The sequence below is a fragment of the Aquarana catesbeiana genome, linkage group LG13 (assembly GCF_042186555.1).
Source record: "Aquarana catesbeiana isolate 2022-GZ linkage group LG13, ASM4218655v1, whole genome shotgun sequence".
In the NCBI taxonomy this organism is placed as follows: Eukaryota; Metazoa; Chordata; class Amphibia; order Anura; family Ranidae; genus Aquarana; species Aquarana catesbeiana.
This window is the reverse complement of record NC_133336.1, coordinates 170,084,625-170,156,713: the sequence shown is the minus strand read 5'-3', so window position 1 is coordinate 170,156,713 and position 72,089 is coordinate 170,084,625. Positions and strand designations below refer to the sequence as shown.

Genomic DNA, 72,089 nt, shown 5'->3' with positions numbered 1-72,089 from the left:
GCACATTTTAGAATGGCCTTTTATTGTGGCCAGCCTAAGGCACACCTATGCAATAATCGTGCTGTCTAATCAGCATATGCCACACCTGTGAGGTGGATGGATTGTAGTAGTAGATAACTAGAGCCCTAGTTATCGTACTAACGATCAGGTGATCGGGACTCCCGGTTCCCGATCACCTGATCACTGTGATAGGCACTGATTCGCTATCACAGTAATCAAAATGCAGCCCACCCATGTGTTTTCTTTCACTTCTGAATGGAGAGAAAGATATGTGTGGGGCTGGGTTCACACTTGTCTGACAAACGCTCCGACATTGGGAGCTCATGTTGCTTGACATGTGAAATTCAATGTTTCCCTATGGGAGCCATCCTAACTGGTCTGACACAAGTCGTTCTGACTTTAGAAATGCTCCCTGTACTACTTTGGTCTGACTTTGATCCTACTTCAGCCCATTGACTATCATTGAAGTAGGATCAAAGTCGGATCCTTGTCCTAACCATCCAACTTTGGCATCCGACAATGTGTTTTTTCCTGCCCCCTGCTGTAGCCCCTCCCATTGTGTGTTAGTTTTGATTGGTCAAAGGACAAGTGTACTATCTGAAAAGTCGGATGAAAGTAGTATCCTGTTCATGAAAGTCGGATGGATGTAGGACCAATGTAGGATCAATGTAGGACCAATGTAGGACTGATTTTGCAGAGCAAAGTAGGATGAAAGTCGTACTACTGTCGTGTAGTATAGTGTGAACCCAGCCTAAAGGAAGGTTTGCTTACAATAATGTATAGAGTAAGGGTTTCTTACTAGATGTGAATCGATTCATAACATCGAATCTGAATATACAAAGCAAATTCCAAAAACAAATCATTTTAACATAAGGAATATGGAAAAACAAAATTATTTACTTAACAAATTAATTTGAAATGAAAAGAAACACATTTTTTTTCTTGTGCACAACTTTATTCCTTACAATAATGTGTAGGGGAAGGGTTCCTTACAATAATGCGTAGGGGAAGTGTTCCTTACAATAATGTGTAGGGGAACGGTTCCTTACAATAATGCGTAGGGGAAGTGTTCTTTACAATAATGCGTAGGGGAAGTGTTCCTTACAATAATGTGTAGGGGAAGGGTTCCTTACAATAATATGTGGGGAAGGGTTCCTTACAATAATGTGTAGGGGAAGTGTTCCTTATAATAATGTGTAGGGGAATGGTTCCTTACAATAATGCGTAGGGGAAGTGTTCTTTACAATAATGCGTAGGGGAAGTGTTCCTTACAATAATGTGTAGGGGAAGGGTTCCTTACAATAATATGTGGGGAAGGGTTCCTTACAATAATGTGTAGGGGAAAGGTTCCTTACAATAATGTGTAGGGGAAGCATTCCTTACAAAAATGTGTAGGAGAAGGGTTCCTTAAAATAATGTGTAGGGGAAAGGTTCCTTACAATAATGCGTAGGGGAAGGGCTTCTAATGCCGCGTACACACGATCGGAAATTCGGCCAGCAAAAGACAGATGAGAGCTTTTGGTCGGAAAATGCGACCGTGTGTATGCTCCATCTGACTTTTGCTGGCCGAATTTCAGCCAGCAAAAGATTAAGAGCATGTTCCCAATTTTCCAAGCGGAAAAAGTTTCCAGCGGAAATTCCATTCCGTATTTATGCAATTCCGACGTGCAAAAAAACACGCATGCTATGTGAATCAAGTACGAGACTGAGCCGCTCAGTCTGGTAAAAAGACCGTTCGTAATGGAGATGGCACATTCGTCACACTGCAAATTTTAGAATCTTTCAATGCAGCGCATTCTCTTCTTCTTTATAATGCTAGAAGAATGAAGTTGTTTTGCTGCTTATGTTCACACAGACTTCTCACAAACTTATTTCTTTATTATTTCTTGTGATCTCCTCAATAATCTTTTTGGTTTTTAATGCCAGATCTCCTTAATAATGTTTATAATTAATTTTTATAGTCATTTTTTATTTTTTTTGGAATCAAGATCTCCTGTTGTTTTTTTTTTTTTAATTATTTTATAGTGATCTCCATTTTTTTTTTTTTTTTAATTTCAATATTTTTTATTGAATTTTTCACAGGGTATCAGTACAAACGGGTTGATGTGATAGCAAAGTTACATGGTTCAGTACCTAGTGCATTAACCAGTGTTGTTCTGTAACAAATGCATATAGCGAATACATAGCGATTAAGTTGAAGTTCGATGAATGGAGGCACCATCTCCAATCCCCGGCACCCCATCTGGGTACTTACTGTGCCATGGGACTAGAGGCAGCGCCTCCAACCATCCACCTGACAGAGCTAGGTAACTTGTAGAACTACTAACATTCTAGATACGTGAAACTGAAAAGAAAAACAAAAAAAAAACTGTAGAGCAAAAGCAACTTGTGGGCCTACTTGTTATGAGTATAGGACATGTGTGCATGTCCCACCCTAAGTAGTAACTGAGAGAAGTGCCCCCAGGCGGAGTGGTGCAAGGCGAGGGGGTTCCTACTTTCTGTGCATGTTAGATATGCGGGGTTTTAGCAAACTACGGGGGTAAAGATGAATAACCTTAGATATGACTCAACATAAAAGAAGACCTTCAGGGTAATGTGGTACTCCTCGGGTCAGTGATCCAGGGTTCCCAGTTGAGACGAAATGTTGCGGTATACATGTTGGCCTTAGCAAAGGAGAATTCCATTAGGAAGTGGTTGTTTAGTAGAGCGATGAGTTCCGATCCAGAGGGGGCTTGTGAGGCTTTCCATTTTTTCGTTAGAGCTAAACGAGCTGCAATGAGTATATGTGTCGCCAGGACTCTGATATTTTTGGGCCAGTTGGGGATGTTAAGACCCAGGAGGAGGTCCAGTGGGGATAGCGGTACATGGATTTTGCAGAGCTGTGAGATGAGGTCGGAGACCTCCTTCCAGTATTGGTGGATGTTAGGACAGTCCCACCAAATGTGTCTCAGGGTGCCTTTGCCTGAGCAGTTTCTCCAGCATTGAGAGGAGGTAGCCGGGTAAATATTCGCCAATCTGGCTGGGGTGTAGTACCACTTGTGGAATAGTTTTTGCGTCGATTCCCAGTGAGATATGCATTTTGAGGCTTTAAGAGGGATGGTCAGGGCTTTGTGCCACAATGGAGGCTTTGGTGGCGAGCTTGTGAATGTGGACCAAAATGTGATGGATGAAGAGGTGTGATCTTTGGAGAGCATTGTTAACAACTTGTAAATCCATGCAATGCCTTTAACTGCTGGGTTCGGGGTATTGTAGAAATTCAGGATGTCAGTCATTTGGGAGTCACGTGCTGTGAGATCAAGTTTACCGATGATAGAGCGGAGCCTCATATACAAAAAAGATGTATTAGCAGGGAGATCAAAAGCTTGTTGTAAATGTGGGAATGGGTGGGGTCCAGACGTGGAAATGAGTTGTCCCAAGTTGGTAAGTCCTTTTTGTATCCATACCCGAAAGGATAAGTTAGGAAAGATCAACTCTAATGCTTGGAGGTGTATTCTAGAAAGGATAGTTTTGGGTATGCCCATGGATTTTTTTGCAGTGGCTGACCACACTCGGATGGCTGCGGTTACCGTAAGTAGGAAGTGTCGATGTGGTTGCAAGCTGAGTAGTGCAGCCATTAGAGTGTGTTGTGGATTCGCGTTGAGGGCCATGGTTTCAATTTGTGTCCAAGTCTTGGTGGAGGTGGGCGCCCACCATTCCCGTAGTTGATCCAGTATGACTGCCTTGTAGTATGCGTGGACGTTGGGGGCTCCCATTCCTCCATTTTGTACAGGAGACAAGAGGATTTCTTTTTTGAGTATGGGATGTTTATGTTGCCAAATATGTGTATTGAGTATACTTTGTATTTGCGCCAGTTGCTGGGGTATCATGGGTATCGGTATTGTGCGAAACATATACAAAATATGTGGCAGTAAATACATTTTGACTTGAGCTATTCTACCCGCCCAAGAGACAGTATAGTTACACATATTTTTGGAGATGCGCAGAAGCTTTTCCTGTAGAGCAGCATAGTTTAGTTGAAGCATAGATTTACTGGGGAAGGTTAGTTGGATACCCAGGTATGGGAGCGAGGAATTTTTAGCCCAGGTGAAAGGAGTGGTTGTCGAGATATGATGTGAAGTTTGAGGGTCTATCCCTAGGTTCAGCATGGTGGATTTGCTGTGATTTATTTTATATAGGGAGATTGAACTAAATTTTTCCAATGTTTTTTGTATATTGGGAAGGGAAGATCTGGGATTTGTGAGGGTAATGATAACATCATCCGTGTATAGACCGATTTTATGTTCAACCGTCCCCACAGTAATGCCCGATATTGCTGGTGTGGATCGAATGGCTTGTGCAAGTGGTTCCATTACCATGGCAAAAATCAGGGGGAAAAGTGGGCACCCCTGCCTAGTGCTATTAGTGATGCGGAAGGGGTCTGATATTATGCCTGAGGTCCAAACTCGGGCGCTGGGGGAGGAGTAAAGGTTGAGTATAGCTTGGAGGATATTCCCTGTCAGTCCGAACTTGAGCATGACCTTCTCCATGTATTTCCAGTGCACCCTGTCAAACGCCTTCTCTGCATCCAGTGAGAGGAAGAGAGAAGGCGTTTGACTGTGCTCCACCCACTGGATCAAGTCAATAAGGCGTCTGGTACCATCGGAGGCCTGTCTGCCAGGCACGAATCCGACTTGGTCCGGGTGTATGATGAGGGGGACGACTTTGGATAATCGTTGGGCTAATATTTTTGCATATAGTTTGGTATCAGTATTCAAGAGTGATATCGGGCGGTAATTGGCTGGGTTATCAGGAGATTTGCCTGGTTTGGGTATGGTGACAATGAGGGCCTCCAGGGCTTCTGTGGGGATTTTGCCTGTATGAATATATTGGTTAAAGGTAGTGCGTAAGTGCGGGGTGATCACGTCCGAAAAGTGTTTGTAATATTCGTTCGGGAATCCATCGGGTCCTGGGGCCTTGTGTAGGGGTAATCATTTGATGGCCGTGCGAATTTCCTTGGGAGAGAAAGGCACAGAGATGGAGTCTAGTTGCTCAGTGGATATTGAGGGGAGGTGAATAGAGGAGAGAAACTCATCTATGTCTGCTAATGTTGGCTTGGTTTCGTGATTTAGGTCATTGAGATTGTAAAGTTTGGCGTAAAAGGTACTGAATTCATTTGCTATATCTAGAGGATTATGAACTTTTTTACCTTGGGAGTTGGATAAGTATTGTATCTTATTATTGACCCAGTGTTTTTGTAGTTGCTTGGCCAGGAATGCACCTGACTTGTTGGCTGAGGAGTAATATTGTAGCTTAAGACGTTTAACATAATAGTCAAATCTTTTGTGGAGGTGTTCGCTAAGGTCGTGTCTTAGGTTTTTGAGTTCTAGGGACAATTTAGTAGATGGAGTTTGCTTATTGGCAAATTCCAAGGCCCTGATCTGTTTTAATAGTGTTTCTGTGGTGGCCGTTTGTTGTCGTTTAGTTTGTGCTCCGTATTTAATTAGGAGGCCCCGTGAGAAAGCTTTATGCGCATGCCAAACCATGGATTGGTCAGCAGTAGAATGTACGTTGATATCAAAGTATGTCTCAATCTCGGATCGAAGCTCATTCTCAAAGGATGGGTTGGTGAGGAGGGATGTGTTTAGTCTCCAAATAGTATGACTAGTAGTCTTTTTGCAATTGAATAACGTGATGGATATGGGTGCGTGGTCCGACCACGTGATTGTACCTATGCGTGCTTCAGTGATTGATTGGAGGAGAAATTTGTCTGTGAGGAACATATCGATCCGAGAGTAAGACTGCTGGGGGCTGGAGAAGAAGGTGTAATCTCGCTCAGTGTCATGGGTACATCTCCACGGGTCATAAAGATCTTCTTTATGTAGGAGGGAGGACAAGGCAGAGGGCCTACGTTTAGTCGGGTTGGATGTGTCTAGGGTTGTGTAAACGATTTCATTAAAGTCTCCACATAGTATAAGTGGATCGCATCTATACGGTGTCAGTTTAGAGATCAGTGTGTTGAAAAATTTCTTTTGGCCAGTATTAGGGGCGTATAGATTTAATAGGGTGAGGCGTTGGTTTGCGATCGTGGCTGAGAGAATCAGGTACCTGCCGTCTTCATCAGCTTCACAGTGGTGTAACTGAAAGGAAACAGAGGAACTAACCGCAATCATTACTCCCTTTTTTTTGGTGGGGGCACTGGCAAAGAAGCAGTGTGGGTATCGCTTATGCGAGCATTTTGGCGAGTTATCTTTAGCGAAATGTGTTTCTTGTACGCAAAACACGTCAGCTTGCTGGAACAGTGCCTCTTTCCAGAGGAGGTTGCGTTTGAATGGGGAATTCAATCCCTTTACATTTAAGGAGGTGATTTTGAGGGCCATGATAGTGGGGGATGACCCGGTTGGGAATGAAAGGAGCGAGATTACACACTTCTTCTGTTCGCCCTGACCAAATATGAATCAAACAGTAGAGTAGGTAGCTATACAGAGTACGTCTGTTAAAATACAAAAATCGGAGAGGAGACACTCGTTACAGCTACTCAGGACTGTTAAATATGTTATAATGCTGTAGTAGGTCAAATGGTAAATAGAGTATACGTTGAGTATGAATGCGTAAACACTGTTAGGAGAACCAAAAAGAAAAAATAAGAATAAAAAGAGAAAAGCAATATATATCTCTTTAGGAACAGAAAGTTAATAAAACAATTATAACAGTGTGCTTAGCACACTATAACCTTAGGGAGTGGATGTGTTTCAGTAACTGCGCCCATCAGGGATCTTAGTGGTGCGGAGGACCGAGGGCCTGTTTGTTGTTACGGACCTCGCCTGGATCGTGTATCCCATTCCTTGCAGACGGAGGACATGAATAGGAGCCCCTGTATTCTTTTTGGTTGGCAGATACGGGTAGAAATCCCCAGTTGGTCAGCTTTTTATATCCATCTTTGGAGCTAGAATGGGAATTATCTGTTGCTGGTATGTGACTAGTAACTTGGTAGGGAAGCCCCATTTGTATGTAATTTTCTTCTCCTGTAACACAGAGGTTACAGGGGTGAACGCTCTTCTCATCTCCATCGTGGCCTTGGAGAGGTCACTAAACATGAGGACATTAGTGTAAGGTGCTGGCAGCGGTTTAGTGGTTTTGGCAATTTGTAGAATCTGCTCTTTAACTTGAAAGTAATGCACTCTCGCTAGTATGTCCCTGGGGGTGTCAGGGGGGAGGTGTGCTGGCTTGGCAATCCTGTGTGGTCTATCAATCGTGATGTCTCGTGCGTTTAGGCGAGGTAGTAAGCTGGAGAACATCTCTCACAGGTAGGGCGTGATTTCATTCGGCTTAACAGATTCGGGAACACCCCTGAATTTAATGTTATTCCTTCTGGAACGATCTTCCAAATCTGCTAATTTCAGCTTCATATGGTGTATTTCAGACGCGTGGTGTTCATGTGCGTCTAGTAATTCATTTTGGGCCCTGACGTGGTCCTGCATATTATCCTCAAGCACAGTTGTTCTCTCTGCCAGGTGATCTACTCTGCCATGTATCTGAGAGACAGAGAGTTGCAGTTCTCTGTGTAGGTCTCTCTGCAGAGTAAGGAGCATGGCTTTCATCATTGATTCTGTCACAGGGCTGTCAGAGGCAGGGATGGTTGCTAAAGCTGGGGTGTGTGCCGTGACAAGCTCTCTGTCAGCCCATTGATGGCATTCGTGCTGTGGCTCCTTACTGGGGGAGATGGCTGGGGAGGACGTCAGTCTCTTACCTCTATCTGTGGCAGGTTGTGAGGAGGAGGCATCTGGCGGTGGGAGGGTGTCCATATCCTCTCTGTATGAGCGATCAGGCGGCTGGGAGAGGAGATCGTCGTGAGGAGAGGCTGTCAGCTGTGTCTCAGTGTGTGCAGCGCGGGACGCTTCTGAGGTGAAGCTCCCGGCGCCGGCGCCATCTTGGGCCTCGTTCATAGTTGCAGGGGGATAGTAGTCTGTGAGGCGGCGAGGTGCTGGCGGCTTATTCCGCCTTCTAGACATGCCCGGGATGGTCCTGCTGCCTTCCCCCCTCCGTGGGATCGGAACGGGGGTCGGATTGTGGCGGAGAGTAGCTGTAGATCCCGTCAGCGGCGCGGAGCTCAGGCTTTAGGCATCCATCATGGTCCGCGTCAGGCCACGCCCCTCCGTGATCTCCATTTTTTTTTATGTCACGTTTCCACAACACCATTATTATCTTGTATTTGTAAATCTCAAGGAGGTTGGTTGGTGTCCCTTGTTAATTTGACATTGTATTTTTTAAATGTACCTGCCTACTCAAAAAAAACTGTCCTTTTTGAAATAACACATATAGGCAAGTATTTCTTAAAACAAAATAGCCATTTATTCTGGGTCATAACAAAATAAAGAGGAAGGCAACGCTGGAGAAACTGGTGAAATTTGCCAAGCCTTTGTACCCCAGGGCAGACGTCAATAAAGTTACAGTCAAAATTGGTGGCCTGAGGATTCCTTATAATAGTGAGCACAATCCGGTCCAGGACTACAAGAGATCAGGAACAGCAGCAGATGACATATCTGTCCCCAGGCTGTGGTCACACCACAGCCTGCATCTTTGGCCAGACCAGACTGAACCCAGGCCGTCACTCTCTGGTCCTCCTTAGACGCTTCCTTCCTGGCTGTGGCTGTGGAGGTGGAGGCTGTGTTGGAGGTGTGGCAGGAGGTGGAGGAGGAGGAGGAGGACCTGGAGGAGGAGGACCATGGTTCAACTCCCAAATGTGGCTTTGACTTTTGAGTTGGCCCCTCAAGCCCTTGTTTAGGGCTTGTAACATCACTTCCTCACATAAGAGGCGTTGGCCCTCCTCCATTTCCAGCATTTTGCAGGCTGTAATGTTTGCAAAGTCCTCTTGAACACTGTGGGGGGTTCTGAGGGCCGCAGTAGCCTTCATAAATAGGCCAATTGCTGCTTCCTTCATGTTACTCCTCTTCCTGCTACTTTTGGTGGAAGGCGGAGGGGAGGGAACTGCGAATCTGGCAGGCTACTGGGCCCGGCCACCTCCTGGCTGCCACTTTCCATGGCCTGGCTGAGGCTTTCCTGTGTATGAAAAAGGGACATCGTTTTAGTTTTTCGTTCATCAATCACACACAATTTTCAACTCATGACTGTTGCAAATTTAATGTTAATAAATAGAAATGACTATCATTCTGACCCCAGCATTTTTCATTCTTGTCCCAATCATTTGTGGCCACTACTGTCTATTGATATGTAAACCAATTTGTGAAATCAGAAATTAGTGATCAAAATTAGCATATATTTAACATCATTAATTTGACAACCAGAAATATTTTGAAGAATGCTATACCTGGCTCAAGCTGGGCTCCTCCACATGTTGCTGCCTGAAAGGCCCAGGTTGGACGCCAGAAGCCTCAGCTGGGGGGGAAGGAAGTGTGGAAGGAAGACTGGAGAGTGCTGGCCTGGGTTCATTCTGGCCTGCCAGAAAATGCAGTCTGTTATAGTACCACAGCCTGGGGACATAAATGTCATCTGCTGCAGCACCTGATCTCAGGGAATCCTGGACCTTCTTGAGCTCCCTATTATAAGTGCTCCTCATGCCACCAATTAGGGCCTTCAAATAGGGAATGTCTGCCGTGGGGATCACCAGCTTCACTTCGCTGCCTTTCTCTTTGTTTGATTGTTATAATAGGGGTGGTTTACCTGCCACAGACAGGGCAGCTCCCTGTACATATCAATGAATATGGGCATAAAGTCCTTGTCATTGAATAGATCCATTTTCTCTGCAAGACACAAAACAAGACAAACCCTATTGTCAGGCGAAACTCTCCTAATCTTGACCCAATATAGGCCTCAATTTATAAGCAGTATAGGCCACTGATGCACCAACTTAAAATTGTACCTTCGTTATAATGATCGGCGCTTCCGCTACACCTTCCTCCACTCACAGATCGTACATACAACACACGCGTGTTACGCCTTACATACATTGCACATGCGTGAAACTACGCCCGCGTTGCCCGCCCCTGACGTTCTTTCTAGAATATTCCCCATCTCTTTCGTCGCAGTGGGAGAGGAACATGATGGAGACACAACAGGTGCTTAATAGCAGTAACGAGGAGGAAAGCCCGGAGCAAGAAATGTCCCGAACCAGGAGGAGGAGATTTAAGGCCTCAAATATGTCCTTTGAAGAGATGGTGGAGATGGTCGACATATTGAAGAGGGCCGACTATGATGGGAAGTATAGACCATACCTAAACCCAAATGTGAGAAAGGCCAAGATCATGATTAAAGTTGTGAAGAGTCTGCGCCGCAATTTTGGGGTACGATGATCCAAGGAGCAACTGAGGAAACACTGGTCGGACCTCAAATTAAGGGAGCAGGATCAGTACAGAAGGATCAAGAAAGTGCTTCTAAAAAGTAAGTACTTGTTGTGTTTTCCTATTATGATTATTACTTGCATGCTGCGCCATGTGCTTTTATTTACTGTTGGATAGTTTAAAATGGCTACTTTCATGTTCGTGGGCACAGTAATCGGTCGTAGTAAACATTGTTCGTTTGCAAATAAATACGCTGTTTTTGCCAGATACGGGGTTAACTACATTTGGTCATGATAATTTGTATTCAAAGAAGTTTAGGACATTGTTGCCTAGATGTGTTTCAAACTAGAATGAATTGCAAACTTGATTCAGTGTAATGTAAGGAGAGGACACTCAGCAGCTGTTTACACATCTGGACTGTGGAGCACTAGTGTGGGACACAAGAACAAACTTTTTTGGGTGTCCCACACAGATGCTCCAGTGGATACTTGGGGTGTCTCCATGTGTGAAACTTTTCCAAAAAAGGTAAGTATTCCAGCTTTGGTAAGGGAAAAAAATCATGTCTTCAGCTTTGAACTCTGCCAAAACAGACAATTGTACCCCACTTCCAAGCAATGTTTCATATTCCTATTTCTGGACTCAAATATCTGTGTGCTAAGTATACCTTGTATTTTATTCACGTAGGGGAGCAAAGACTCGGAAAATATAAGGACACCAGGGACCCTCCCCCCACCTCTAGAAGTAGGGGAACAAAGGTCACAACCTGAGGATGTGGAGAAAGGAGATGTGGTGGAGATTGTCACCACAACAGGTCAGTGTTGGACACCACAGATTCAGGTAACAGATGTATGCCTGCATATTTATAATACAGGGTGTGTATTTTTATTTTAGGTGATGTTCAGGTTGTAGTACCAAAATCCATTGATTTCACCAGTGACAGTGCACGGATAATCCAGGAAATGTTTTGTAGTCTTGATTTGGACATTATCAAAGAAAAAACCAAGAAGATTGAACAAAGACTGAAGAACATGATTGATGTACTAGGGAGAATTTAAATCCTAAAAAGATTCCTGGAATTTTTTTTTTTTTTTTTTACAATAATTTTATCTAAAGTTTTAATACAGTTTAAAAGCCAAATTTGGAAGATGCACACAGTGTGTCAACATGTGCTATCTGCTATCAGGGGATTTCAATGTACGCGTTTTGTGGGTGCAACCCCTTCCTCCCAACTCTAGTAGGTGAGAGGAAGTGGTTGCACCCCCAAAACACGTCCATTGATCCCCCATGATGGGAGATAGCACATGTTGACATTAGGTATGGGATCAGAAAGGGCACCTTCTAAATTTGGCTTTTACAGGGGTGACTTCACCCCATCTGATGAAGGCAATATCAAGACCTTTTTCACATTATAAAATGTCTGATATTGCCTTATTTTTTGCAATGTTGAACTTTGTAAGTTCCAGAGTTGGGTATGTTATGTTTGTAAACATGCCTGTTTCTGTATTTTTGAAAAAATTTCAAGGTAAAACTTTGAAAAAAAAAGATGTGTTTTTTTTACCGCCAAATGTTTTATAAAACGCACATGTGAATGTGCATGGAGTAAAAGGTTTTTTTACTCAACAATGGGTGGCTTCTTCTTTCAATGATCAATACCATTTTTTGTGTTAAGTTGGTGTTTACAGTGGCAATGGATGTTATTTAATAATGGAAAAACCACTTGGCACTAGGGATGAGCTTCGAGTTCGAGTCGAACTCATGTTCGACTCGAACATTGGCTGTTCGCAAGTTCACCGAACAGCGAACAATTTGGGGTGTTCGCGGCAAATTCGAATGCCGCGGAACACCCTTTAAAAGTCTATGGGAGAAATCAAAAGTGCTAATTTTAAAGGCTAATATGCAAGTTATTGTCATAAAAAGTGTTTGGGGACCTGGGTCCTGCCCCAGGGGACATGGATCAATGCAAAAAAAAGTTTTAAAAACGGCCGTTTTTTCAGGAGCAGTGATTTTAATAATACTTAAAGTCAATCAATAAAAGTGTAATATCCCTTTAAATTTCGTACCTGGGGGGTGTCTATAGTGTGCCTGTAAAGGGGCGCATGTTTCCTGTGTTTAGAACAGTCTGACAGCAAAATGACATTTTGAAGGAAAAAACTCATTTAAAACTACCCGCGGCTATTGCATTGCCGATAATACACATAGAAGTTCATTGATAAAAACGGCATGGGAATTCCCCAAAGGGGAACCCCGAACCAAAATTAAAAAAAAAAAATGACGTGGGGGTCCCCCTAAATTCCATACCAGGCCCTTCAGGTCTGGTATGGATATTAAGGGGAACCCCGGCCAAAATGTAAAAAAAAAATGACGTGGGGTTCCCCCTAAATTCCATACCAGACCCTTTAGGTCTGGTATGGATTTTAAGGGGAACCCCGCGCCAAAAAAAAAAAAAAAAAAAACCGCGTGGGGTCCCCCCAAAAATCCATACCAGACCCTTATCCGAGCACGCAACCTGGCAGGCCGCAGGAAAAGAGGGGGGGACAAGAGTGCGGCCCCCCCTCCCTCCTGAACCGTACCAGGCCACATGCCCTCAACATTGGGAGGGTGCTTTGGGGTAGCCCCCCAAAACACCTTGTCCCCATGTTGATGAGGACAAGGGCCTCATCCCCACAACCCTGGCCGGTGGTTGTGGGGGTCTGCGGGCGGGGGGCTTATCGGAATCTGGAAGCCCCCTTTAACAAGGTGACCCCCAGATCCCGGCCCCCCCCCTGTGTGAAATGGTAAGGGGGTACATAAGTACCCCTACCATTTCACGAAAAAAGTGTCAAAAATGTTAAAAATGACAAGAGACAGTTTTTGACAATTCCTTTATTTAAATGCTTCTTCTTTCTTCTATCTTCCTTCATCTTCTGGTTCTTCTGGCTCTTCTGGTTCTTCTGGTTCTTCCTCCGGCGTTCTCGTCCAGCATCTCCTCCGCGGCGTCTTCTGTCTTCTTCTCCTCGGGCCGCTCCGCACCCATGGCATGGGGGGGAGGCTCCCGCTCTTCTCTTCTTCTCTTCTTCTTTTCTTCTTTTCTTCTTTTCTTCTCTTCTTCTCTTCTTCTTCATTTTCTTCTCCGGGCCGCTCCGCAATCCATGCTGGCATGGAGGGAGGCTCCCGCTGTGTGACGGCGCTCCTCGTCTGACAGTTCTTAAATAACGGGGGGCGGGGCCACCCGGTGACCCCGCCCCCCTCTGACGCACGGTGACTTGACGGGACTTCCCTGTGGCATTCCCCGTGACGTCACAGGGAAGTCCCGTCAAGTCACCGTGCGTCAGAGGGGGGCGGGGTCACCGGGTGGCCCCGCCCCCCCGTTATTTAAGAACTGTCAGACGAGGAGCGCCGTCACACAGCGGGAGCCTCCCTCCATGTCAGCATGGATTGCGGAGCGGCCCGGAGAAGAAAATGAAGAAGAAGAGAAGAAGAGAAGAAAAGAAGAAAAGAAGAAAAGAAGAAGAGAAGAAGAGAAGAGCGGGAGCCTCCCCCCCATGCCATGGGTGCGGAGCGGCCCGAAGACAGAAGACGCCGCGGAGGAGATGCTGGACGAGAACGCCGGAGGAAGAACCAGAAGAACCAGAAGAGCCAGAAGAACCAGAAGATGAAGGAAGATAGAAGAAAGAAGAAGCATTTAAATAAAGGAATTGTCAAAAACTGTCTCTTGTCATTTTTAACATTTTTGACACTTTTTTTGTGAAATGGTAGGGGTACTTATGTACCCCCTTACCATTTCACACAGGGGGGGGGCCGGGATCTGGGGGTCACCTTGTTAAAGGGGGCTTCCAGATTCCGATAAGCCCCCGCCCGCAGACCCCCACAACCACCGGCCAGGGTTGTGGGGATGAGGCCCTTGTCCTCATCAACATGGGGACAAGGTGTTTTGGGGGGCTACCCCAAAGCACCCTCCCAATGTTGAGGGCATGTGGCCTGGTACGGTTCAGGAGGGAGGGGGGGCCGCACTCTCGTCCCCCCCTCTTTTCCTGCGGCCTGCCAGGTTGCGTGCTCGGATAAGGGTCTGGTATGGATTTTTGGGGGGACCCCACGCCGTTTTTTTTTTTTTTTTTTGGCGCGGGGTTCCCCTTAAAATCCATACCAGACCTGAAGGGTCTGGTATGGAATTTAGGGGGAACCCCACGTCATTTTTTTTTTTAAATTTTGGCCGGGGTTCCCCTTAATATCCATACCAGACCTGAAGGGCCTGGTATGGAATTTAGGGGGACCCCCACGTCATTTTTTTTTTTTAATTTTGGTTCGGGGTTCCCCTTTGGGGAATTCCCATGCCGTTTTTATCAATGAACTTCTATGTGTATTGTCGGCAATGCAATAGCCGCGGGTAGTTTTAAATGAGTTTTTTCCTTCAAAATGTCATTTTGCTGTCAGACTGTTCTAAACACAGGAAACATGCGCCCCTTTACAGGCACACTATAGACACCCCCCAGGTACGAAATTTAAAGGGATATTACACTTTTATTGTTTGACTTTAAGCATTATTAAAATCACTGCTCCTGAAAAAACGGCCATTTTTAAAACTTTTTTTTGCATTGATCCATGTCCCCTGGGGCAGGACCCAGGTCCCCAAACACTTTTTATGACAATAACTTGCATATAAGCCTTGAAAATTAGCACTTTTGATTATTCATGTTCGTGTCCCATAGACTTTAACGGTGTTCGCATGTTCGAACGAACTTTTTTCCTGTTCGCATGTTCTGGTGCGAACCGAACAGGGGGGTGTTCGGCTCATCCCTACTTGGCACTATAAGTGCACTAGGAGAACCTAGGAGGCAGCAAAAGTAAACCCAAGCAGTAAATGAAAATCAAGATTTGATCTGATAAAAGAGAAAATTTATTAAAAATGTGCTGGCATAGCAATGGCCCCCCTACCCATAAAATATTCTACATATTTTTCTCGCACTTCACAGGCGCTTTGGGGGGGGCAAGCCAGGACGGCCAGCTTCCAGGGCCGTCATTGGAGTTTCTGAAAGTCCGGCCTCAGGCCCAACTGAGGCAACATAATTAGGATTATTACACCAAGCCCTCGCACAACACAAACTCTACGATGAGCACGTACCCGGCTTCAAAACGTACATGGCTTCAAAATGGTCGGCTGGTCAGAACGAACTAAACAGAACGCACTGAAGAACAGCAAGGCCTGTGAAGAGCAAGCTGAAAATCAGAGCGGACAAGAACGCACTGAAAAACAGATAAGAACTGACTTCACGCACTGAAAACCAGATACAAACCCACAAGCACAAACTGAACAGCAGTAGAACGATCTGAAAAAGCAGGACTCTGAAAAGCGCGAATCGTCTCTCACCAAACTTCTACTAACTCAAGATAAACACGAGATTAGCAGAAGGAACCAAAGGGTGGCACGCTGGCTATTGATCTTCCATTTTCTAGTCCCGTCGTACGTGTTGTACGTCACTGCGTTCTGGACAGTCGGACTTTGGTGTGACCGTGTGTATGCAAGACAAGCTTGAGCGTAATTCCATCGGAAAAACCATCATAACTTTTTCCGACGAGAATTCCGATCGTGTGTACGCGGCATAACAATAATGCGTAGGGGAAGCATTGCTTACAATGTGTATGGAAGGGGTTTCTTACAAGCTGTATCATGAGGAATAGTCTTCCACAGGGACCAACTTAGTAGATTGCTTGATTAACCACTTGTCCACTGGGCACTTAAACCCCTAACCAGGTCAATTTTCAGCTTTCAATGCTGTCACACTTTGAATGACAATTACTCAATAATTCAACACTGTACCCATATTCATTTTTTGTCTTTTTTTCATACAAATAGAGTTTTCTTTTGGTGGTATTTAATCACCAGTGCGTTTTTTATTTTTTGCGCTATAAATAAAAAATGACTGCAAATTTTGTGCCAAAATGCATTTTTCTTCGTTTGTTATAAAATTTAGCAAATTAGTAATTTTTCTTCATTAATGTTGGCCAAAATTTATACTTCTAAATATCTTTGGCAAAAATAACCCAAAATCAGTGTATAATATTTGGTCTTTGTGAAAGTTATAGAGTCTACAAGCTATGGTGCCAATCATTAAAAATTGATCACACCTGATGTGATGTCTCATTTCTTGAGACACTAACAAGCCAGGAAAATACAAATACCCTCCATATGACCCCTTTTTGGAAAGTAGACATTCCAAAGTAAGAGGCATAGTTAGTTTTTTTTACGTTTTAATTTTTTCTAACAATTCTTTTCAAAATGAAGATTTTTTTTTTTTTTTTCACAAAATTGTTATATTAACAGGTTATTTCTCTGGCATATGCATACTTACAACTACACACCAAAACACATTCTGCTGCTCCTCTTGAGTATGGCGATACCACATGTGTGAGACTTTTACACAGCCTGGCCACATAGAGAGGCCCAACATGCAGGGAGCACCGTCAGGTGCTCTAGGGACATAAATTACACTGTTGTGGAAAATTTTATATTAATGTATTGTCATAAATCTACCAGTGTCTGATCAACCACAGCCCGCTCTAAAGAGCTGACTGGAGCAGTCCGACGCTTACTGAGACCTGTTAGGTAGTGGAAAACTTCCTGGTGTTTGGAGAGAGGTGTTTGCGGAGAGAGGACATGTCCGCCAGCAAAGGGCCCCTGTGCAATGCACAGAACGATCGTCTGGTGGGAATGCGTTCACTCTGCAAAGACATTATCGGTTTAGAGGTGTTTTGCTCTTGTCACCCCTGGTATGCCTGATCAACATGTTTGGGGTGCCATGACCTACATCTGCAGATAATCTCCCATGCACAAGGAACTTTAGTCATCGTCATTTAGTATATTGTATCATGTCCTGTAGTCATTGTTCATTGGTTGTTTTGTGTTTTGTTGTTAAATCCTTATATGGTCACTTACATCCTGTGAGGTCATATCCTGTGAGGCTGAGGTCATACCCTGTGAAGGAAACGATTGGCTGTTGGGGCCAGGGCTTCCTGTTTGTGATTGCTTTTGTGGTCTTTTGAATAAAGGAGGTGGACAGAGCTGTAAAGGGGAGTCTTGCTGAGATGAGAATGTAAGAACCATGTGTTGTTGTCTATTTGTGAGCATGACGCACACACCAGAGGATGAGCTACACCAGAGGAGAGACATATGATCAAAAGGTGAGATGGTATTTTATCATTAGACGAAATTGTTATTATGATTAGAAACAGGAGATTTGGCTGTGTGCTTTGCGTACAACCAAATTTCGCTGACAACACATATCATTTCCTGACAACCGATCACATTTTTGAAGGCCCTGGAGCAAAAGGACAATGGAATTACCCACAAAATGACCCCATTTTGGAAAGAAAACACCCCAACATATATTCTATGAGGCATAATGAGTCTTTTGAACATGTCATTTTTTTTCACAAGTTTTTGTAAAATATGGAAAGAAAATGAAAATGTATTTTTCTACGCATTTTTACGGCACTGGCGGGTGCTGATGAGGATCCATTGATAGGGTGACACTAATGAGCACTTACTGATGGGCACTGTATTGGCACTAATTGGAACTTTAGTGGCACTGTAGAGCACAGATGTGGCACTGCTGGGGCACAGATGTGCATGAATGGGGCACTGTAGGGCACGGATGTGGCACTGATGGGGCACAGATATGCACTGACGTGGCACTGTAGAGCACAGATGTGCACTGATGGGGCACTGTGGGGCACTGATGGGGCACAGAAGAGGCACAGATGTGGACTGATGGGGCACTGTGGAGAACTGCTGGGGCACTGAAGAGCACTGCTGCGGCACTGATGGGGCACAGATGTGCAATGATGTGGCCCTGATGAGGCACAGATGTGCACTGATGGGGCACTGCTGGGCACTGATGAGGCACAGATGTGCACTGATGGGGCACTGATGGGGCACAGATGTGCACTAATGGGGCACTGCTGTGGCACTGATGGGGAACAGATGTGAACTGATGAGGCACAGATGTGCACTGATGGGGCACTGATGGGGCACTGATGGGGCACAGATGTGCACTAATGGGGCACTGTAGAGCACTGCTGTGGCAGTGATGGGCACAGATGTGCACTAATGGGGCACTGCTGGGGCACAAATGTGCACTAATAGGGCACTGCTGGGGCACAGATGTGCACTGCTGGGCACAGATGTAGCACTGCTGGGCACAGATGTGCACTGATGGGGCACTGTAGAGCACTGCTGTGGCGCTGCTAGGGCACAGATGTGCACTGGTGGGGCACTGCTGGGGCACAAATGTGCACTGATGAGGCACTGTAGAGTACTGCTGTGGCACTGCTGGGGCACAGATGTGCACTGGTGGGGCACTGCTGGCGCTCAGATGTGCACTGATGGGGCACTATAGAGTACTGCTGTGGCACTGCTGGGGCACAGATGTGCACTGGTGGGGGTGCTGCTGGGGCACAGATGTCCACTGATGGGGCACAGATGTGGCACTGCTGAGACACTGTAGAGCACTGATGTGGCACAGATGTGCACTGATGGGGCACTGCTGGGGCACCGTAGAGCACTGCTGGGCACAGATGTGGCACTGCTGGGGCACATATATGCACTGATGGGGCAAGGATGTGCACTGATGGGTCACAGATGTGGCACTGCTGGGGCACTGTAGAGCACTGATGTGGCACAGATGTGAAACTGCTGGGCACTTGAAAAATATGAAAAAAAAACAAGCATCCTCGCGCTGCAGCTTCTCCCTCCTCTGCTTACACAATCGGTGCCAGGAGAGGAGAGGACCGGACATGACGCTGGTTTGTTGACAGTGATCGTGATTCTGGGAGGACGTCATTGGACGCCCTCCCAAAATTATCCAACTTCGCTGTAGCCGTCATTCGGCCATGGCCAGGTCGGCAAGTGGTTAAAGGGTAGATATGTATATAAAGGCCCAAAATATAAATCGCTAGTAGTATTTATAAAAAGCAACATTGTAGAACATGAAAGGAACTTTTTAAAGCGCTATTAAACCTATAACCAAAAGTAATATATTGCAGCTTCCCAATTATTAGAAAATGTGGCTGCATCTCCTGAGTGAGAATGAGATGAATGAGAAGAGGAGGTACAGCTAACAGCAGCATTGTCAGTCTGAGGGAGGAGGGGAGTGAAAATGTATTAGCAGATTTAGAACCAGAAACAAATTTAACCAAACTCCAGCTCACGCTTTATGAGCAGTTACAGGACAGATTTATTTCCCTTTTGGGATAAAGGTTTTGCATGAAAAAATTAAAAGCTGATCATTTTAATCTCCCCTGCCAGTGTTAAGTGTTTTGTCTCATCTATGTAAACTGATACATTCTGCTGGAGAGTTTGTGCTGTGAAAAACAACAGACTTGCTGGCTGGATTATCAGATGACAATAGAAGGAAGAAAAAGAAAGCCTAAAAAAATGAACAAATACAGCCATCACATCTAGGAATCAGTAAATGCTGCGATATAATAAATGCTTGATTTGGTCTTTATTACTGCTTTAATCCCTAGGTACTAATTTTCACAGAATCCGGCTTAATTTCTCCAAGGAATTTTCTGTTTATCTAGCAGCAAGAATATAAAGCTACTGTATAAATGTGCTGCTTATAAGTAGGTGATGATTATATTTATTGACTCTACAGGTATACTCATTGCATTTTCATATTGCAAATATTATAAATACCATTGGCCTTTATAATATTTATAATTTTTTTCTGTCTTCTATGGTGATACTTTCAAGTCCTCTTTAAGTGCCAGTTCACACCACATGCAGTTCCATGCGCTTTTTTTTCTGCACTAAAAATGCATGCACAGTGTTTTCCATGTATTCTAATGGCTCTAGTTCACACCAGTGCAGTCAGTTTCCGGTGCAGAAAATAAAGTAGAGTGTGCTGCATTTTTTCTGCACAGAACTGTACTGGAACATAGCAAATTGTATCCAAAACGCACTTGAACTGTGTGTGGTGTGAACTGTAAGCAAAAACTGATCAGGAATATATCCGGAGTGCAGTTTTTGTTCTGCATCAAAAACGCATGAAAAATAGGGTTATATGGTTCCCGATGGTATAGTTCACACCAGTGCAGTCAGTTCCGGGGCTTTTCAGTTCCAGAAAAAGTAGAACATGCTGCATTTTTCCTGCACTGGACTGTACTGGAATGCAGTAAAACGCATAAAAAATGCACCGGAATGCATCAAAAATGCACTGGACCCTAGTATAGTGAAATAAAAACAGGAAAAAAGAAGAAAAAAAGCACCTGGAATGCATCCTGAAACGAACCAAAAACACACTGGAACGCATCAAAATCTCATTAAAAACGTGCATGTATAAACGCATCTGGAACGGATCTGGAGTGACTTTTTGTGGTGTGAACTGGCCCTAAATCCAACTTAAAGGTAAACTAAAACATTTTATTCAAATTCATAATACTGTCTACTATTGTGTATTGTCTACGATTAACACATGATATTGGATTATTACAGTGAGAAATACACTCTGTGAGCAAAATTAACAATTTAAATACTGATGCCTCTCCCAGCATAAATCTATTGTCATGTAAGACCTAATATACTGTATGCCTCAATAATGGCAAAATGGTTGTTATATAGAAGGTTATGTATACAAATAGCAGCCATTTATACACACATGGGGGTTGATTTACTAAAACTGGAGGGTGCAACCAACCAGTTTCCAGGTTTTTTTGTCAAATCTTAATTGAACAAGCTGAAGTTAGAATCTGGTGCAGCTGTGCATGGAGCCAATCGGCTTCTGAGTGTTCCAGTTTTAGTAAATCTTCCACATGGTGTTATTATAATGTGAGAATGGGAGCAAAATACCAGTGGCGGCCCATCCATAAAGGGCGCACAGGTGCCGTCTCCCCTATCCATGCATCCGGCCCCCTGATCTACATATCAGGGCACCAGACTATGGATTCCAATGCGGCGGGGTGTTTTTTGAAGCATGTGATTGGAGCCAGAGGCTCTAATAGGCTTCAAAAAAGGGTGGGTTTGGAGCGCAGAACATTGCGCTCCGAGCCCACCCAGTTGTGTGACGATAGCAAATGAATTTTTGCTATTCTCACACATAAAGTTCCTCCTTGCCAATCAGGAGGCAGGTCGGGAGACCTGTTTTCCGATTGGCCAAAGTGTCAGGCGATCCTATTGGAGACACACGGCGGAGGAAGCTTGAGGAGTGGACACTGGAGCCACCACTGCCCGCACTCCAGGAGAGGACACCATAGACCTGCCACACAAGTGGGTAAGTGCTGGTCTGCCCATAGGCGGGGGGGGGGCTGTCTCAGTACTGTGCCGCCGACAGGGGGATGTTGTTTGTTTGCGGCCCCCCCAAAAAAAGAACCCACCAGCTGCCACTGCAATATACACTTTTTTTTACATTGTGGGGCTTATTTATCGATTGTTTTACCCAGGAATCACACAACTTTTACCCACAATTTACATTAATCTACATTATATCATGGGAAATATATGTTTTGTGGTATGTAGATTTTTGCATAGGATATTTTTGTGTGTTTCAATGGTGAGGCATAATAGTACAGTTTAATGATAATTATCAGTTATTTTGAAAAATGAGATAAGGAATCTGTTTTCTAATTTATTTTGCCAGGTTGTAAACCATATTTTATAATGCAAGGTTAAGAATGGAAAATGGACTTAATACTAAATTAAGGTTCATGTCTTGAAGCAGTGTCTTTGTATATTAAAAATAAATGTCTTTTTAACATTTTGGATAGTAAAAGTAAAATCTGATTTTACAAATTTTATTTCCCTAGATGGTATTTTAAATTTCCCAACAAGGAGGAACATTGACATATTTTAATAAACAGTTTAGAACCTGTGCCAATAGGCAAAAACAGTTTCTTCCAGATGCATACAGATTGCATTTAAGATCATTTTGAGATATTTTTCAGATCATTCAAAATTCATTGACAGGCCCTTCTGACCTATTTGATGTCCTTATAAGTTGCATAGACAAACTTAAAGCTGCTTTTGCATTCCTATTGACTTTTATGGGGAGAAGAGCAGTTCTTATGTGAAAAAAAGTCTGTTGACACAGGCCCTCGCACAACATGGTTATTGGAAAATCTGAGATTATGCATAGAATGTACAGTGTGTCAATAACAAAAGTAACCAGCCATAGGTTCACACCTTTGCTGCAGCTCGCCTTTGCAAGGGCACAGCAGCCTATTCATTTGAATGGGCTGCTGTACCTGTGGGAAATGCAGGAAAAGGGTCCCGTGCACCTCTTTAAAAACACAGCCACATGCTTTTTCACCGTGCAAATTCCTGCACCCGTAAACACGCTGTATTTTCAAATGTGTTGGGGTGCCATTAAGAATTAATGGAATCCCAGCACATCTGCAAAAGAGCAATGTGTTTTGTATATGGGGATGAGGGTGTGGGAATGGGTAAGATTTACATGCTGTCTTTTACCAGCAACCACCTGCAACAGTGTGAACCTAGCCTTAATCAGTTTCAATGCTACTTTTCCAATGTAATAAAAATTATAATTGTATGCAAATTACAGTAAAGTATTGCAACACCGCAAAAAACCCCCAAAAAACAGCCCGTTCTGGCATCATCACCCATGTGAATGAGGCCTAACAGGAACAACATTACAGTTTTTGTATGTGTAGCGCTGACAACTGTTGTTTCTAGCTTTATGTGTATTATTCAGTACAATAGTTGTGTTAGTGCCATCTTGTGGACAATTGATAAAGTACAGTAAGTTTACGTCTCAGGATTAAGTGACATGGAAGTGATTCATTGTTTACTTCGGAACTGTAGCTCTGACCCACCCACAATGCTCCTGGACAAAGTCAGAACTGAACTGCATTGTGGGAGGATATAAAAGGGTAAGCAGCGGCCATTTTAGGTCTCTGGGTCCTGGGACTCGTGACCTGCCAGCAGAACTCTGTTGGTGTGTGTGTCCCACAGGGTTGCGGCCTACCTTGCGAAGGAGCGGAGCAGCTGCAGTATCCTGCCTTCACATCGCAGTGAGCTGGACAAGAGACGTGATTGTTCTGGAAGACCCATGGGGAGTTAACCGAGGACTCCTGGTTGTTTGTGAACGGAACAGTGTGACGGCGTGGTGGTGCCTCCATACGGAACTGAGAACTGCTGAACCGGAGACATCCACCTGCTTGGATTCTGTGTGGTGAGAGGGTTGACACCCAGAAGTTTATTTGAATATTACACACACATCTTTAGAACTGTACAGAGTGTTGCTGGGACTGATAGTCCCACGGAACAAGTTAAGTCTGAGAGCACTACATCCGAATATACTTCAGTGTTCAAGAGCGGATGTTAGATGTTTGTTTCTTCACATAAAGACACCTAGTCATTCTATTGGATTACAATTGTTTTAGTGTGTTATACTACACTGCGCAACACCCAGGAGGAACCCTTTGCGGATTACAATTATAAGAGCTAGCGAAGACTGAAGATATCTGGACTACCTTTTTCGTTGCAGGGCCCTGCATTTTAGTATAGTGACTTTAAAGTCTTGAGCAGGGGTAGCTCCCGGGTATAGGTTCATATCAATATACATATATATATTTCTGTGATTGTTATTGATTGTAATAATTTCTTATACTATCCCACTACGTTGGTGTGATAGTATATTCATTGAAATAACTCTTTATATAAAAATATTACTTACTCAAAGAAAGAAGTTATTTTTGGTCATTCTTGAAGTTTGCGTGCAGTGTTGCCATTTCTCCTATAGGTGGAGCTACCAGCACCCAGGCAGAGGTAACCATAATTGTAAGTGTATATTGTGGGTTAAAGTTAATGCTCATATTGTTACAACACTGCACTACAGTTGTGTCAAGGGGAGTGAACAATTTAAGAAGGGTGTAGAGCAAAGAGGACAGGTCCGCTTAAACCAGCAGCTCCACTGTGAGTTAGTGCTACATATGGTTTTCTAATGGATGAATAATAAATATTTATACGGCCAATATCTGTCTCAAGCATGCTGCCTTAAAAAAAAAAAAATTCCCAGAGTTCAGCTCTAAATTTTATTCATAGATCTTTTTTAATATTTGCCATGTAAACATAAATTACCTGTAATCATGGGTGCCCATTACTGCTGCAGCTGCTTTTATTTAAACCCTTTTTACATTCATCCCAAACGTCACTGTAACCACTGAAATTCTGGTGCTGAATGGCTCTACTATCACAGCGTACAACTCCTCCATTCACAAAATATCTTGCATTCTTTTCACAGAATGCAACACATTGATTTTCATTGATTGTATCTGCATTAGTGATTATTGTTTGTTTTTATTATTTATGTCGTTGTAATATTTTAGCTTTTGTTTAAAATTGAAGGGCACTTTAACAGGAAGGATTGCATTGGTAGAGAATTATGCAGCAATAGAAATGCAGCTGTTGATGCCTTTGTTTACAGTTGCTATGGAGATGTTTTCCACCCGGACACTCAATTCTGAAGTTACCATAGTGGTTGTATGCAGGAGCACCATAAACAGCAGAGAAACGTCACATACTCTGTACCCTTGAGAAAGTTGCAAAGACGTAACGCGTAGGACAGAGTCTATGGAGTGATATCATTATGCCAGAAATAGGAAGTGGACTGAGCGGTGATCTGCATGAATTTTGCTTACATTGCTGCTAACATAGTAAGTGAAACTCACTAAATATAAGTACAAATAAATGGCCACTGCCCTCACCTATAACTGGCCTTTGCAGCAAGGAACACACAGAAGGGCAACACATGCAAAACAAAACCAAACAAATTCCAAGCTCAAATTACTGACCAGCTTGCAAGCAACTAAATTATCTTGTCTAACATTATGTGTTAAAAACAGGGGTTTCGTTTGCACACATTTGCAAATACATAGGTAAGCTACAGAGACCTGTCAAGGCACCCCATTTTTTGCTTTTGTCCTAACTCTAAATTTTTAGAGCCTCCACGGTGGAAGCACATGCATTATAATGGATTCTTTTGTTTTGATTTTCACTTACTGCATAGGTTTAATGCATCAATTTTGTAAGAGATTTTTCTTCACATGTAAGATTGTTAAAGTTCATGAAAAAATATTTTACAGTTTTTGTTTCTGTAGTTAGGAAATGGATGAATGGAATGGAACTCTGACAACTGAATTTACTCTAATGGGAATCACCAACGTGCTTTGGCTCCAAAAGTTCCTCTTCGTTTTGGTCTTGTTTTTCTACTTCCTTGACATTTTTGGGAATACTGTTATTATCTCCCTGGTGATGATAGATCTTACTCTGCAGTCCCCTATGTATTTCTTGCTGGCTAATCTATCCTTTTTGGACATTTTATTTTCCACTGTTACTGTTCCCAAAATGATGTATGGATTTTTAATGGAGAACATAATTTCAAAAAATGGGTGCATTACTCAGATGTATTTTTTTCACTTTTTGGGATGTGCAGAAGGTGTCCTCTTGGCTGCTATGGGATATGACCGATATGTTGCCATTTGCCATCCTCTACATTATAAAGTTATCATGGGAAAGGCAACTTGTATTCAGTTGGTATTCACTGCTTGGGTAACAGGCCTAACAAGTTCATTAATACATGCCGTAATGACATCACAGCTTCCATTTTGCAACAATAAAAAAGTCAAACACTTTTTCTGTGATGTTAAGCCAGTCATCAAGTTGGCTTGTAAAGACATTCATGTAAATGAGCTCACATTAGCCACTGTTAGTGGCTTTCTAAGCACAAGCACTTTTCTTCTGACTATACTGTCCTACATTTATATAATTGTTCATCTTTTACAGATAAGGTCCTCTAAAGGAAGGGTCAAGATTTTTTCAACATGTTCTTCGCATTTGACTATTGTCATCCTGTTTTATGGGACAGCAATGTGTACCTACCTGGGACCAGCATCTGAAAATTCTATAGAAAAAGACAGAGTGGCAGCCATACTATTCACAGTAATTACCCCAACACTTAACCCAATTATTTACACATTAAGAAACAAAGAAGTTAGGAAGTCCCTAGAAAAAAATCTTAATAGGTCAAACATTGTGAGAGTGACAATTAGGAAGTAAATACCAATCCATAATGTATCTCAGGTACACGATGTAGAGGGCTGAGAAACAATGGAAACAAATTTAAAGAAAAATCCATACACACTTGTTAATCTTATCCATGACAAATATACACTGTATATGCTGTCAAAACGATCTTTGTAATGTGTATTGTTTTCATTATCAAAAAAATGTAATAATTTAGCTGTATTTTCTTTTCACATATCAAAATAAATTGAACTAGATGGCAATTTTTTTCTTTATAGAATTTGGATTGTTTTTTTCATTAAAAATGAAAAACATCATAGTACAGGAATATGTAAGAATCATTGACAGTTGAGTATAGCTTAACCAAGGTAGGTGCAGTAATATATACTGTAGATAACACAAAACAGGTGTAATTACAGAACATGCCCAGTCAGCCAAACAACAAATTTGTCCCAACCAAGGATGGATAAAGATGGTGCAAAGATAACAAAGAACCATAAATTAGCAAAAGCTACTGTAATCAACAGGGTAATATATTACCCTGTTGATCACAGTAGCTTTTGCTATAGCCAGAGATACCACCTAATAGAAATTATGTTTTCAAAACCCAATATCCAGAGAAAAAAGGGTTACCAGGAAAGGGAGGGTAGAGAGGAAAGGGGAGAAAAAGATGGGTAAGGCAGGGTGGGGGGGTGGAGGGTTAGGTGACAGCAAAAATTCCAATCTTGCAAGGCTAGGTATTCTAGTTTCAGGGTGTCTGATAATCCCCATGAAAAGTAGAAGGAAGGTAAGACTCAACCCATGGTTCTCATATCTTTTGGAATTTGTTTTATAGTGTTAATATGTATAACTTTAAGTCTGTATCATTAAACAAGACATGAGAAACCCAATGCTTGACTTCTGCATACAGTAGTGTAGAGGACATTTCATGCTCTAGCTATAACCCTTTTGGCTTTTATTAAAATGTGAATTGCCAGCTTAAATTGGGTATTGGTACTGGCTACTTTGTTTTTGTTAAGCAGAGCTCCGTATCCATAGGGGTCCTTGTGGAATTAAACACTAACTGTGCATATCAATTGATAGAATGATCCAGAAAAGCATGACCTTCTGACAGTCCCATCAGGTGTGCCAGAATGTACCTTCATCACGACACCCTCAGAAACAGAGCAATGAACAGTCCAGGATGGTGCGAGCGATTCTCAAGGGACAGACCACAAAGACATTTTATGTTAACATTTGTTCTGCTAAAAGCATTTTGAATAGTAGATGTGGTAATATAGGAAATTAATACATACATACATTTTTTGTTTAATGGTTCTCTTGTTTGCTGGTCATGTACAGTAAGTTTTGATCTGTTTGTTCAAAAAAAAAAATTATTCTGCTAATTAGATTTTGATTAGTAGATGCTGGAAACAAAAAAATGAATGTACATAGATGTTTTGTTTATAAGTTAGTTCCACTTTTATGGGAAAAAAATAGCAAGTAGCAAATAAAGCAGAAAATAATATAGTGTATACAATTGCTACACAAGTCACATTGTAGTGGAATGTTATTAAAAATTCTATTTCAATCTGCAGCGCTGTAATTTTCTGTAAAATGCAATGCATTATGGCGACCTGGAAGCGTTCTGTACACAGATGGTGCATAGAAGGCCCCCTAGATATGTTGTTTCCTGCTTGTGTGATTGGCTTAATGATTTTGCCAGAAGTCTGATACAAGTCAGATGTTTGCTATTCCCTGGGTTTTATATTTTTTATTATATAAATGAAAACAAAACAACAATTTTTGAAAAAAAACACGTTTTATAGCAGAAAGTAAAAAATATTATCCAATAATAAAAAAAAAACAAATGTCTTCATAAATTTGGGCCAAAATGTATTCTACTACATGTCTTTGGTAAAGAATATCCCAGTAAGTATATTGATTGATTTGCGTGAAATTTATTGCATCTACAAATGATGGTATTCAGATTAGAATTTGTATTTATCTATTTTTTTTATATTTCTAATAGGAAATTACATCTAAAGACCTTGACACTTTCCTCATTAGAACCCTGCCCCCTACCTGGAAATGACGGATCACGTACATGCATGTGATCCGCCACAGCAGGGCCACCCTGCTGCAGTAAAAAGGCGGTGAGGGGTCCGCAAGTGGTAAATTACAATGTCACTCCCATTAGATGCACATGGACAACCAGCTATTTCTTCAGAAAAATGTAAATAGATCGCCCAGAGGGGAATGTTTTTTTTTCCTCAACAAAAGTTACTCTGGAGTTACTCTTCAAAGGTTCTCTGCTTTGCTGGTCATCAAATCAATATTTTTGTTTGATAAAAGGTTTCAATATAATGAAAGAATTTAGTAATGAGATAGCTTTCCCTAGCAATTTTAATGATTTGTTGAGATCAAACTGATATGGATTTGATCAGACAGGATGGAAAATTCTGAAGCTCGGTTCACACAGGGGCAACCCGACTTACATTTGGAGGTGACTTCAGTGCGACTTCAGCACGACTTTGCGCAACTTACTACGCGATTTAAAGTTGCCACCAGGACAGGTGACTTTGGCTGCGGCCAATCACAACATAATCAGCTTTGTGGGAGGGAGGGAGGGGGTTGCCTGGGTAAATGTGGGAAATACCTGGGTAAATTATTTTCTTCTTCCTGTAAAGTCACTTCAATATAGATGGAGATCCGACTTGGAGGCAACTTCCATTGAAATCTATGGGTGCAGGTTGCTTAGAAGTCACCTTGAAGTAGTACAGGAACCTTTTCTGAAGTCGGAGCAACTTCAGTAGTGTACATTAAGACAGCTCTCATTCACTTCAATGGAATTGAGGTCTGACAAGTCGGATCCCAAGTTGCTGTAGTGTGAACTGGCACTGATAGTTTTCAAGATGATGACATTGGGGTGGATTTACTAAAACTGGAGAGTGGAAAATCAGGTGCAGCTGTGCATGGTAGCCAATCAGCTTCTAACTTCAGCTTGTTCAGGTAGCCTCCTTGACTGTATTCCCGAGTGTGGCTCGGGGTTAAATTTCAGCACCATTAGTGGTAACCCCGAGCCACACTCGGGATTACATCTCAGGATCCTGGTGCAAGTTACTTACCTTGTCCCCAGGATCCTGCGATGTCCCCCCGTGCTGTCTGCGGGCTCCGTCCTCTCCCCAAAGCCTCTCTGTGCCAGGCTCCGTTCCCTGGGGCACGGGGGTGGAGCCTGGGGGCGGAGCCTGGCAGCAAATTCAAAAAAATTTAATAATCAATAACACATACAGTACTGTATATGAAATTAGAAAAATTCTGTGAGCCACAATGATCTTATGCCTTGCTTGTGCTATCTCCAGCTGCATGCGCTAATCACGCTTCATATAACGTGCATAGGATAAATTTACAAGTTATGTGCTGCGCTTGGGTGACCCCAAAAACAAAATTAATAATAACCAACTCTGTGCTTACTAGTGCGATAATATTAAATACAAATAATATGAATGTTGAATAAATAAACAAGGTGTGAAAAAAACAAGTGCTTGTTACACCATAAATTAGTGCTTATTTGTGCTTTTTACACCATACATAGTGTCTTAATCAACATAAAAAGTGTGCTTAGTGCTCAATACACAGTAACCTGCTTTTCTTAAATGAAAAAAAAAAAAAAAAAGTTCTCTTTGGCACTCTCAATAGTGTGTGCAAATAATGTCTAGCAGTGATAATAAAACAATGCGTGCAGGTGGTGTTCAGCTGTGACAACAATCCAACATCATGCCGAAGATATCCTGAGTGCTGCAAAACATGCTCCTGTGCTCCTTCGTGACCCCCTTAAGCTAATGTGCTCACCTCAGAGCGTGTGACTCAGCTGCTACCCTGAGTCCAAAATTGCTTTGGAGCCACCCCTGGGCTCAGTCTCAGTGTCTGCTCCACTCCTCCAGCTGGAAACAATGTGGCTCCATACATAGAATGAAAAGGAAACTATATAGTGTAATATAGTCAAAATACTTTTATTAAAAGAAAACGCTCCCCACACCGGGGTACTCACATGGCACTGGTGCGTCAGTGCACCATACTATAATGGCTTTCTATGCAAAATCAGTGGAAGTTTGGTGCGGTATGCTGTGCTGAGACAGCGCTGGTGTAAAGTCTGTGTCAGTCTCTCCGTCCTGGCCCCTCCCCTACGCGTCTTCGATATCCCCCTGATGATGACACGTGATCCCTGTGTCAAAGACGCGTAGGGGAGGGGCCAGGACGGAGAGACTGACACAGACCAGTGCCATGTGTGTACCCCGGTGTGGGGAGCGTTTTCTTTTAATAAAAGTATTTTGACTATATTACACTATATAGTTTCCTTTTCATTCTATGTATGGAGCCACATTGTTTCCAGCTGGAGGAGTGGAGCAGACACTGAGACTGAGCCCAGGGGTGGCTCCAAAGCAATTTTGGACTCAGGGTAGAAGCTGAGTCACATGCTCTGTGGTGAGCACATTAGCTTAAGGGAGTCAGGAAGGAGCACAGGAGCATGTTTTGCAGCACTCAGGATATCTTCGGCATGATGTTGGATTGTTGTCACAGCTGAACACCACCTGCACGCATTGTTTTATTATCACTGCTGGACATTATTTGCACACACTATTGAGAGTGCCAAAGAGAACTTTTTTTTTTCATTTAAGAAAAGCAGGTTACTGTGTATTGAACACTAAGCACACTTTTTATGTTGATTAAGACACTATGTATGGTGTAAAAAGCACAAATAAGCACTAATCTATGGTGTAACAAGCACTTGTTTTTTCACACCTTGTTTATTTATTCAACATTCATATTATTTGTATTTAATATTATCGCACTAGTAAGCACAGAGTTGGTTATTATTAATTTTGTTTTTGGGGTCACCCAAGCGCAGCGCATAACTTGTAAACATACAGTACTGTAATCTTGAAGATTACAGTACTGTATGAAATCATTTCACTTCCCTTTTGTCCCCAGTGCTTTTGGCCCATGTTTTATATTTAATATACTGTTCTTTCTGACTGGAAACTTAAGATTGTCCATAGCAACCAAAAAGTGTCCCTTTACGTCAAAAGTGTCTTTAGAACAGCTAGAAAACAGCGATAGTAAATTAGAACACTTGCAGAATTGAGCGATAGTGAATCGTGAGGAAATTTATATTATTATTTTTTTAAATTATTTATATTTATGTATTATATTATAATTTATGATTTTGTGTTTCAAACTTCATCATACCCGGGATATCTACTAGACTCTTGGTGGACAGATCTAAGTGTGTTATTGCTAAGAATTACAGACCTACAATATAAAACGCCAAATTTCTATGCAAAATAATTGTACCGCTTTGAGACGCAAAAATCTGAAATTTTCATACCGCCAGGGAGGTTAAGCTTTGACAAAAAAAAATGAAAGCTGATTGGTTAATATGCAGAGCTGCACCAGATTTTGCACTCTCCAGTTTTAGTAATTCAACCCCATTGTCTAAGAACCAATATATTGTTTCTGAACACTGTTTAACCCTTTCATGACTAAGCCTATTTTTGACATTTGGTGTTTACAAGTTAAAATCCGTATTTTTTGCTAGAAAATTACTTAGAGCCCCTAAACATTATATATATATTTTTAGCAGAGAATCTAGAGAACAAAATGGCGATTGTTAAAATATTTTATGTCACACGGTATTTGTGCAGCGGTTTTTTAAACGCAACTTTTTGGGAAAAGGGACACTTTCATGAATTTAGAAAAAAAACGAAACAGTAAAGTTAGCCCAATTTTTTTGTATAATGTGAAAGATGATGTTACGCTGAGCAAATATATACCAAACATGTCATGCTTTATAATTGCACGCACTCGTGGAATGGCGACAAACTACGGTACCTAAAAATCTCCATAGGCGATGTTTTACATTTTTTTACGGTTACCAGGTTAGAGTTACAAAGGAGGTCTAGTGCTATTATTGCTCTCGCTCTGACGATCGCGGCGATACCTCGCATGTGTGATTTGAAGACCGTTTACATATGCGGGCGCGACTTCCTTATGCGTTTTCTTTGCTGCGTGAGCTCGCAGCAACCGGGACGCTTTAAAAATTTTTTTTCTTATTTATTTTATTTATTTCAATATTAATACTTTTTTTTTTTTAAATGATCACTTTTATTTCTGTCACAAGGAATGTAAACATCCCTTGTGACAGTAATAGGTGGTGACAGGTACTCCTTATGGAGTGATCGGGGGTCTAAAAGACCCCCGATCCCTCCTTTGCCCTTCAAAGTATTCAGATCGCCATTTTCGGTGATCCTAATTACTGTATATTTTTTTTAAACCGGAGCCATTGGCAGCCAAGCAAATGGGAAGTGATATCATGACGTCCTTTCCGTGTTTACAATTAGGAGGCTGGAACGAAGCCACTTACGGCTTCATTCCAGACTGTCACTGTCAAATTGTTGATCAGGCCTCCCGGTGGAACCGGCCTTACCGGAGGCCCGGTAAGAGCGGCAGGAGGCGGTGGGAAGGGGGGCGTCCCCTCCCGCTCCTTCGGTATAACAGCCAAGCGGTTGTTATCACTGGAAAGCCGATCGCCGGCTCTAAAAAACAGTACCGGATGATGCCTGCAGCTGCGGGCATCATCCCGGTATAACCCCCGAAAGCCGAGTACGCACATCTGCGTACACTCGGCAGCAAGGGGTTAACATGCAAAAAGCTAGCTCTTAGCCTCTGCTACCTTGTTGCAGAAGCTTACAGTTCATGCTGGAAGGACAGTTTAAAGTGAAACTGTGAGCATTTAAATATACAGAGTTCAGGGTTGTTATCCTGGTCTTCTGTCTATTGAATGTGTACCTGGAAGACCATGACTTAGCAGTGCCGGGACAAGGTCATTCGGTGCCCAGGGTGAAGATGAAAAACTGTGCCCCCCTCCCAGCTGTGAAAAGCTACAGTGCCTACAGACGTTGGGATCTATACTAATGCATCAGTGACAGTGCATTAACCCCACTTCCTGCTGCATATTACCAATACCATTGCTAATTAAGCAAACTCCCCTCAGAGACTGCAGATGATATAAGACAAGAGATGGTTAGAGACTGAGGACATCATACTAAAAATGGTCAGAGACTGCAGACATGATACAAGAGATCAATGCAGTCTCACCAGTGCCCATCAAATGCAGCCTACAACTGTGCCATCAATACCACCTCACTGTGCCCATAATCACAGCCTCTCTGTGCCCATAATCGCAGCCCCTCTGTGCCCATCAATGTCGCCTCACTGTGACCATAATTGCAGCCTCTCTGTCCCCATAATTGCAACCTCTCTGTGCCCATGATTGCAGCCTCTCGGTGACCATAATCACAGCCTCTCGGTGCCCATAATTGCAGCCTCTTTGTGACCATAATCGCAGCCTCACTGTGCCCATCAATGCCGCCTCACTGTGACCATAATCGCAGCCTCTCTGTGACCATAATCGCAGCCTCTGTGCCCATCAATGCCACCTCACTGTGACCATAATTGCAGCCTCTCTGTCCCCATAATTGCAACCTCTCTGTGCCCATGATTGCAGCCTGTCGGTGACCATAATCACAGCCTCTCGGTGCCCATAATTGCAGCCTCGCTGTGACCATAATCGCAGCCTCACTGTGCCCATCAATGCCGCCTCACTGTGACCATAATCACAGCCTCTCTGTGCCCATCAATGCCGCCTCACTGTGACCATAATTGCAGCCTCTCTGTGCCCATCAATGCCGCCTCACTGTGACCATAATTGCAGCCTCTCTGTGCCCATCAATGCCGCCTCACTGTGACCAAAATCGCAGCCTCTCTGTGCCCATCAATGCTGCCTCACTGTGACCATAATTGCAGCCTTTCTGTACCCATCAATGCTGCCTCACTGTGACCATAATCGCAGCTTCTCTGTGCCCGTCAATGCCGCCTCACTGTGACCATAATCGCAGCCTCTCTGTGCCCATCAATGCCGCCTCACTGTGACCATAACCTCAGCCTCTCTGTGCCCATCAGTGCCACCTCACTGTGACCATAATTGTAGCCTCTCTGTGCCCATAATAACAGCCTCACTTTGCCTATGAATGCAGACTCACCAGGCTGCCCTGGATCACACAGCGGACATCTCCGGCAGCACTGTGTGTCACATAGCTGGGTCTGTGTGTGTGTTCGGTGGTGCCGTAACAAGGTCCCGCCCCCCCTAGACTGGCTCGTGTGATAGGTGGAACACTGGTTCAATCTGCTACCACATGAACTTCCGACCAGCGGTGAGAGACACTGACTCTGTGACAGGCTGCAATTTTAACCTTTGAATCTTGTAAGCATAATTTGTATGATGGGGTTTTATATGTGATTAATAAACGATGTAATACTATGGAAAGCCTCCCTTTGCTTTCCTATATGGTATATCTGAGACATTGTGAAACCGTATGCTGGTGAGAGCAGATCCATCTAGTGGCAGAGAAGTAGATTACCACCAAGGAAGCTACTAATACGTGCTTTTTTGACAGTTACCTCTGGTAAGCAGATACCCTTAAGGGTTTTCACGAGGTGGTCCGGTGATGGTGTAGCAGCCCTAGGATTGTGCACTCTGTTAAACTTTGAAGTCTTGAACTGCTATAGATTATATGCATGGGACTTTGCTTTCTCACCAAGAAATTGTTACATCACCCTCCGTATTAACTGTATAACAACCATGCTGACTGAGTGTTTTAGACTGGTGTACATTTCATAATTATATAATTCTATTGTTGCATATTTTTACTGTATTTTAAGGTATATTTTCCTTTGTTATGAGCAGTAGCATTTTAACAGCTACCAGGAATATGTATAAACAGTACATTTGATACGGCTGTTCCAGATCAAATATATCAGACCCACCACTTGCAGGTGCTCTGCTATTGGAGGGGAACAGTTCAATTTTATTTCATTTGCTTAATAACTCCATAATTTTATTCATGCACTATATGTTTTAACATATTGGTGAATAGTTTATTCACTTATAGCACTGTTTAATACCTCCTCTTTTTTTCCCAAAAAGGAAAAAAAAGGGGGATATATATATATCTCCTCTTGTCCACCGACTCGGTCGATTGACTGACCTTCATCAAAATGAATCAGTCTTGGATCACCACCAGATGCCAAGCACCTGATGCTGATGTAACCGAATAATTTTTTTTGAAATGTCAGATTCCTTCAAGACTCCCTATGCTGATGCTGAGTGACTATCCTGTTATGCTGAGTGACTATCCTCTTCCTCCTCAATGATCATGCTGATAGCTTGTAAGAATATTTTTGGTTCTGGGCACCGCCACCAGTGTCTAAGGCCCAATTTTTCTGCCCCTCTTTAACAGGGGCATGTAATTACAATTTTTGATGCAATACTTTGCAGCAGGGCTCATTCCTGCGCTCCAACTAGAGTATCTGTGAGGGGTTTCAGTATTGTGGCACCAGCACCAGTGCCTAAGGCCCAATTTTTCAGCCCTTGTTTAACAGGGGCGTGTAATTACAATTTTCGATGCAATACTTTGCAGCAGGGCTCGTTCCTGTGCTCCAACTAGCGTATTTGTGAGGGGTTGCAGTGTTGTGGCACCAGTGCCTAAGGCCCAATTTTTCTGCCCCTGTTCAACAGGGACATGTAATTAGAATTCTTGATCTAATATTTCACAGCAGGGCCCGTTTCTGCACCCACCAAGAGTAACTGTGAGGACTTACAGTGTTGTGGCACCCGCACCAACACCACCCTCACCAAAGGCCCAATTTTTCTGCCCCTGTTCAACAGGTGCATGTAATTACAATTCTTGATCTAATATTTCACAGCAGGGCCCGTTCCAGCGCCCACCAAGAGTAACTGTGAGGACTTATAGTGTTGTGGTACCAGCACCACCACCACCATCACCAAAGGCCCAATTTTTCTGACCCTGTTCAACAGGGGCATGTGATTACAATTCTTGATCTAATATTTCACAGCAGGGCCCTGTGACGGCTTACAGTGTTGTGGCAACACCAACACCTAAGGCCCCAATTTCTGCAGAGTATATAGGGCAGGCCCCTACTTTCAAGCATCCAACTTACAAATGACTCCTACTTGCAAACGGAAGGAGACAACAGAAAGTGAGATTAAATCTACCCCTAGGAAGGGAAATTCTCTCATGTAAGAGTTAATATGGGAAAAACATTTCTCCTTTCCACTGATGCTTTATCACCAATCCTTGTTTCACTAACAAACCCAAACTTTCAAAAAACATTTGTCATTGGGACGGAAAGTGAGGTGAAATCTTCTGAAGAGGAGCACAGACAGCAAAACAATTGTCACAGGGGTGATAACCCTTCCCTATGTTTTCCAAAAAGCTTAAAATAGATTTTTTGGCTGGAGCTAAACACTTTAAAAATGTACCAGTTCAAAATTACAAACAGATTCTACTTAACAACAAACCTACAGTCCCTGTCTTGTTTGCACTGCCTGTATACTGCTGTTCAGAGGGCCTGGGGCCCCACGCCTTTCCTTTTTTTAATTTGGGTGCGGGGTTCCCCTTAATATCCATACAAGGCAGTTTTAAATGACTTTTATTCCTTTAAAAATGTCATTTTGTGCAGGGACTGTTCTAAGCACGGGAAACACGCGCCACTTTACAGGCATACTATAGACACCCCCCAGGTATGATATTTAAAGGAATATTTCATTTTTTTCACTTTAAGCATAATTAAAATCACTGCTCCCGAAAAAACGGCCGTTTTTAAAACTTTTTTTTGCTTTGATACATGTCCCCTGGGGCAGGACCCGGGTTCCCAAACCCTTTTTAGGACAATACTATGCAAATTAGCCTTTAAAATTAGCACCTTTGATTTCGAATGTTCGAGTCCCATAGACTTCAATGGGGTTCTAACGTTCGTGCAAAGTTTCGGTCCGTTCGCAGGTTCTGGTGCGAACCGAACCAGGGGGTGTTCGGCTCATTCCTACTCAACAGCCCCAGCTTCACTAAAGATGAATGCAGGAGACAGAGGATCCTGTTCATTCGTAAACTGAGACATCATAAACACAGTTTACGATGCTCAGTTATGAATGGACAGTCAGTGGTCACTGACTCTGTTTATTTGAAAAAGGAAGGAGCCAGTAAATGATAGATTTACTGGCTCCTTCCTCTGCTCTCCATCCTGACAGATCTGGGGCAGGGGGGACAGGAGGAGGAGGGGTAGGGGGAGGGTAGAAAGAGTGGAGGAGGACACGAAGGGGGAGTGGAGAAAGAGCAGAGAAGGACACGGAGGGGGAGTGGACAAGGCACGGAGGAGGACACAGAGGGGGAGCGGAGAAGGACACTGGGGAAGAGCGGAGGAGGACATGGTGGGGGAGCAGAGGAGGACAGAGGGGGACTGGAGGAGGACATAGCAGGGGACCTTAGGAGCACGGAGGAGGACACAGGGGACAGTCAGGCACGATCTGTGTGGCGGTTCGGGCCGTTACAAGCACCGATCTCCCTGTATAGATTTCAATAAAGCAGCTGAAAGCCGCGGGTGGAAGAAAAGAAGCGGCTGTCAGCTGCTTTATTGACATCCAAAAAGGGAGATCCGTGCTTGTAACAGCCCCCATCGTTGCACCAATAATCCCCGATTGTCCAGGTATCGGATTAGGCATTGGAATATTTGCATGAGTACAAGAAATACTAGTGTCGGTATTGGTGCAACCCTAGTGGATACATTCATAGAGCCCTTATGGATGTTTAAGTGTATTTGTTCCCAGTCTTCTGGTGATAGGGAGAGGGAAAGGTGTTTTTCCCATGCTGCGCTAGCCAATCCAGAATTGGGAGGGGTGTCTGCAAATAGAAGGGAGTGCATAGTGGATACCAGATGGTGTTAAGGGTTTTTCTTGAAGCACAGAGTTTTAAAGGGTCTTAGGGTTCTAGAGACATTTGCTATCCAAGGAACAGATGTAGTGTGAATGTAATATATAAGTCCTTCCCTGCTAGATGGGAGGATTTTGCATGTTAAAAGTAGGGATGGGCCGAACGGACCCCTGTTCGGTTTGGACCAGAACTTCCAAACTCTGCGAACGTTCGGACCCGAACAATGAACCCAATTAAAGTCAATGGGACCCAAACATCAAATATCAAAAGTGCCCATTTTGAAGGCTTAAATGCAAGTAATTAGGCATACAATGGTAACTTGGGTCCAGGTCCTGCCCTGGCGGACATGGATCAATAAAAAAAAAGTTTGTGAAAAACGTCATTTTTAAATGAGCAGTGATTTTTTTTTTTATTTTTATAAGTCAAAGCCTAAAAATGTGGCAGATCTGTACCATGTCTAGAATCTGCTGCAGCAATAATTGAATTTATAAAGCCAAAAAAATGACATTTTTCCTGCAAGCTGCCTTTATTTTGCTCAGCAACAGCTCCCGCCAGTGTGTATGATGAGGTCACAATGTAGTGCACTGGGAACAAGATTAGAGATTTTTTGGATACACTCTGGTGTCACTTTGACTTTGCATAGAAGTAACGGGTGCGTTAAAATTGGTCTTTGGGTGTCGGTGGTGCCTTCCCACCGTAACCCTATAGAGATAATCTTGATGAAAGCAAGAATTTGCCTTGCTGTAAAAAATTGCAATGATATGCACCTGTCAAACAGGTGCAGAAAAATTGGTCTTTGGGTGTCGGTGGTGCCTTCCCACCGTAACCCTATAGAGGTACTCTTGGTGCAAGAAAGAATTTGCCTTGCTGTAAAAAATTGCAATGATATGCACCTGTCAGACAGGTGCAGAAAAATTGGTCTTTGGGTGTTAATTGTGCCCATGAAACCTATACCAAAAACATTCTTCCAGATGAAATGATTATATCCACTCACATGGAAGACTGTAGTACTGCGTTCCGGTGCATCTCTGAGTAGAGCAGAAGCTGTAGGACCACAAGTCTCAGCAAGTCCGTGCAGTGCTGGTCTTACATCAGGTCCTGGCAAGGATAGATGATGGTGACTGGACACGGCAGGGGCTCCCTCAGGTCTCCAGATGGCGCTTCCGGATATATAATGGGTTAAAAAAGCATAGACCAACGGTCTGTGGGTTCCAAGGAGGGGGTGAGGGGACGCCAAAGCCGATCGCCGGGCGCGCTGCAGTCCGAGGCTCGTACGTCTCCGTGAGAGAGATGGTAGCGGCCGTACAGGGAGCCAGAACGAGGCCTGGATAGCAAGCACAGCGCGGCGCCGGGTCGTGACGTCACGGCTATGCGACGCGTTTCCGAGTCTGCGCGCTATTGGTGACAGGAATAGCGGCACTCCTTTCTCAAGCATGAGGGGCGGATGTTATGGCAGTCAATTTATAGTCTTTGGGAGGGGGCGGGGCTGAGGATTATAAGCAATGTCAGAATACACTGCAACTAAAAAGCACTACTAGATATATTAGACATGGGAGTGGAGCACAAGTTTAAAAGTGAATATATGAAATTATAAAATTATTACATAGAGTACCTATATGCATATATAAAACACACGTATGAACATGGATATACATGGATATACATAAAAATGAAAATAAAAATAATAATAATAATGATGACCAGTACACATCCACGGGCAAAAATAAAACATGATGCATAAAATCCGGTATAAACCATGAATAAGAGCATATATACTTTAAAATAATAATGATAATAATGACAGGCAAATATAAGATAAAAAATATATATATATGATAAAGAACACATATATATAAGATACACAAGATACGCAAGAGATTAAAAAATTGGTGATTATACGAACATGAATATCAGCATATGATATTAGTACGGTCCACAAGGGAAATAAAGGGAAAAGGAGCAAGGGGTGGAGATGAAAAGGGGGGGGGGGTTAGTGGGAACAGGGGGGGGGGGGGAAGGTTAGGGGTAGGGAGGAGGAGGCAGGTAAGGGGACGGGGGATGGAATATACTTACTCATAGACCCGCCACCCCCACAATAAAGATATGTTAGTGTGTATACAACCTGTGGTGAGAATGATAAGAATACAAGCAATGAGTATAAACATACTGTATATAAGCAAATATAAGCAATATATGACTATAATATGGTGGCAATCTCGATGCCCTCATTCAAGCCCCCAGGCGAGAGGACGTCGAGATTGTAAATCCAGAACGTTTCCCTTGCACAGAGCTTTTTGAAACGTTCGGCAGGAGTATATGACTTGGGGATTTGTTCTATTACCCATACAGTGAGACCCGTGGTAGATTTGTGGTGAAACCCAGCAAAATGTCGTGGGACACTATGCATGTCCTTACCACCCTCTATCAGTCTCCGGTGTTGACCGAAACGCTGCCTGAGGGGGCAGATAGTTCGACCGACATAGATCAGTCTACAAGGGCACATAAGGCCGTAGACTACAAAATCTGAAGAACAATTGTAGAATTGATCTATCTGGTATGTTTTACCTTTGGAAATGAATGACTTTTGTCCATGTTTGACAAAGGCACAAGTTTTACATAGGACTTTTTTGCATTGATACATGCCAACCAAAGGTATGAGAGTGGTGGCATGGTGATTGGTCGCAGTGGTTTTGAATTTGCTTGGGGCAATTTTGCTTTTCAAATTTGGTGCTTTCCGGTAAGTAATTCGTGGTACTGTAGGGAGGAGAGTTTTGAGAAGGGGGTCCTGTAGTAGAATCCCCCAATGTTTTTTCATGATGTTTTCCATTTTTTTATATTCAAAGTGAAAAGTCGTGATAAATCTGGTGGAGTGATCTGTTGGGCAAGTATTTGTTTTGACTGGTTTACCTTTGGAATAGGATGCACATGCTTCATCAACTAGTTCTTTAGGATATTGTTTTTCAGCGAATTTGTTTTTTAATGAAATGCTGGAGGCTGCGTAATCACTATCAAGGGTACAGTTCTGTCTGAGATGGCAGAATTGTCCCTTTGGTATATTTTTCGTCCACTTAGGATAGTGGCAGCTGTGAAAATGTAAAAAAGAGTTACCGGCAGTAGGTTTAATGTAATTTTTAGCAATAATTCTGTCATCTATATGGCCCAATTCCAAATCAAGGTATGCTAGGTGGGTAGAATCGAAGGTATGGGTGAAGGCAAGTCCATAGGGATTGTGGTTACAGTGGTCCACAAATGATGTAATCTGGTCTGGGGATCCGTCCCAGATCACGATTAGGTCATCTATATATTGCCCAAAGAAAATGATGTTAGCTGAGTGGGGGTTGTTTTGCCATATGTAGTTTTTCTCCCAGTATCCCATGGCCAGGTTGGCATAGGAGGGGGCGAAGTTGGCTCCCATGGCGGTCCCCTGTGCTTGCAGGAAGAACTCACCATTAAAATCAAAATAGTTGTGGGTTAAACAAAAATTGGTAGCCTCCATGATGAATGCGGCTTGTCTGGGGTTTAGAAGAGGGTCCTGGGCAAGAAAGAATTCCAGAGCTAATAACCCAAATGAGTGAGGGATGGAAGTGTAGAGTGAGGTAACATCCAATGAAAGCCACAGGTAAGTGGATTCCCACCTGTATGGTGCTAGGAGCTCTAGGAGATGTGAACCATCTCTGATATATGATGGTAATTCCTTGACTAATGGCTGTAAAAATTGATCAATGTATTGGCTGAATCCCGTGGTGACACTGTCCATCGCAGCCACGATGGGTCTACCCGGGGGAGTGGTGGTATTCTTGTGGATTTTGGGCAGATAGTAAAAGTAGGGAACCTGGTAGAAGCTTTTTAGAAAAAAAGAAGCTTCCGTTTTATTGATCACTTCATTATTGAGGGCTGACTGGACCAAACTGCTCGCCTCCAGAGCAAAGTCGCTGGTGGGGTCTTTGTTTAGTTTGATGTATGTGGTTTGGTCTGAAAGGAGTCTATGGGCCTCTTTGATGTAATCCGCTCTGTCTAGTACCACTATACTACCTCCTTTATCCGCTGTTTTGATGATGATATTGGTATTGTGAATGAGGGAATCTAATGCTCGAGTCTCAGTGACTGTGAGGTTATGTTTATGAGTAGGAATGGTGGAGGATGATTGGCACAGCTTTACAAAGTCAGCGTATACCACTCTGTAGAAGCTTTCTAAGAAAGGACCTTTTGATTGAGCAGGGAAAAAAACAGACTTCGGTTTAAAGAAGGAGTGGATGATGGGCGGGGAGGTGGCCATATGTTGTGTGAAGAGATCTAGTAGGTCCTCTTCTTCCCTGATGGAATCAAGGATATCTATGACGTCACCGTCATATTCAAAGACATTGGGGGGTGAGGTACATGAAGATGGGCCTGGGTTTTCTGTGCTTTGTTTGTTTTGTTTGGCATTAAAGAACCTTTTTAGGGTTAGATTGCGAATGTATCGATTGAGATCCTTAAACAAAAGAAAGGGGTTGGGCTTGTTGATGGGAGCGAAATTAAGTCCTCTACATAGCAGACTGGTGTCTGCAGTGGAGAGTTCTAAGGAAGATAAGTTAAAAATCTTCATAGTTTGCGGAATTTGAGTAGGTTGCTTTTTGGACTTGGTTCGTCCTCCTCTACAACCTCTCCGGTGAATTTTCTTTTTCTGCGGTTGGCTGGAGGAGGACAATGAACTAAAAAAGAAGGGTCAGTGAGTGAAGAGGGACCTGGGGCATGAAGCGTGTGTGGGTGAAGTGGGGGAGGAAAGGGGGGGATGGTGGGAAGGGGGAAGTGTAGAAGAGGGGGGGCCTGTGGGGAGAGAGCTGGATGCGTTCCCGAGATTGGGTCTGGACACGTGGGTAGTTGTAGGAAGATCAGCGGTATTACCTAGCTGTACTTCCATATGTTCATCATGGGTAGTACTGGGTACTTTGGGACGAAATGGATCAGCAGCATTAGTCGAGTAAGCTATCCTAGGTATAGCTGCTGGTCGGTTGTCTGACGTCTGGCAGGATGTGGGTATAGCGATAGCAGCTACATTGGTACTTTTTTTGGCACATGATGGTCTGTTGTAAAATCTATTAAGGTCAACTAATAGATTGCTGTTTTTTTGTTTATTTTTAGTGGTGGTGGGGTTTTTTTTTGGCGTACGACCATGAGTACTGGGCAACAGATGTAGAGAGTTTTTGTAAGGGAAGCGAATTCCCATTAGGGGAGGGGGGTGGTGGCGAGGTTGGGTGGGGGGTGATGGATGTGAGTGAGGAATGTGTGGAGATGTGTGGGATGGGGGGGGAAGGGGGGATGGGAAGGACACGATGGTTTGGTGTCATGGGTGGGCTGTGGCGATTTGTGTTTCCAATTGAAAACACGATCTAAATTAAAATCGTCAAGGTCTCTCTTGAATTTACCTAGTTTGCCTTTTCTCATAAAGTCCTCGTCGGACTTGGTATTCCTCTTTAAAATCATGAACCAAGAGAGTGGGACAATAATTTTTTGGTCAATAATTGTCTTAGCTATGGCATTGGCTTCTAGCCTGAGTTTTTCAAAAAGATGTAGTCTATGTTCAACCAGGATTTCCATCCATTTGGAGGTACAGAATTCGGAAATATTTTCCCATTCTTTTTTCCGAGCCGTATCAAGAAAGGGGCAGTCCTTGGTGACTCTAAGACCTCTGGGTGAGATCTTGGTAGAGATATACCTTTCCAGAAAGAATTTATCCCACCATGGAAGACTGTAGTACTGCGTTCCGGTGCGTCTCTGAGTAGAGCAGAAGCTGTAGGACCACAAGTCTCAGCAAGTCCGTGCAGTGCTGGTCTTACATCAGGTCCTGGACTTGCTGAGACTTGTGGTCAGGTCCTGGACTTGCTGAGACTTGTGGTCCTACAGCTTCTGCTCTACTCAGAGACGCACCGGAACGCAGTACTACAGTCTTCCATGTGAGTGGATATTGTTTGTTGTAAATAAATGATTATTGATATATACTCAGAGGCGCCCCTTTTCCTTGTTTATTTTCTTCAGCCTATTGGACCTTGCTTCTGGTCTTTTTTTGGTGGCAGCCCTGATTGACTTCCTCCTGTATATATATCTATATACACCATCCCTGCCATTGGACTATTTAGGAACAGTTATGTGAGGTATACTTGCTTTGCGCCTTTTTTACTTGTTTTCAGATGAAATGATTGAACACCCTCAAAGCTAGGCAGCCTCGAAGTCCTGCAGAGATTCCACATCCCAAAAAGACTTAATCAGTGACATCAGCATCAAGGGCTTCATAGCCGGTAATTCAGGACTGATTCATTTTTATAAAAGTCAAATGGTTCACAGAGTCTGTGGACAGACGCGTTCTATGATCAGTAACAAAACCTCCTGCATCACTGAATGCCCATTCTGAAAGCACACTGGATGCAGGGCAGCTCAACAACTCAATAGCATACTGAGCAAGTTCTGGCCAGTGGTCTATTCTCATGACCAAGTAAGACAGTGGATCGTCAGCTGGAAAGCTCTCCGTCTCTGTTTTGTCCCCGAGGTAATCGTCCACCATGTGATGCAGACGCTGACGATGGCATGTGGAAGCATACAGCCCTGGGCGGTGAGGACTAAAAAAATTCCGAAATGCCTCACTTATGCCTTCTCCAACGCTCCTTTCTTGACCAACGAAAGACTCAAACAACATTTCCCACCACACTGTAACCTACTAGAGTCAGGAAAAATGTTCAATAAAATCCTCTTTAAAGTGTCCTCAAGAGATTTTATCCTCTGCACTCTTTGTGGGGATGGGATGAGTTCAGAAACCTTCCCCGTATAACGGTGGTCAAGGAGGTTTGCCAACCAGTAATCCACCTTCTCCTTTATGCCACGGTCCTTTTGCAGGCTTTGAAGCATGAGGTTGCCCATGCGCCTCAAATTTACAGAGGCTTGAGAAGCAGACTCCTCGGGGTCACTCAGGATGACAGCATCTGGAACTTCCTCCTCTCAGTCATGTACTACTCCCAAGGGTCCTGGGGTTGCCATCGCTTACAGATTGACGCATGTCTTCCTCTTCTTCAAAGCCTATGAAAGAGCCAGAATCCTCCTCCTCATCCTCCTCCCCTCTCTCCTCCTGTGTGTTCTGTGACATAGGAATGATGGTGTCTGCATAAAGTGGGCCTTGAGAGGAAAGGAAGTCCTTCTCTTCCTCCTGCTGCTCTGCCTCCAGTGCCCTGTCCATAATGCCACGCAGAGTCTGCTCCAGCAGGAACACAATAGGGATTGTGTCACTGATGCATGCACTGTCACTGCTCACCATCCTTGTGGCCTCCTCAAATGGTGACAATACAGTGCATGCATCCCTAATGATCAGCCATTGGCGTGGGGAAAAAAGCTGAGGCGGCCTGAGCCTGTTGTCATGCTGTACTGACACAAGTACTCGTTGATGGTCCTCTGCTGCATGTATAGCTGCTGCAGCATTCCCAAAGTTGAGTTTCACCTGGTGGGCATGTCACAACTCAGGTGGTTTATGGGCAGGTGGAATTCCCGCTGAATTTCAGCCAACCGAGCACTGGCTGTGTATGACCGCCTGAAATGGCTACAGACTCTTCTGGCCTGCTTTAGTACATCTTGCAACTCTGGGTATGCTGCACCACCAAATTGAGGACATGTGCCAGCCATGGCACATGTGTCAACTCTCCCTGTCTAAGGGCGGACAGGAGGTTTGAGCCATTATCGGACACCACCATTCCTGGCTCCAGCTGGCATGGTGTGAACCACCTCTGGGCCTTTCCTTGCAGATCTGCAAGAATCTCTGCTCCGGTGTGGTGCCTGTCCTCTAAACACACCAACTGAAGCACTGCGTGGCACCTTTTAGCCTGACTCTGGGAAAAGCTCTTTGAATGCTTAGGGGGTACCTGATGTTCATAGGACAATTTTGCAGAGGAGGGCATGGAGGTGGTGGAGGAGGAGGAGGGGGTAGAGCTCACAGGTCTGGCATCATCACCACCAGCTGTATATTGACATGGGGGCACAACAAGCTGCAGCACTGAGCCCTGTCCTGCATTCTTTCAAGTTGCAAGCAGCGTTACCCAGTGTGCTGTGTCTGAAATATATCATCCCTGCCCATGCTTGCTGGACCACGTGCCAGCAGTAAGGTGGATTTTACGGCTGACTGCCTTGCCCAACTGTAAGAAAACCAGTAAAAATTGCCTGATGCGCGCTGGTGCGCATGTACGTGCGCATGTGAGACCACAGATGCCCATGCGCGCTCGTGTGCATGCACGACGCCCGGCGTACATGCGCAGGAACGCACCTTCGCCCCAGTTGGCCTATTTAAAGGAGGCCCCAGCAACTGATCGGTACTGACTGGTCTTCAGCTGTGTTCCTGTTACTCTGAAACCTGTGTTGTTCTGCCTGATTCCTGTTGCTGACTTTGGCTCCTATTGAACCAGCTCTGAACTCTGCTATACCTGATCTCTGGTTCCTGATCCCGGCTTTCCATCTGACCCATCCATGCCTGATGTTCCAGTACCCTGCTGCCTGCCTGTTGAAGAACCCGGCTATCCCTGTGACCTTGCCCTGGTGCCCAGCTCAGCCTAGCACAACTACCCGAGTGTCTGCAACTACAGTCCTGCAACCAGCTGCAACTTCTTGCTCTGCAACCACAGTCCTGCGACCAGCTGCCACTTCCTGCTCTGCAACCACAGTCCTGCGACCAGCTGCAACTTCCTGCTACAGGTTTCCAGGTGTCCATCTGCAGGCACTTGTGTGCCTCCTGTTCCTTGGCTCCTTCTGTTTCACTCTCAGCGGGACCTGGACTTGAGATACAAGAGAGGCTGACCTTGTCATTTCAGTCTCCCTTCAGGTACGTGACACCAATGATGCCAGAACATTCCCTTCCACGTGATGGTAGAGAGATGGAATGGTCTTACGTGAAAAGTAGTATCGACTGGGAACTTGCCATTGTGGTACAGCACATTGTGCGACCTCACAGAAGGGGCAGAATCCACCAGGCTGAAAGGCATAAGTCGGAGAGCCAACAGCTTTGACAAGCTTGCATTCAGGCACTGGCCATGTGGGTGGCAGGGACTGTATTTTTTTTTCCCGCTGCAGATGGGGCAGAGAAATTTGCCGGCTACAGTCTACAGCTGGTGGTGTGCTGCTGGTAGATGAGCTGATAGGACCTTGGACAACCTGTGCTATACAATCATCCCTGTCAGTGGAGGCTGCTGAAAGGTAATGACTCGGTATTGCAGGGGCAGACTGAAGTGGGTATGGAGGAGGAGGAACAGATTTGTGCCCCTTTTGTGTGGCTTTTAGGTGCTCTTGCCAACGGGTGGTTGGACGTTAAATGCCTTGTTAGGCATGTGGTACCCAAATGGTTGGTGTTTTAGCCATGTTTGATGTGCCTGTGACACAGTTTGCAGATAGCAACAGTGCGATCTGCTGCAGATGCGCTGAAAAAGGCCCAGACAGCTGAGCTGTGGGGAGTGGGCCGGGAGATAACAGCTGCAGAATGTGATGGAATAGGGTGGCTGTTCTCTACTCTTTCTTGATGCCGACCTCCTTGGGGTTGTGCCGCCTCACCTTCAGTTTCCTCCTCTGCTCTATCTGGCACCCAGGTCGCATCAGTGATCTTATCATCATCATCTCCATCTCCTCCATCTTCATCATTACCACTGGAGACAACTTGGCAATACGCTGCGGCTTGGGGAACATGAATGCCAATTTGTCTATCAGTGTTCCTCCCTCTCTTTAGGCTCATGTTTCTGTCATCCTCAACCTCAAAACCAGCATCTGAATCCAGTAATGGCTGGGCATCATCAAGGGGCAAGTGGCTGTTGCAAGTGGCTGATTCTGTGGTCAATTAACTCAGCTGACTCCAATGGCTGATATTAGGGCTATGGCAGGAATAGATGTGGACAAGGAGGCAGGTTTATCAACTCTGGCAACTGCAGGGGACTGCACACTTGTCTCTGCTTGTGTGACAGAGGATTAGGAGGATGAGGAAGATTTAGTAAGCCAGTCTACCACCTTCTCTGCATGCTGAGGCTGGATAGCACGGGCAAACTCACTAAACAGAGGAAATGATGCCCTGCCTGAGGACTGACCACCATGTCCACCTTTGCCTATGGACACATTTGTTGCTGGCCCCCTTACAGTGCCAAGGGAACATCTGCGTCTCCTTGTTGTTTTCCCAGACATTATTGGGAGGGAGGGGGCAGTGCTTATAAGTAAATGTAAAGGAGAAGTTGAAACCTGTACGTAGATGCACTTTAATAAAGAGGTGTTTGGTGCCCTTTAATTTGAGTACTCACACTACACAGACACACTCCACGGATACAATATAATATACTGCAATATAATGCACCAAATGTACAGTGATGCACAAAACTATATGGCGTTAAACTGGCAGTAACGCACACAGAAGTAAATGGCAGTAACGCACAAAACTATATGGTGTTAAACTTGTAGTAACACACACAGAACTATATGGCGTTAAACTGGCAGTAACGCACGCAAAACAATATGGCATTAAACTGGCAGTAATGCACGTAAAACGATATGGCGTTAAACTGGCAGTAACACACGCAAAACTATAGGCGTTAAACTGGCAGTAGCGCACACAAAACTATATGGTGTTAAACTTGTAGTAATGTGCACAGAACTATATGGAGTTAAACTGGCAGTAACACACGCAAAACTATATGGCGTTAAACTGGCAGTAACACACGCAGAACTATATGGCGTTAAACTGACAGTAACGCACAAAACTATATTGCATTAAACTTGTAATAACGCACACAGAACTATATGGCATTAAACTGGCAGTAATTCATGCAAAACTATATGGCGTTAAACTGGCAGTAACGCACGCAAAACTATATGGCGTTAAACTGGCAGTAACGCACGCAAAACTATATGGCGTTAAACTGGCAGTAACGCACAAAACTATATGGTGTTAAACTTGTAGTAACACCGATCTATATGGCATTAAACTGGCAGTAATGCACGCAAAACTATATGGCGTTAAACTGGCAGTAACGCACAAAACTATATGGTGTTAAACTTGTAGTAACACCGATCTATATGGCATTAAACTGGCAGTAATGCACGCAAAACTATATGGCGTTAAACTGGCAGTAACGCACACAAAACTATATGCCGTTAAACTGGCAGTAACGTACGCAATACGATATGGCGTTAAACTGGCAGTAACGCAATCAAATAGACAGTGTTCAACCGTCACTACACTGAAGCTTTCTGAACTGTCTCTACTCTAGCTATATACCAATGTCAAGACAGTAACACACGCAAAACTATATGGCATTAAACTGGCAGTAACGCACGCAAAACTATATGGCGTTAAACTTGCAGTAACGCTCACTGAACTATATGGAGTTAAACTGGCAGTAACACACGCAAAACTATATGGAGTTAAACTGGCAGTAACGCACGCAAAACTATATGGCGTTAAACTGGCAGTAACGCACGCAAAACTATATTGCGTTAAACTGGCAGTAACGCATGCAAAACTATAAGGCGTTAAACTGGCAGTAATACACGCAATACAATACGGCGTTAAACTGGCAGTAATGCAAGCAAAACTATATGGCGTTAAACTGGCAGTAATGCACGCAATACAATATGGCGTTAAACTAGCAGTAACGCAAGCAAATAGACAGTGTTGAACCGTCACTACACTGAAGCTATCTGAACTGTCCCTATGCTAGCTATATATGTCAAGATTACTAACACGGTTTCACTACACTACACTGAAACTTTCTGAGCTGTCCCTACTCTAACTGCACACTATGAAAAGCTGCATGATGTCCTCCTCACTACACTTACACTATCCCTAGTCTGATACTAAACCAATATTCTACACTGAAAATTGAAGCAAAATAGCACAGTATAGCACACTAACTAATAGCACTGAACAGAGCCCTGTTCTATCTCTCTCCACACCAAAATCACACTGAAAATGGCTGCGATTGAAAGAATACTTTTATACTGTGGGGCGGGAATGAGCCATGATTGCATAAAGTCATGATGACAGTGTCCAATCATGACTCTGACAATGCTCTGTGCCTTGATTGGCTGAAGCTTTCACTGCTTCAGCCAATCAGGTTCAACCCATTCTTTGAGTCTATCATGTACATTCCAGACTAGTATCCTGGAGGGGTGGCAAGCACGGTAATAATTCTTTAGTTCTGGTAGGCCAATACCACCTTTGTGTTTGGGATGAGAGACTTGGGAATAGCTAATTCTGGGTCTTCGATCTCCCCAGAGGAGTTTAGTACATATGGTTTTATGTGTTCAGAAGAAGGCTGTGGGGATCTGAATTAGTGCTGCTTGTAAGATGTAGAATAGGATCGGGAGGGGGTTCTCCTTTAGGACAGCTACTCTGCTGAATCAGGAGAAGATAGGTTTGTTAGATAGGTTTGTTTCATCGGTTAAGAATGTTTGTTAGGCTGTGGAGATAGGTAGGTAATTCTTGAGATTATAGATCTTTTAAACGGCGAGGAAGTTGTATTCCTAAATAGGTTATGACATTATCTTTTCAATGGAAGGTATAATTTTCCTGACACTAAGTCACTGACAAGGGTGGGAGGGAAAAGTTGATCTTTAGATTGGAGATTAGTCGGAATTTGTAAAATTCAGCCAGTAGTAAAATAGGCATTGAGACCTGTGGTTCTGTAAGGAAGCGAAAGCAGCTAATTTGTATTCCTTAGTAGGGGTGCGCACTTCTTGGATGTCTGGGTTGTGTCTAAGGCTGCGAAGGAAGGGTTCTGGGGTGAGAACAAAAATGATCTTTACAGATTCAACCCATGATCGTTGATCGGTCAACACTGAGTTTGACTTTCAAGACTTTTCTTTTCTCATCCATTACATTTGTAACTTAGATACTTGTGGATACTCGGGAATCCGGTTGGATGACAAAATCAGAACACCAAATCGTTTCAATATTTCCTCTTATAATAAATCAGACTTTTATACGTTAGATATACTCTCAATTTCATGACCTCCTACTACATGATATGTGGCGAAACCTACATTCAAGGGACAAAAGATTACATGTATTTCTCAGCCCCACACAATAGATATTCCAGAATCGATTATTTATTTTTAACTTAACAGGACTTGACCCTTTTAACTAAAGCCACAATTGAATCCATGTTCCCATCTGACCATCATCCCATCTCTATCTCCCTAACCTTCCCAGAGAGTTGAAAGATCAAAAGTGTAGCGCCTTGATGCTTCATTACTGACAGACAAGGGCCACTTAGACCACATTCATTCATGCCTCAAATATTTCTTCCTAACAAACAACACTCCTGATGTTCATTCCTTAACACAATGGGAAGCACACAAGTGCACCATCAGAGGGGAACTTCTACCTCTCGCTTCCAAAAGGAAATAACAGAAACATAAAACACATTAATGACCTGACCAACCAAATTAAAAACCTGGAAATGTCACACAAAAAGTCTCAAGCCGTCCAAGTCGGATAAGCTAAGCCAAATAACAAAACGTAAATTTGCCTTGACTTGCAAACTATTTTACGAACATGGCAATAAAAGTGGAACACTACTGGCCAGAGCCTTACAGGCCAAGAAAGCATTCAGCACAATCAGACAAATCCAGAAATCTGATAGCACCTATGCCACAAATAACAAGGCTATAGCTGCATGTTTCAAATGCTATTACGCCAACCTATACAACCTGACCCATACAAAAGAACCTCAAGAACCCAATACACCCAGACCGACACTCAGACTTCCTGAAACAGTACAATCCTAACCCAATATCTCAAGATATAGCTCAGTCTCTTGAAAACCCTATTTCAGAGAAGGAATTATCCCAAGCGATCATACAAATGAAAGCAGGAAAGAGCCCTGGCTAGGGCGGCTACACAGCCGCATACTATAAAACATTTAAGGATATCCTCATCACTCCCTTTCTTTCAGCATTCAACTCTCTTACATCATCAACACATCCCCCCCACACTGTCTTCTAGAAGCTCACATAACTGTATTACCCAAAGACTAGTAAGATCACACTCGAGTCTCCAACTACGGCCCCCTCTCCCTTCTCAACCGGGACACCAAACTCTTTGCCAAAGTCCTGTCTAACTGCCTCCTTCCACTCATCCCATTGTTAGTGTCCACAGACCAAGTGGGCTTTGTCCCTGGTCAGGAAGCGAGGGATAACACCATCAAATCTATCAATCTCCACTCCTGGTTAACCTCATCTAAACAAAGCGGTTTCTTCCTATCACTAGATGTGGAGAAGGCATTTGACAGGGTGGCCTGGGACTACATGGCTGAAATCCTCCAAACCCTTGGACTCAGGAATATCATGCTTAATTTGATTCTGTCCCAATATACCTGCCCTACTGCATAAGTGAGAGTCAATGGCCACCTGTCGAATGCCTTCTCCGTTTGAAACGGCATCCGCCTGGGCTGCCCTTCATCCCTGCTTCTCTATGTACTTACTCTAGAGCCCTTCCTCAGCCGTCTCCAAGCCAACACAAACATTGGAGGATTTCCGGTGTCTGGGTGCGAATATAAAATTGCAGCTTTCGCAGATGATATTTTACTGTCCCTTTCTGACACTCATATCATTCTCCCAAATTTACTGAAAGATTTTGCCCACTTCCAATGCATTTCCAATCTCAAAATTAATTTTGAATAATCATACGCTCTAAATGTCTCCCCGTCGAAAGACACAGTATCTCGATGCCAGAGCAACTTCCCCTTCCTCTGGAAAACCAAAGCAATTACATATCTAGGTATCCAACTACCAACCCACTTAGCCGACCTATATTCCCTGAATTTTGCACCACTTGTGACCACGATAAAATAAGACTTACAAAAGTGGGATATCCCCTCCTTTTCCTGGTTTGGAAGAGCTGCCATACTAAAAATGAACATCCTCCCTAGACTTTTATATGCCATACAAGCCATCCCTATTCACCTACCTCCTGTCATGATCACTTACTGCCCCTGTTCCTCATTCCAGCACCTGGGTGTTGTCTGTTGCTTTTCCCCTGTCTTTGTTCACCTGTTAGCTGATTGATCTGGTCAGTCACCTGATATAAGCAAACCAAACACTCTATGCCTCACTTGTGATAGAGACAGACTTACCTGCATTGTTCTAGATCAAGCCTCCCGTTAGTCTGCCTTGCTTGCTGTTGGATCTCCTGTGTATGACCCGGATTGGATACTGGACTATCCCCTGAACTCAGCCTGCCTTTTACCTGGAACGGATACTGGATTATCCCCTGAACTCAGCCTGCCTTATTACCTGAACTTCCTTTGAACCACGCTATCTGTCTGCTAAACTGCAAGTACCTGTTTGCTTTGCTCAATTCGCATCTGCCCTAGCGTGGTGGCCAGACACTATAGCATTGTGTATAAGTCCTGGGGGCAACCAAGTACTGGTAGGCCTGTTTGTCTTAAGGGAAAAGGGGCTGCTATAGGTGAAGCACACAGTAGCCAGCTATAGTTTCTGACCACCTGCGTTGGGGTAGACATGACATTCATGACACCTCCCATGTTTTTCTCGATGTATAAAACCATCTGTACAAAATTCCTCTGGCGCAACAAATGTCCACACATTAAATACGAACATCTTGCACTTCCCAAGAACAAAGGAGGCATAGGCCTTCCAGATCTGCATAATTACCATAGAGCTTGCCTTCTCACCAGAATAGTGGCTTGGAACAACCACACGTCTACTAAACAATGGGTTACACTAGGAGAATCCATATCCTTGCTACCACTGGCTACCGCATCCTCTGTCACTGATCACTTGCTCGTGGGCCCCACCTTACGCTGTTTTCATGGCTCAGGCATCAAATTCTCCCTTTCCACTGTACCAGGCCCCATGACACCACTTCATCTCAATCCTGAGTTCCCTCTGGGGATGTCCAAACAATTCCTATCAAGCTCATGGCCACATAAACACATTCAGGCCAAAATTTTTTCCACAGAGCTTCATTTCTTAACCGCAAAGAACTTACCTCTCAAATGAAAGATCTTAAGTTCCCACTATGGACGTATCATCAATTACAACACCTTCTTTTGTGTCCAAACCGTAAACCCCACTGGTCCCGCCAACTCACCCCTCTAGAGTTTATGTTCTGAGAACACACCACAAAGACAGGTAGTTTTCACCATCTACTCTTTGCTTTTTGCTAAACACCCCACAAAAAACAAGATGTGTCAATTTTGGGAGAAAGAACTGTCCCTTGACCTCACAGAAAAACACTGGGAACTAATTTTTGAAAACATCCTTAAGGGTTCAATAAATGTGTCAGTCCAGGAAAATGGATATAAGGTCCTCACACAATGGTACAGAGTTCCGACCTCTATCGACAAATTTGCACCATCAGTATTCAAATTATGCTGGAGTTGTAAATCTGAACCAGGGTCTCTCACCCACATCTGGTGGTCATGTCCTATCATTCAAAAGTTCTGGAATGAGGTCCATAACATAATCTCAAGGGTCTCTACCCTCACATTAGAATTGTCTCCCTCCCAATTCCTCCTACATCACACCTCCACACCCAGATGTTCTTACCTCAAATCCCTTGCTGTGCACATGCTAAACACTGCTAAACTATGTGTTCCAGTCTTGTGGGGCAAAACCCATGCCCCCTCAATCAAAGAATGGTTTTGGAGAATTGACAAAATAGCCGAAATGGAGGAGCTTATTGCCATATCCCAAGACAACATCTCTATACACATTACCCAATGGTCTTGTTGGTCTCATTTTAAAACCACCACCTAATACACTCAATCCATGGATTCCAAACCCAAATGATTAGGGATAACAACCTAATCATTGGCGCCCTTTTGCTTATTTAAGCCTGCTGCTGGTACACGCTGGTTGCTGGATTATCATCAGCTTCCTGTGTTCCTTGTGCCTGTCATCATACCTGCTTCCTGTTACTACCCGGCTTGCCTGACTACTCCTGTGTTTCGCCTGGCAACCCGTGCACCTTTGGGCACCGTATTACCTGTCTCACTCCCAGGGTTACGCTGCACTTAGCCGCAAGGGACGTCCCCTCTGCAATCCGGCCTCACATCCAGGACTCTGACAGTATAATCCAGCCATGACTGAGGCCCGGCGGAGGTGCATCCCCAATAGAGACTTTGTGCCAACAGGCTACTACCCTTGCACGAGTGGTCCAAAGTCTTCAGGAAGGATACCTCCAATTAGAAGGGAAACGCCAACATCTTATGCTACCATCTGCCTTTTTGGGTCCTGGTCCTTCCTCCTCCAATCTCCCTGCTACGTCCTCTTCAGTACTGACTTTGCCCCCAGAACCACGGGTACCTACTCCTGAACGTTTCTCCGGAGACCGGCAGAAATTCAGATCTTTCAAAAATGCCTGCTTGTTATATCTGGCTCTGCAACCTTTTCCACTGAGACTGTCAAAGTTGGCTTCCTCATCTCCCTGCTGACCAATGAACCCCAGGCCTGGGCCCACAGGTTATGGGAACAGAAGGACCCAGCTACTAGTTCAGCGGAAACGTTCTTTGCGGCTATGTCGCAACTTTATGAAGACCCCCAACGCACAGCCACCACTGAGGCCGCTCTGCATTCTCTTCAGCAGAAACAGCGCCTGGTGGAAGACTATACTGTGGACTTCCGCCGGTGGTCTGCAGATACAGACTGGAATGAGGCTGCGTTGAAATATCAGTTTCGCCTGGGGCTTTCTGAATCCCTCAAGGATGAGTTGGCCAGGATCGGCACCCCAACTACCCTCGAGGGGATCATTCAACTATCCATCCAGTTGTATAGATGCCTTCGGGAACGCCAGGCTGAACGTTCTCAGACTACTAAAATGAGATTGGCGCAATGCCCGTGGGTTTGGTGCGCTCCGCACTGACTCCTGAGGAAAAACAGCGTTGACGTCGAGCCAATCTCTGTCTCTATTGTGGCCAAAAAGGACGTTTCCTGAGCAACTGCCCCATAAGGCCCAGCAAGTTACCCAAGAACTCTCCAGTGTACTTCCAGATGTCCGGAACTTCCTCTTCCCACCTTACCCTTTTTATCATGCTACAGTTGGCCAACAAGGGGGTTCAGCTTCAGGCCATAGTCGACTCCGGGGCATGCAGCTGTTTCCTGGACTTGGACTTAGCAGTAAAGCTTGGCCTGCCTCTGCTCCCCAAGAAACGTAAATTGGAAGTTCTCCTGGCTGATGGTACCCTGCCTAGTTCCGGTCCTGTGACACAAGAGACTGTTCCTCTTTTTGTTACTACTCCTGATGGTCATCAGGAATTTATACGTTTCAACATCATAAGCTTACCTATGTTCCCTGTCATCTTGGGTACCCCGTGGCTCCAAGCATACAACCCCCAATCAACTGGATCAAGAAAGAAATTTCATTTACTTCACCTTATTGCCTGCAGCACTGTCTTGCCCCTGAATCCAGCAATGCAGCCAGTTGCCTGTCAGTTCAACCTGTACCTGTCAATGATCAGAATATTCCACCGACCTACCAGGAGTTTTCAGACGTCTTTGACAAGAAAAAGGCTGATGTCCTGCCACCACACCGGTCATACTATTGTCCAATCGAATTATTCCCAGGAGCCGAAATCCCATTCGGTCGCATATTTCCCCTTTCAGAGATGGAACTAGGGACATTGAGACAATACATTGATGAAAACCTGGAGAAAGGCTTCATACGTCCCTCCTCCTCTCCTGCTGGAGCCGGAATCTTTTTTGTCGAAAAAAGGGACAAATCCCTAAGACCATGTGTGGATTACAGGGAGCTCAATAAAATCACTATAAAAAAAAAATGCTACCCTCTCCCTCTAGTTCCGGAACTTTTCCAGAGACTCCGTACTGCCCGAATATTTACTAAGCTTGACCTTCGGGGAGCCTACAATATGGTCCGCATCCGGGAGGGTGACGAATGGAAAACTGCATTTAGAATTCACTCTGGACATTTCGAGTACTTAGTGATGCCATTTGGATTGTGCAACGCCCCGGTCACATTCCAACATTTCGTAATTGATATCTTTCGAGAATTTCTAGATTACTTCGTCATCATCTACTTGGATGATATCCTGATATTTTCAACTACCGTGGAACTCCATCGTACACAAGTAAAGACAGTTCTGCACACACTACGGAAGCACAAACTTTATGTAAAAGCAGAAAAGTGTGATTTCGAAAAGAAGTCAATACAATTCCTGGGGCTAATTATCTCCACTGGTGGTGTTACAATGGATCCACAAAAGGTGCAGGCAATCTTGGACTGTCAACTCCATCAGATAAAAAGGGAGTACAAAGATTTGTGGGGTTCGCAAACTTTTATAGGAGGTTTATAAAGAACTTTTCCTCCATCATCTCACCAATCACCCAAGTTACCCGTTCACACACTCTGTTCCTGTGGTCTTTGGAAGCCCAATCAGCTTTTGATAAGCTCAAATCTCTCTTTACCTCTGCACCCATCCTGCAACATCCTGATCCGGTCCTGCCGTACATCTTAGAGGTTGACGCCTCTGAAGTTGCCACAGGGGCAGTCTAATCCCAACGTCAGGGTCCTAAGTCGCTACTCCATCCTGTGGCCTTCTCCTCGCGGAAGATGAGTCCATCTGAAAGGAATTATGATGTGGGTGATCGAGAACTCTTGGCTATTAAAACTGCCCTGGAGGAATGGCGGTACCTCCTTGAAGGTGCTCAGCATCCCATCATGATATTCATGGATCACAGAAACCTGGAGTATCTTCACACGGCTAAATGCTTAAGACCCCAACAAGCTCGATGGGCCTTGTTTTTTGCCAGATTAAATTTTCACACATCCTTCCGTCCGGGGTCAAAGAACGTGAAGGCTGATGCCTTGTCCCGGATGTTTCCTGACACTCCCAAAGAAATCACTCTCAGCACTACATTGTCTCCACAGAATTTCCTCATGATTCAAACCAACCTGAGTTCCTCACTAAAACAAGCTTCTTCACAATGCTCTGAACCAGAGGCACTGTCCTTAAGAAACCAGGAAGGGTTTCTTTGGTATCAAAACAACATTTTTGTTCCGCAGCAAGCCAGAGCCCAGGTCCTAAAGACTTTACATGACCACCAATGTGCTGGTCACTTCTGGGTGGGAAAGACTTTGGAGCTTGTTCAGCGATCTTTTTGGTGGCCCACTCTGAAGCTTGATTGCAGGGAATATGTTAGTTCCTGCACCATTTGTCAATGTAATAAGGGGTCTAACATCAAATCTTGGGGTTTACTACGCCCATTGCCTGTGCTGGAGCAACCATGGAAAGAAATATCTATGGATTTCATAGTAGAGTTACCACCCTCGGAGGAATTTACAACCATCTTGGTAGTTGTTGACTGCCTGTCCAAAATGGCACATTTCTTGCCCATGATGGGTACACCATCGGCTGCCGACATGGGGAAGATCTTCATAAAGGAGTCAGAATTCACGGCCTACCGAGCAACATTGTGTCTGACAGAGGGGTGCAATTCACCTCTAAATTCTGGAAGGAGCTCTGCAGAATGCTTTCCATTAAAGTGTGCCTATCTTCAGCTTACCATCCTCAAAGCAACGGTCAGACCGAGAGAACTAATCAAACTTTAGAACAGTACTTACGTTGCTTCTGCTCCCTCTCCCGGGACGATTGGTCCCTGCTACTCCCGTGTGCGGAGTTTGCATACAACAACTCAATCCATGCTTCCACCAAACAGTCACCTTTCTGGGCCAACTACGGTTTCCATCCCTCATTTCTGCCTAATGTTATACCAGAAACGTCAGTCCCCGCAGTCCAGGACAGGATAAATGTCATTCAGGCTAATTATCTAACTCTCCAGGCAACTATGCAGAAATCCCAAGAGAATTATAAAAAACACTATGACAAGGGAAGGAGAGACCCTGCCTTTAAAGTTGGAGATAGAGTTTGGCTTTCCTCAACAAATCTCAAGCTTCCTTGCCCCTCCCGGAAGTTAGGACTGAGGTTTATCGGTCCATTCACAATTAAGAAATAAATAAACCCAGTGGCATTTGAATTGTCTTTACCAAGTTCCTATAAGATCCACCTGGTATTCCATGTTTCCTTATTAAAATCTGTTGTTTCCAGTCCTTTTGCAGGGAGAGAAGAAGCTCCACCACCTCCAATCTTGGTGGACAATGAAACAGAATATGAAGTAGAAGACATTCTGGACTGCCGTCGGAGAGGCAGGACTATTCAATTTCTTGTTAAATGGAAAGGTTACTCTGTAGAAGATAATTCTTGGGAACCAGCAGTTAACGTTCATGCTCCTAGACTGTTGCAGAGGTTTCAAGCCCGATACCCCGAAAAATGGGCCTGATTGGGCATCCGGAGGCTGCCCCTTGGGGGGGCACTGTCAGGGTAATAGCCGTAGGATGGGTAATTCTGCCAGTATCCATCATGGTGGTGCCAGGCGAATCTCTGTGTGCATGTGCGTATGTAGGCGCACGACGACGGGCGCACACAGGTGCGCAATAGTGGGAGCGCGCAGACGCGCGCGCATCACAGTAATCATTGGCGCCCTTTTGCCTATTTAAGCCTGCTGATGGTACACGCTGGATGCTGGATTATTATCAGCTTCCTGTGTTCCTTGTGCCTGTCGTTATACCTGTTTCCTGTTACTACCCGGCTTGCCTGACTACTCCTGTGTTCCACCTGCATTGACCCCGGCTTGGACCTGACTATTCTTCTGGTCCGCATCTGTACCTTGATCGTCCTCCTGTGTTTTACCCCCGGCTCGGCTACCTTCTCCGTTCCTGATTATCCTGCTGTACTCTACCTCGGACTGATTCCTGTGCTGCATGACCATTGGCCTGGCTCTGACTCTGCTCCTGGTTGCTCCACGGCTCCATACCTGGAATCTCTCCTTGCACGGTTGCCCTTAACCTTACCAGCGCACCCCAGCAGCTCCCTGCTATCAGCTACTCAGCAACAGTGCCCTGGAAACCCGTGCACCTTTGGGCACCATATTCCCTGTCTCATTCTCAGGGTTATGCTGCACTCAGCCGCAAGGGACGCCCCCTCTGCAAACCAGCCTCACATCCAGGACTCTGACAAGCACACATTTTTAACCAAGAACAAAATATACAACTTTAAAAAGACTACTTAAAAAACAAATATTTTCATATTTTTATTAACACACACACTAAGAAATAAAAAAAATTAATTGTTTTATAGAGAGTATTAGCATGTAAACATTTCCCCCTTTTTTTTCATTCACATAACTATGTATTACGCAGAGAGTAGCATCATTGACAGAATTTACTTCTAAATACAACACCTATTACAATTATCACACACACCTGCTACCTCTTTACATCCAATGAGTGACTACCAATGATGCTTACATACTCCCCACACGCATGAGTTCCCTATCCCCATGGCTAAGCTCTGGGGGGGGGAGTGAAGTCCAGGCTGAGGTTACCACTCTACTCACCACTCCAGGACACCTAGATGTGCGACTTTTAGGGGCCACCCCATTGTTCTTTGAAACCTTGAAGGTCACAGGTGCTGGTGTAGAGGCGAGTGAGGACGTTGCTAGAGGGAAGGGCCAGTGGGTCACATTCCTCTAGGTGCCAGTTGAGTAGGGAGAATAAAAATTGAGTTAATAGATTAAAGGATTCAGTCTTAAGAAGCTGCGGGGGTAGGACAGAGCAAGAAGATGTCAATACCTGGTGAGAATTATCTTAGAATGGGAGTAAGGGGGCATAATTTTCGAAGAATGGACACTAGAGGAAAAGGGCTAAGTTACTTTTTAAGATGTAAATGGTGTTTAGGCTTTGGAGTATTCTTAGGTCTAAAAATGGTGGTCCTTTCTGGAGTATTGTGGTAACTTGCATAAAAATCAAGCTTTACCTTTATCTCAGGTGAGAAAGTGTTAAGGCTCTGCCCCCTCCCATCCCAAAGCACCTTGTCCCCATTGATGGAGATAAGGGCCTCTCCCCCACAACCCTGGGTGGTAGTTAGGGATGAGCCCGATGTTCGAGTTGAACGTAAGTTCGACTTGAACATTGGGTGTTCACCTGTTTGCCGAACAGTGAACAATATGTGGTGTTCGCGGAAAATTCGAAAGCCGCTGAAACACAGTTAAAGTCTATGGGGCACTAACATGAAAAATCAAAAATGCTAATTTTAAAGGTCTATATACAAGTTACTGTCATAAAAAGTGTTTGGGGACCTGAGTCCTGCCCCAGAGAACATGTATCAATGCAAATTTTTTTTTAAAAACAGCCGTTTTTTCGGGAGCAGTGACTTTTTTAATGCTTAAAGTGAAACAATAAAAATGAAATATTCCTTTAACCACGTTCCGCCATATAGAAAAATGACGGCAGCAAAGTGGTTTCAATATCCTGACCGGACATCATATGACGTGATCAGGATATTAAGCCGCTGCGCGCCCCTGGGTGCGCGCATCGCGGTGATCGTTGTTGCGGTGTGTCAGTCTGACACACCGCAACTCTGATCTAGGTAAAGAGTCTCTGATGGAGACTCTTTACCACATGATCAGCCGTGTCCATTCATGGCTGATCACGATGTAAATAGGAAGAGCCGGTGATCAGCTTTTCCTCACTCGCGTCTGACAGATGCGAGTAAAGGAGAGCTGATCAGCTGCTCTTCTGACAGGGGGGGGGTCTGTGCTGATTGTTTATCAGCACAGCCCCCCCTCGGATCCCACCCAGGTCCACCAGGGAAGCCGCCCAGGACCACCAGGATGGCCATCCACACTGGACCACCAGTCCCCTAGACCCCCCAGGGAAATACTAATCTGTGCCCAGGCAGCTGCCAATCAATGCCCAGGCAGCTGCCAATCAGTGCCCACTCACAATGCCTACCACTGCCAGTGCCACCAGGGATGCCTATCAGTGCCTCATATCAGTACCGTGTATCAGTGCCCATCAGTGCCACGTATCAGTGCCCATCAGTGCCCAGCAGTGCCGCCTATCAGTGCCCATCAGTGCCCAGCAGTGCCGCCTATCAGTGCCCATCAGTGCCGCCTATCAGTGCCACCCATAAGAACCCATCTTTGCAGCCTTTCAGTGCCCATCAGTGTTGCCTATCAGTGCCAATCAGTGCCCACCAGTGCCACCCAGTGCCACCCATGAGTGTCCATCAATGCCCATCGGTGCTGCATATCAGTGCCACCTACCAGTGCCCATCAGTGCCGCATATCAGTGCCTATCGTCAGTGCCTGTCAGTGCCCGCTCATTGGTGCCAGCTCATCGGTGCCGCCTTATCAGTGCCCATCAGTGACAGAGAAAACGTACAAATTTTTTAACAGAAACAAAAGCAAAACTTTTATTTTTTTCAAAATTTTCGGTCTTTTTTTATTTGTTTAGCAACTAATAAAAACCGCAGAGGTGAACAAATACCACCAAAAGAAAGCTCTATTTGTGGGAACAAAATGATAAAAATTTAGTTTGGGTACAGCGTAGCACAACCGTGCAATCGTCATTCAAACTTCAACAGCGCCGCAAGCTGAAAATTGGTCTGGGCAGGAAGGTGTATAAGTGCCCTGTATTGAAGTGGTTAAATATCGTGCCTGGGGGGTGTCTATAGTATGCCTGCAAAGTGGCGCCTTTTTCCAGTGTTTAGAACAGTACCACAGCAAAATGACATTTCTAAAGGAAAAATTGTCATTTAAAACTGATCGCGCCTGTAATGAATTGTCGGGTCTCGGCAATATAGATAAAACTCATTGAAAAAAAGAGCATGGGTCCCTCCCCCAGTCCATTACCGGGCCCTTTGGGTCTGGTATGAATATTAAGGGGAACCCCAAACCAAAATTTAAAAAAATTGCGTGAGGTTCCCCTAAAATCCATACCAGGCTCTTATCCGAGCATGCAACCTGGCAGGTTGCAGGAAAAGAGGGGGGGTGAGAGAGCACCCCCCCTCCTGAACCGTACTAGGCCACATGCCCTCAGCATGGGGAGGGTGCTTTGGGGTCTGACCCCAAAGCACTTCCCCATCCCAGATGAGGAGTAAGGAAAAGTCTGCCTTTTTCTGTGATGTGTGTCTTTTAGGTGCTGCTGCCATCAGAATGCAGCGCTGGGTTGTGATGCAATAGAGTGGCTGCCCTTAAGCTGACCCCTGGAGGACATCCTGCCTCATTGGAGTTGTGTCTCCTCCCCCTCACTTTCCTACTCTCCTCTCAGGTTCCCAAGTACGGTCAGTGACCTCATCATCACCTCCCTCCTCATCACTGGAGCAGTATGCTGCAGCTTGGGGAACATGACTACCAGTTTCTTGTCCTTCTGTGGCTCCCCCTCTCTCTAGGCTCACGTTACTCCCTTCCTCCACCTGGGAACCCACATCAGAGCCTTCAAATTGCTGCGCATCCCCCAGTAGCATGTAACTGACACTGTGGTCCAATAATTCTGGGGACTCCTCCATACATGATGGTGGGGCTACGGAAGTAGTAACTGTGGGCAAGGTGCAGGTGGAATAGGCCACTGTGGCAGCTGCATTGGAAGGCAAACTACTATGAGCCTGGGTGTCAGAGGATGAGGAGGATGAGGACGGCCTCGTTATCCATTCCACCTATACTTCTGCATGTTGTGGCTCAATAACACGGCAAGCAGCAGAAAAAAAAAGCCAAGCGTACCCCACGGCCACCTGCAGAGGATGACCACCACTGTTGACTGTAGACAAAGAGATTGCTTGCCCTTTTTTAGTGGCCTGTGAGCATCTGCCTCTCCTTGGTGGCCTTCCGGTCATGATGGGGATTTTTCCTTTTCACAGCACACTACAATATATTATATACTGTGTACACCACCTGCACTGTATTAGAAATGGTACACCGGCTGCACTGTGTTATATAGGGATGAGCCCGATGTTCGAGTCGAACATAAGTTCGACTCGAACATCGGGTGTTCGCCTGTTCACCGAATAGTGAACAATTTGGGGTGTTCACGGCAAATTCAAAAGCCACGCAATACCCTTAAATGCTTAAAGTGAAACAATAAAAGTGAAATATTCCTTTAAATTTTGTACGTGGGGGGTGTCTGTAAGGTGGAGCATGTTTCCCGTGTTTACAACAGTCCCTGCATAAAATGACATTTCTAAAGGAAAAAAAGTCATTTAAAAATACTCGCGGCTATAATGAATTGGACTTGTCCCAAGCTGTGTCATGTCATTTTTACCATTTTCACACTTACATTTGTACCCCGTTACCATTTCACACGGGGGGGAGGCTGGGATCTGGGGTCCCCTTGTTAAAGGGGGCTTCCAGATTCCAATAAGCCCCCCGCCCGCAGACCCCCACAACCACCGGGCAAGGGTTGTGGGGATGAGGCCCTTGTCCCCATCAACATGGGGACACGGTGCTTTGGGGGTCTACCCCAAAGCACCATCCCCATTTTGAGGGCATGTGGCCTAGTTCAGTTCAGGAGGAGGAGCGCTCTCTCACCTCCCCCATTTCCTGCGGCCTGCCAGGTTGCGTGCTTGGATAAGGGTCTGATATGGATTTTTTGGGGGCCCCCCACACCATTTTTTTTAAATTTTGGTGTGGGGTTCCCCTTAAAACCCTTACCAGACCTGAAGGTTCTGGTATGGATTTTGAGGGGGACCCCCTGTCAGGTCACCTGTATCCAGGTGACAGATGCACCCCGTTTGGGTCAGGAGTGCACCGCTATGATAGTGGTTCAGGAAGGCAGGTCCCCTGGAGCACCAACACGGATCCCACAGTGAGTTAGAGCATAGATTCCCCAGGGCGCGGAGTCTAAGAGCCAGTAGGTGTTCACCAGAGCCTCTAGTGGTGAGGATGGACTGGGCTGCAACTGGCTCCAGGTCCCGGCCCCCAGGGTCTCCCAGCTCACGCTCACGGTAGGCTACAGGAGGATGGAGAGGAAACAGCAGCCCAGGACAGCAAGGAATAGTAAGGAGGTAGCCAAATGTCGGGGCGACTAGCAGACAAGGATAACAGAGAACACGCCAAAAGTCAGGGTCACAGGCAAACAGGGATAGTCGAGAACGCGCCAAAGGTCAGGGTCACAAGCAGACAGGGATAGTTGGGAACACGTCAAGATCGGTAACAGAGACAAACTAAAGCACACGGCAAACAGGAAGCCAAACACACAATATTGCACGGCAAGGCAGGCTTGGAGAATACGGTGTTAAATAGTGGTTCCTGTTGAGGCTAGGGTGAAGCCACACAGAGGGAAGATTACTTAAGCATGCAGGTGTGAGAGTACAAGCTTCAAGGCTGATACACAGACCAGGTAAGAGACAGACAGGTCATGAATGTATTACTGCAAGGTCATGACACCCCCACACTATTTTTTTTTTTAATTTTGGCGCGGGATTCCCCTTAATATCCATACCAGACCTGAAGGGCCTGGTATGGAATTTGGGGGGACCCCCACGCAATTTTTTTTTTTTAATTTTGGTTTGGGGTTCCCCTTAATATTCATACCAGACCCAAAGGGCCTGGTAATGGACTGTGGGGGAATCCCATGCCATTTTTTTAAATGACTTTTATGTGTATTGCCGGGACCTACAATTTATTATAGCCGTGAGTACTTTTAAATCACTTTTTCCTTTAGAAATGTCATTTTGTGCAAGGACTGTTGTAAACATGGGAAAAATGTGTCACTTTACAGGCATACTATAGACACCCCCCCAGGTATGAAATTTAAAGGAATATTTCACTTTTATTGTTTCACTTTAAGCATTATTAAAATCACTGCTCCCTAAAAAAATGGCCGTTTTTAAAACTTTTTTTTTGCATTGATACATGTCCCCTGGGGCAGGACCCAGGTCCCCAAACACTTTTTATGACAATAACTTGCATATAAGCCTTTAAAATTAGCACTCTTGATTATTCATGTTCGTGTCTCATAGACTTTAATGGTGTTCGCGTGTTTGAACAAATTTTTTGCCTGTTCACACGTTCTGCAGCGAACCAAACCGGGGGATGTTCGGCTCATCCCAAATTATATACTGTGTACACCGCCTGAAGTGTATTATATAATGTACACCACCGAATGAACTGTATATATACGCTACACTGAATGCAGGTTTTATATATATATATATATATATATATATATATATATATATATATATATATATATATATACTGTATTTTATATATAAATACACCACCTGAATATAAAGTATACACTGAATGTATAGTCTACACTAAATGCAGAGTATAATATATAGGCCAGTATGATGGCCTGAATTTATGGGAGGCGTCCGGGGGGTATTTAAGCAACCCACTCATCTGTGGTCTTTGTGGGTTACGGTGCGCAATACGTTATATCACTAGGCCGACTCTTCCAACTCATTCGTGTTCATGAGCTGTGTGTCCGAACTGTCAGAGGCTTTCAGTTCTCCATTCGTAGTTTTTCGTAGATCAAGTCTCTCAAACTGTCGCAGGTAGGATTCGTATAGATATCATTTCTTCATTTCACGCATCGTTCTTTGCCAGGTACCTCGCGTCACCGAAACCCCGCTACGGAACTTACGAGTCATTTGTTAAGTCTCCGTATGCAGCCTTTTAGCCTCATACAAAACCACAAACTCGTGGCTCAGTTTGTGAGCACAAACACTGAGCCATGTTTCATTCATACATTCTTGTTGTTTTACACCACATAGTCAGCCCATTTCACTCAAAAAACACTGTCTCATTTCAGTTATTTTAGTTCACATTACCCCACACTCCGGTCCGTATCCAGTCGCATAAGTGACTCGCCGATTCGTCCCGGCTAGTTTTGCCATGTCATCTCTTGCCCTGCGCCGCAATCTGGTTCGCTGTCAGTTGCAATCACGGCACACCAATTCGGGTCTCTGTCATGGCATCCATTGATATTTTGCATACCCTTCACTCCGATTCGAATCCAGTCGCATCCACAACACACCGATTCATGACGGCTCATTCTAGTTGTTCCATCTCATTCCATTCCATGCTTCACAGTCCCGTTTGTTGTCAGTCACAATTGTGGCACACGCATTCATGTTTCTGTCATGGCAATCATTTAATTCGTCTCATATACCCGTCACTCCATTTCAAATTCAGTTGTATCTGCAACACACTGATTCGTGTTGACTCATTCTAGTCAACATGTCTTGTGCATTCCATGCTCCACAGTCCGGTTCGTTATCAGTCTCAAATTTCGGCACACCGATTCGCGCTTCTGTCATGAAAAATCATTTAATTATTACATTTCGCATACCCTTCACTCTAATTAAAATCCAGTTGCATCTGCGACACACCAATTTGTGTCGACTCATTCTAGTTATTTCCGTCTCATGCATTCCACGCTCCACAGTCTGGTTCATTATCAGTTGCAAATTGCGGCACACACCGGTTCGTGCTTCTGTTGTGACAAATCATTTCATTTGTTACATTTCGCATACCCTTCATTCCGTTTTGAATTTAGTCGCGTCTGCAATCCACTAAATCACGTCGACTCATGTTAGCCATTGTTATTTCCTGTTCCTCAGACAGGTTCGCTGTCAGTCGCTATCGCGACACACGGATTTGTGCCTCTGTCATGGCAATAATTTCAGTAATTGCATTTCATATATCCCACACACCGATCCGAGTCCATCCGCTTTAGCAGCACTCTGATTTGTGTAACCTTCATTTCGCCCTCATTTTATCCCATATTGTACAGTTCGGTTCACTGTCAAGTCACAGTTACGGCACCCCGATTTGTGTCACCATCACTTCAATCATTCAGTGGTTTTATTTTATATATTGTCTGTCATGTTCTCCTTAGGTTCGGCAGTCGCTTCGTGTCAGGTCATTTGTGCATTTTTCGTTTCCTTTATCCTGTCATACGCTCTACTGTTGTTCAATATCGGTCGCCTCAGCGATGCAACGATTCACTTTTAAATTCAGATCACTGTATGATTTGTCACGTTTTGACAGTCACCCTTCAGTACAGCTCACCTTAGGGTCCAGTTTGAATCCAGACAAGGCACATTGGCCCACATAGCTTTAGACCAACTGTTCTCAAAGCCGTTTTCCTTCAAATTCCATTCATGGTTTCAAATTTGTTCGTTAAACCATCGTTCGCCTCCCCATAAAGTTTCCCTTGCAGTCGCTATAAACGCATCTCAAAGACGCACGACACGGCCACTCATTCACCTCCTAATGGCATGTAATTAAGCCACTCACCGTTGTCAGTCTGTCATTTCTCCTCTAGGTCAGTTGAGTTCCAGGTTGGACGTTTTTCCCCCATGTTCCGGTCGACTGAGCTTTCGACTTCAAAAACCAGGACTTTGCACCTAGGGCACAAGTCAGCCAGAGCCATGTCACAGGCCGGCAGCGAAGACCTCACATCTGCCCCTCTGCCACCCTCTTTGGTTTCAGAGAGCGGCAGCTTGTAGTCCCTCAGGGGATGGACCATCCCCAAGTTACAGCGGAACTAAGACGCAGGGGCGTCCTCTTCCCCGCTACAGCCAGGAAAGCCGAGCTCTTCAGCTTCCTCTTCCCACCACCAGCGACAGATGTGCCCAGCACCCAGCAGGCATCTCTTCAGTCCATGTCCTTGGCCATTTCTCAGCTTCACAAAAAATTTGTTTGATGTACAACCTGTCTGCGCCTCATTCTTACCTCATCCCAAGTTTGAATTCCTTAATTCCTTCAGAATAATTCTGCCTGAAATATGCTTCAGTCGACATGGCGATCCAGGCCATTATCAAAATAGGCACAAGCACCAGGCTCTCTAAAGCCAACATATCAGACGCATTTAAGCTTCTACCCATCCAACTGCCCCTCTGGTGCTGGCACGTCATTAAATGGAAAGAGTCATATTACTTCTCCACTAAACAGACCTTCGGCTCTAAAAGCAGCCCGTGACTCTTTGACACCTTTGCACAGTCCCTCACTTGGATCCTGTCGCACCAAGCCCAGTGCCAGATGGTCATTTTTTATCTGGATGACTTCCTGCTAATTGAATAGCTCGGCCTGCCCCCGGTAGACCTAGATAGGTTAAGAGCAGTGTTTGGGTATCTCAATATACCCATAGCAGAACACAAAGTGAAAGGCCCAGCACACTATCACCTTCCTCTGGGTTAACCTTGACACTCGCTCCTTGCAGGCCAACCTGCCCCTGACAAACTGACCCGTATCAGGTCGATTCTTCATGACTTTACCCGTACCCAGGGGTGTACTAAGAAATAGCTTCAATCCCACTTAGGGATGCTCAACTTCATAATGAGAATCATTCCCCAGGTATGATCTTTTATTTCGTGCCTCTTGGCCTTCCTCTCTCAGACACAGGACCCCGATCAAATCCTTAGACTAGACACTGCAGCAGTAGCAGATTTGTCTATACGGGATGAGTTCCTTACTAGTTGGAATGGCATATCCATGTTCATACTGTCAGTATCGCCTTTATCACCGTAGGTAGTAACGTATGCCACAGCTTCCACAGGCTTCGCTGCAATTTTTGGCCATCATTGGTTTGCAGGACCGTGGCCTCCAGAGATACTCCTAATCCCTGGGTTCATCCAGTCTTTCTCATTTCGAGCTATATCCAATCGTGGCAGCCGCTCAGGCCTGAGGCCATACCTGGACTGGACAAACTGTGGCCTTTGCCACTGACAACCAGGCCACAGCCAATATCACTAACAAGGGCAGGTCCAAGTCTCTCCCTGTTATGTCCTTCCTATGCAGGCTGGTACAATTATCCCCACAGCATCAGTTCAATGTGTGCTGCACATACATTCCGGGCAAGTGCAACATCGCAACAGATGCCCTGTCCTGTTTTAACTTCATTTCATCTTTCCAGCAGAAACCCGGAGCCGACCCAACGTCATCTATTATCCCACCTTGGTCTCAGCTGACATTGGATTAAAGCAGTACCTTTACAGCACAACCCAGCTCATCAATCAATTCTTATCCCACAACACACTCAAGGCCTACCACACAGCTTGGAATGCCTTCTGCAAGTTTCTGGCACTCTGCTCCGCAGCAACGTTAACAGACACTAAGCACATACTAGCTTTCATTTCAAATTGCCACACTCAGTTGGCTCTATCACACAAAACCAGACTATACTTAGCCGGCATCCAACATTTCCTGGCCTTACAGGATCTCGTAAAGTCATCCTCCTTCGCAACCCATGCGATCTGAGCCATTAGTGCGTGGCAATTACAAAAAGAGGGACTTTAGGCCTCTTTAGGCCAAGGGACTTTAAGGGTGCTCAATAGACAAATAAGAAATTACAAGATAAAAAATATATATTTTATTAATACATCTTTAAAAAAGACATGAAGCAACACACTATTAAATGTTTACAGAACAATTCTAATGAAGATATGATACAGAGTTTAATACCACTTTCTCGACATGTTTCGTTTTCTAAAGCTTCTTCAGGAGATATAGTGTGGCATCTGATCAACTATAAAATGAAAAATAAGCAATAAATACTCATGTCTAAAGGTATATATAACAACCATATTAAATTTGTTTAGTATACATCAATACAATATATTTTAGTGTAAACAATTGCAGGGCATAAATATCAAGGCATAATGTGTCAAAAAAGTTGCAAAAAGGATAACAATACATTTAAAAATAATAATAATATGCATACAAAAAAAAAAAAAAACAACTCAACCACCTTACCAGTGTTGTGAAGACTGGAAATATCTGTAGATATAGATTTGAAACTCAAGGTTATGCAGAGTGCACGATGCCTTCCAGCCCTGACTCCCTAGCAGGGTATGCAGAGAGGGGCAAAAAAGTCTGTATGTGTAGAGTAGATGAGTCTCTCTATATAAAGAGAAAGGGTCAAATGTAATGGTGTCAACTCATAGAATCAAAGGATGAATATTGCAATAAATTATAGTTTATAGTAAACCACCCAGGGGCAGCGGCAATTGAAAATACCTCACTAGGTAAATAGAATCAATGATGTTTCAAAATAGCATCCTGTGGATGGTTAAAAGCAAAAAGCCTCTTAGTGAAGGGTTCCTTAAGAAGAAACAGGAAGTAACGCTGCTCAGCAAGATGATAAGATGACCCCAAGCCAATCCTTCGGGTCAAGCAACATGAACGAGCGCTGTGCTTCCCATATCTAGGAACCTATAGATTCAAAAAAATTGGCAATCAAAAAATGATGGTACTAAATTGGGACAAATAGAGATCTAATCTAGAATCCATGGCTTAGGCAGGGTTAAAGGCTTACTTGAAAACAAGTGGCAGGAAGAGACACCGAGGTGGTCCGCCAGAGGGACCGCAGCGTTGCTTGCCTCACGTCAGAGGGGAATGACAGAGGGTGGCGGGGAAAATACCTCTCCGGCGTGACGATGTCTGATTCGCTGTCACGCCGCGGACAGAGACAGAGGACCGCGCATGCGCATGCGTCCGGGCTGCAATATGGCGGCGGCGCTCATGACGCATTGAGCGGCGGCCATTTTGGAAAATCTAGTGCCCACACGGGACAACAAAAAAGCCTTCGGAGACACACAGGGGGTGGGAACACCTCCCGATCTCCGAAGGAAACAAGGACTGGGAAATGATGAACCTCGGACGCATGGGCCCCAGGCAGTCCCCATGAGGGACACAAAGCTGTCGGAATATAGATTAAAGACAAGCAGCAGAGTGCCCCGGGTGTCCGTACATCCCAAAAACAAAAGTGGAGGAAGGGGTGGAGAGGCAAAATGCATAGATAGCAAATTAAATATAGGTAGGTAAAAAATTAGTATAAATAATAACTAATTATGCATAAGATGCGTGGTAGGTAAAAAAAAAAAATAAAAAAAACACAAATGAAGGGGTACAAATATGAAAAATTAAAGAAAATGCTTAAAACTTAAAACATTGTTTAGACCGGGGTATTTGAGGGCATTTAAATCAAAAATCCACCTGGTCTCTCGCTGCAGCAAGATCCTGTCATAATCCCCCCTCTTTCATTCGGGGGGACGTATTCAAGGGCGAAAAAGTGCATTTTTGTATCATCAAATTGATGACATAGACCTAAATGATGGCTAATGGGGGTCTCCATCTTTTTCTTGGTAACCAGGGAGACATGATCTC

General features: G+C 44.4%; 1 protein-coding gene across 1 annotated transcript; it reads left to right on the top strand.

Moving 5' to 3' along the window:
* The first annotated feature begins 25,371 nt into the window (after positions 1–25,371).
* LOC141116606 (olfactory receptor 12D2-like) lies at positions 25,372–26,322 on the top strand. The gene has a single exon (XM_073608998.1). It carries the CDS (start codon positions 25,372–25,374, stop codon positions 26,320–26,322), a length of 951 nt encoding a protein of 316 aa, XP_073465099.1.
* The last annotated feature ends 45,767 nt before the right edge of the window (positions 26,323–72,089 follow it).

Excerpts from the sequence above, each read along its gene's own strand:
- LOC141116606 (XM_073608998.1), top strand. The coding sequence starts at position 25,372 with ATGGATGAATGGAATGGAACTCTGACAACTGAATTTACTCTAATGGGA.